At 37.2% G+C, this 72,089-nt stretch overlaps 2 protein-coding genes and 1 long non-coding RNA gene across 3 annotated transcripts; 2 read left to right on the forward strand and 1 right to left on the reverse strand.

Moving 5' to 3' along the window:
* Nucleotides 1–7,194: 7,194 nt before the first annotated feature.
* On the forward strand, nt 7,195–7,739 carry LOC121768924. The gene is made up of 2 exons (XR_006043444.1): nt 7,195–7,328; nt 7,421–7,739. It is a non-coding gene; the product is annotated as an uncharacterized LOC121768924 (long non-coding RNA).
* Nucleotides 7,740–10,748: 3,009 nt separating this feature from the next.
* On the reverse strand, nt 10,749–13,068 carry LOC121767015 (norbelladine synthase-like). The gene is made up of 2 exons (XM_042163232.1): nt 12,808–13,068; nt 10,749–10,928 (listed from the first exon to the last, which is right to left on the reverse strand). The coding sequence occupies exons 1-2, from the start codon at nt 13,066–13,068 to the stop codon at nt 10,749–10,751; spliced, it is 441 nt and encodes a 146-aa protein (XP_042019166.1).
* Nucleotides 13,069–33,184: 20,116 nt separating this feature from the next.
* LOC121767017 lies at nt 33,185–34,032 on the forward strand. The gene is made up of 2 exons (XM_042163233.1): nt 33,185–33,437; nt 33,482–34,032. Exons 1-2 carry the CDS (start codon nt 33,185–33,187, stop codon nt 34,030–34,032), a joined length of 804 nt encoding a protein of 267 aa, XP_042019167.1.
* Nucleotides 34,033–72,089: the final 38,057 nt, after the last annotated feature.

The raw sequence follows: 72,089 nt of genomic DNA on the forward strand, positions 1-72,089 counted from the left end.
ACCCTTGGATCATTAGATTGGATGATTGTGATTAGTTACATTATCATACTAAAAATCTACATTATTAGCCGAGGTACATTAGACTAGAAATTTACATTATTAGACTAAAACTGTACATTTTTAAACAAAATGCTACATTATTAGCCGAGGTACATTATTAGGCTAAAAATCTACGTTATTAGATGACACGTGGCATTAATCTAACCGTTAGATCACAAAACCAATGGATTGCATGTGTTTTGTGTTTCACTTATACTTAGCTTTTGGATATGAATACATCCCTATAATATATATATAAATAGGGTTTTGATCTATGCAAAACCATATTTAAATACAGAAACGCAGAATAATATCATGCGTAGGGCATTTTTAGGTCATACTAACCAAGTATGACCTAAAATGATCTTAACATGACATTAAACTCAAATCTTATAATATGACCTAAAAATGCTTAATTATGACCTTCCGTGTTTTTGGTTAATTATTGACCATTAGATCATCTAATCCTATGGCTAAGATTTGGGCTGCATTTCTGGATTTAAACACATACTTATTTTGATCATCTCCCTATATATATATATATGTGAATGTAAATACAAAATATGGGGTGTTACAACAATTGATCTATGTCAGTAGGTGAAATAATTCTGCGACACGTTCTACCATCACACTAATAAAAATGTGAAACATCTATGTCAATAATAATTTCGTTGGTGGATAACTTTGAGCTGAGCTCGATTAGGATGGTTCTGTCAGGGGCGGTGCTGCTTGGGAACGAGCAGGAAGTCGCAGACGGTTTTGGACAGGTGAAAAGTAAAAAATAACTTGTATTCCTTACTTCACTTTTCATGTCCTTTAAATGATCATTTAATACCGGAAACACTAAATTCAATTTAATTAGTCCCTATATTTGTGTAGAGATTATAAGAATTATACAACTAATTGATTAACTTTATTTTACTCTAAATTCAGTATTAGGAAAATTAGTTGGGTAGGTGGAGGAATGTGAAGTTAAGTCGGATTAACTTGTCATTACTCCCTATTGATGTATTGCATATATAACTAATCGATTGGAATCCTTATTATGGTACCACTTGCATCTAATACTTTGTCAATTTTGATTTATAATATAACTAAATGCACGGTTCCTAGAGAGAGATATTGCACCGAATTTTCAACAAATTCAACATTTATTTATTGAACAATAGAATGGCATACTTAATTTTATTTCATTTTATTTAACCCTTTTTTTATAGTGATGCTCCCGTCTTTGTCGGGTAATTTCAATAAATTGTTTAATTAATCATAGAATGACTGCCAATCTCTGCAGTTGCTACCACGTAACATGCATGTTAAAAATTTGTACACAAAGTTATGTACTTAGCCATGTATGATAATAATAATATTATCATAATTTATATCCTTTTTTATTCTAGGTGGGTTAGATAGACCACGAGGAATTCAAAGATATTAGACAAAAATAATAAATTCATGGGCCGACTAATAAACATAAACTTCCTAGCCCGTTTGTCCATTATTATAGGTGGGTTAGATAGACCACAGGGAATTCATGTTATTGGAAAAAAATAATAAATTCATGGGCTGAATAATAAAAATAAATTTCCTAGCCTGTTTGTCCATACTATATTTTTTCGTAAGTAATATTTAGTTATATTATAATCCAAAATTGTCAAAGTATTACATGCAAATGGTACCATGATAAAGATTCGAATCGATTAGATATATATGCATCACATCAATGAGGAGTAATGACAAATTAATTCGACCTAACTTCACATTCCTCCACCTACCCAACTAATTTTCCTAACACTGAATTTAGAGTAAAACAAAGTAAATCAATTAGTAGTATAATTCTTATAATCTCAACACAAATATAGGGAGTAATTAAATTGAATTTAGTGTTTCTGGTATTAAATGATCATTTGAAGGACATGAAAAATGAAGTTAGGTATATCAGTTATTTTTCACATTTCACCTGTCCAAAAACCGCATGCGACACGCGGCTGAGCAGAGCCGCTTCCAGCTCCTTCCCCAGTGGCGCCGCCCCTAGCATAACCATCCTGATCGACCTTAGGTCGAAGTTATCCACCAGCGGAATTATTAGTAACATAGATGTTTCATATTTTTATTAGTGTGATGGTTGAATTTGTCGCAGAATTATTTCACCTAGGAAACATAAATCAATTATGTCTTCAACTAGTCTTTTCAAGTGATGTTTCAAAACTAATAAAGATGATTTTTATATTTCTACGGCCGAGGGCTATATTTTGTTTATTTATGTGGCTAGCCAGGGCCATATGGGCTATATGTATATATATATATCTTTGGATTGGACCGGCCCGACCCGACCCAATATCTTGTTGGCCCATAATCTATATGGTCAGATCAGTTAATTATATGTAAAAGAAATTAATTAATTTTGTCACTTTATATATATACCTCTTTATGGCTTCATTCAGGTACGATTCTTCATTGTAGTTGAATGCATCATCAAACCCCAATATGTTCTTCAAAAGGTCAACCTTGAACAAAGTAATATATATAAATAAATTAACTCTAAAAAATATAAAGTAATTACTGCCCCAAAAAGAAAATTGTTGCTTCAGTATGAAGATAATTGCTGAGGTTGTTTTTATTAATATTTTTTATTAAAGATAATGCTTATTGAATATTTTAAACCTTGAATTAGAGTTGACTTTTGACTGTATGGTTATTTATGTTAATTATTACTATTATGTTCCATATTCATTTAATCACCAACAAATTATGCAAATTCAAATTGAAAAAAGAAGTTGGTGAATGGATTTTTATAAATTAATTTAAAAGAGTAATTAAAAGACATTATGTTGTGATCCTGCGCTTCCAACGACATAACACCTAAATAGCTTAGCAAATTGGCCAACAAGCTAACCTACAACTCCTGATGCAGCCGATATAAAGACGAGTTCACCCTTTTTTGGAGAGCAAATCTCGTAAAATTCAACATATGCAGTGATACCGGCCATACCTTCACAAAATGATCGTCAAAAATGCAGTGATAGACGCAGAAAATTTCATTTAAAGATTATTACTTAAGTCTAATACTTTTGTTAGCGATGTTTGTATGATGTGGTTATGTGTTATTATTGTTAACATTTTAAAACACGTATTTCACAATTTATTTATTCTGATTTTGCTTCCGATTAAGTTTAGAGTTTAAAATGGTTCAATATAATTCTATAACCATAATTCAACCAATGAATTATTTAACTATAAAATTTAACATTATTTTGGTTGATGTCACATTTAATAGTTAAAATGCAAAATCAAATCGAATCAGTAATTTGGTTGCAAAATCAGAACAAATTAATAGTTTGATCGTTTACATGTGAATTTAATAGTTTGGTTGCAAAATAGAACAAATTAATAGTTTGATAATTTACATATGAATTGTAAAGTCTGTATGCAAAAACTATATTTTGATGAAAATTTATAAATTTATAGGCAAATTATCCTACAATAATATGCACTGACACGATACATACGACGGCTAATTTGACAAACAAATTTACCAAGAATTCCAGTGTAATAGGAGAGAGGCACATCCATTGAAGGGATTTTTAATAAATGTTATGTATATTTAATTCAACCCTACTTATATTTTTCTTTTGTTTCTTGAACTTTGTTTATAGTTTGCCGTTTTTATATATTAAATTAAGTGAAAGATATGGATTAAAATCCCACTAGTCACGAATAAATATATTCTTTTCATACGGTTAATTTTTACCATGAATTATCCAAGTTTATACATTCAAAATATTATTCTCGATTCTCACATAAAATGTGATTTTCACATTAATCCACGAACACAGATAAAGTGATGTAATTATGTTATGACTATGAAAAAAAATACAGTAGAACGTTTAGTGTCTTAATACCTTCATAAATAACTTTATAGTGCCTAAATTAACACTTTATTAAGCCATAACGTGTAGTTTCTTCATAGCCTCCAATAAATATAGTATAAATTCTCAATTGATCCTTGATTAACACTCTCCTTTTCATTAGTCGTTGCATATCTGCTATTCTTTCTACAACGTTGAGTCGAAGACTTGAAGCACAACGACAGAAGCTTGATTCTGGCGGTATTCATGGGCCGGCGGTGGGGTCGGTCGGCCCCCCTCGACCCCAATCGCCGTTCATTCCTAGATCTGGTTATATGTCTTGGCCATATTAAAATAGTAATTTTGTTAATAATTAATGGTTAATTAATCTCATTTTGACTTTATGAATGAGTTAAATATGGATTGACTTGATTAACATGTTAAATATGAATTGAAACTATATAGGTTAGGACCAGAAGCGAGGACACTTAATTGATTATTATTGTATAGGACAAAATATGTTTTTTTAATATACGAGCCTAATTTTGGACTTTAAAATACAAGTACTCTACTAATTATTAATGTATAGGATAAAATATGTTTTTTAATATACGAGCCTAATTTTAGACTTTAAAATAAAAGTACTCTACCTAATTGACAAAATCTATTAATATATAGGACAAAATATGTTTTTTTAATATACGAGCCTAATTTTGGACTTTAAAATACAAGTACTCTACTAATTATTAATGTATAGGATAAAAATGTTTTTTTAATATAGGAGCCTAATTTTAGACTTTAAAATAAAAGTACTCTACCTAATTGACAAAATCTATTAATGTATAGGACAAAATATGTTTTTTTAATATACGAGCCTAATTTTGGACTTTAAAATACAAGTACTCTACTAATTATTAATGTATAGGATAAAAATGTTTTTTTAATATAGGAGCCTAATTTTAGACTTTAAAATAAAAGTACTCTACCTAATTGACAAAATCTATTAATGTATAGGACAAAATATGTTTTTTTAATATACGAGCCTAATTTTGGACTTTAAAATACAAGTACTCTACTAATTATTAATGTATAGGATAAAAATGTTTTTTTAATATTGGAGCCTAATTTTAGACTTTAAAATACAAGTACTCTATCTAATTGACAAAAGTTATTAATGCATTGGACAAAATATGTTTTTTTAATATACAAGCCTAATTTTAGACTTTAAAATACAAGTACTCTACCTAATTGACAAAATCTTTAAACAGTGGATCAAAATATCTTTTTAAATAAATATGCGAGACAAAATTCAAACTTTAGTTAAACTAAATAAATATGTCACGACCGCATTTTCTAAGGATAGAAAACATGGTTGATCGCGACTAGGGGGGATTAAAGAAGCGGGGAAGAAAGGGGAAAACACAAATCGATCATAGCTCGAAACAAATGAGAATAGCTCGAAATAAAATCAGAGTTTTGAACAAAATAGACTTTAGTCTTTTAAGATGCACAACGGAAGCATATGAACGCGGTTCCATGTATGAAGACATGAACCTCCGAGAGTCAAAATCTGACTGAATTAAATGTCTTGTCTCAATAGCACTTCCTCCACCACTTCGCTACTCAACCTGCACATTTAGAAGTATATGCAGGGCTGAGTACAAAAAGTACTCAGTGAACACATTGCCGAAAATTACACATATACATTTGAAATATTGTCAAGCCATCATCACAGTAACACTCGGGGTGTTGTTGAAAAGACCCGAGCTTACTAAAAATATTCACATTGGACTGCAGTCCCTTTTTCCTGTACTTAGCCATATCTGATCACATTGTGCCGTTGAGATGGTGTTCTCACACGGTCACCTTACATACATGTGCCGGGAAGGTGGCCACCTTCCTCGGTCACTTTCTCTGCCCAACGTGTCAGAGGTATCCTTCTGCCGGGAAGGTGGCCACCTTCCACGGTCACCTGCTCTGCCCAACATGACAGAGGTAGCTTGTGTACACTAGTCCGAGCGGGGACACCACCCTCACTGGGACCCGAATTCGACTTATATCATCATTCATAATTCACTTGGTCGTAGCCAACAGATAGGCATCATACACAAAATATTTGTGGCATGACAACATCACTTGAAACAGCAACGAACATAGGTTCGAGTTTTCATAACATATCACTTCAAAATAATTTGCATTTTTATCCACATTAGTATGTAGGATAAGAAAGTTCACCTTCATCGTTTAGTTTCTTAACTTGAATTTTCCTGACTCCGCCCTTAACTCACAGAGATAGCCTTTTGAAAACAAACAACGTACTAATAAGACTCGAGAAATTCCACATACTTATAGGAATGCATACCCCTACTTTATTTTCTTTTATCATTTGTTCACCGTTTAGAAAATTTTAGAAACTTGCATATTAATTAAATTGGAAAATTTAATTAATAGCACTTCTTTATTAAACTTAATTATTTCTGTGACTTGAGAACGTCGTTTCCTCTTTCTTTCCATTTCCTTAGCGGCCGCCCAGAGGCATCGATTGCGACGCCGGTCGGTCGCTTATGCCCAAATTTCTCCGTTGGCTCCTCGTATTTTCAACCACGATGTCGAATTAAAATCCCAAAATTATATAAGCGTTTAAACCGAATATCGCAAGTATTTCCCCTCGCAATTATATTTATTTTGAAACTTGGGGTAAATTATTCATACTTCAAAATTATTTCGGAATTTAATTAAATAATTTCGTCACGATTAATTATCAGCCCAAATATTTATTTAAAAAGCCCAAAACTTAATTATTTCCCTACCTTATATCCCCAATTTAATAAGAAGCCCACAACAAATAAAAAGAGCCCAAACAAAGCATTTAATTAATAAGGCCCAATTCTTTTAAAACAAAAGGCCCAAATTCTTTTTTAAAACAAATGGCCCAAATCTTTTTAAAACAAACAAATGGCCCCAAATTTCTTAAAATTGTAACAAGCCCCATTTTTAACTCCCACATCCCCCCCACGGTATCCACTCTTCATCTCTCTCTCAATCACTATTCATCTTCTGTCCCCCCCAAATTGCACAAAATAGAAAAAAAACCCCCTTCTCAAATTTAGAGTTTCAGCTCCCTCCCCCTCCATCATCTTCTCCTTTCCTCTCTCCCCCCCTTTCTCGGTTCTTCCTCTTCCTCTCCCGGAGCAGCCTCCCTCTCATTCCTCTCTCTCTCTCTCTATTCTCCGGCGAAGACGTTGCCACTTTGACGGAAATCTCGGAGTCCGCCGTCGTGCGGGCCCTCGCGCCGCTCCTCTACTTCACGGCCACGAGCAGCAGCTCCTACCGCCGTCGTCCCGCTGCGGATCCGCCCCAGCCGCCGTCGCGGGTCCGCCCCAGCCGCCATCGCCGAGGATCTCCCCCCCCTTCCAGCCGCCGACGCCGATTTCGACAAGCAAGGTAAGGGTACTTCATTCTATTTCCATTTTAATTATTTTCCTAAAGATCTGACCTTTGATCTAAAAGTTTGGTGTGTAATTTGCAATTTGTAGAGATTGTGAAATTATCCTCGGCAGTGAGTGGTGCGGGCTGCCGGAGCTGTTGACGGATCTCCGGCAGAAGTGTGCTCCCAAGATAAACTTCTCTAACCTTTTGATTATTATTGAATTTATTTTGGGTTTTCACGTTTTTGGATCTACTTTACGTTTTTGGATCTATTTTAGTATTTCTTGAAATTTGGAAGACTTGAAGGTGAAACATACTATTAGACTAGACTAGGTGTTGTAAATTCCAAATTTGGGCAGATTCTAACTTTGAAATTGTATATACATGCTTGTACATAGATGAAAGAAAAGAAAGGCTTGATGTTTACCTTTTGATGTGGAAACAAAAGTGTCATTGGATCCTGGACTTGATCCTACAATTATTAGCAACTCTTCATCCTCGTACTCCTCTATTCTATGTAGTATTTTTGGGATGTTTGATTATGATGGGTGGCTGTATTTGGAAACGTTGGGGGTGTATTATTTGTATACTTGTTGGATTCGGTCAACTTGCTATACAAGTGGGAGGACTCTTAAATGCTCAAATCTTTATCAATATTTAATTTTGATCTTCTAATCTCTCAATGCATATATTTGGGTGTTTCCTTGGGTTGATTCAATGGCCAAGAAGCCTCTTGCAATTTGATTGAGAATTTGAGGCCGTGATCTTCTATATTTTTACATTAAATGATATCCTCCCAAGATTATGATTGGATGGGAAGATAAATCTCCTCCGTCCAAATCCACTCAAATCTACTATTAGATTTCATTTGATTTCTTTTGCCATCCAATTAATGGAGCATTTAATGCTATGGGAAAAAAAATCCGATCCTCTGAATCTACCCTCTTTTTATTTATTTATTTTATTTATTTATTTTATTTATTTATTTAAGTAATTGTTTATTTATTTATTCACTTGTTTATTAAATTTTGGTGTATGTATAATCGTTTCAAGTTCGTGGCTTTGGTGTAGGAAAACAAATAACATCCATAGTATTCCCTGATGATGTACCGAACTTTCTTGGAGTGCGAGCACGACCGTTGAACGGGCTGCGTGAACTTTTATCTAATTGTAATAGATAAAGATTTGATAAATTTTTATAATAGTAATTTAGCGGACTTCGGAGATATGCCATACATTATAAGTATTTTTATTTGGTGTTACCCCCTTTTTTTTTTACTTGAAATATTCGTTCGAGAACGAAGCAACGATTATTTATAATTCCAAGATCAATTATTATTCATGAAAATGGCAGATTTTGAATACTACAACGATCACTTATTATTTATCTTTAGGATAATAATAATAATAAGGTACGAAAGTTCGGGTTGTTACATTCTACCCCCCTTAAAAGAAATTTCATCCCGAAATTTAGGAAGTATTTAGACAAAAAGCTCGGGATATTTCTCCTTCATTTTCTCTTCTAGCTCCCATGTTGCTTCTTCCTGTCCGTGGGTTTTTTTTTCTTTCCACAAAACCTTCATTGTAGTAATCGACTTGTTCCTAAGCTGTTGCACCCTTCGGTCTAGTATTTCTACCGGCTTTTCTTCGTAACTCGGGTTAGGCTCTAGAGCGATTCCTTCGTGGCGAATCATATGTTTTGGGTCGAACACGTATTTTCGAAGTTGGGAGACGTGGAATACGTTGTGTACGTTCCCAAAGTCGGGTGGTAATGCCAAGCGATATGCTACTGGGCCTACTTCTTCCAGAATTTCATATGGTCCAATAAATAGTGGTTTCAGCTTTCCCTTGAGTCCAAATCTGGTTATTCCTTTGTAAAAGGATACTTTCGAAAAGACCTTCTCTCCGATATTAAATTTCAATTCGATTCGACGCGGCGTAGGATTTTTTATTTATTTTATTTTATTTTTTTGCATTTTCTGCAGTGGTCAATGCCTTGCCTCCCATGAGGGTCTTACGCGAGGAAATATAGAGTTGATCTAACCGTTTTAGCTTTGATAGGAACTGAATTTGGGATTCCAAGAGAAATATTTGAATCGTTCTTGCTTTGTGTAGGCTCTAGGGTCATCATAGTAAAAGACTCTCATAAAATAGGCAACAATTAAATAAGTTTTCCACAAGGAAATTAAGCCAAAACGTGTGGGATGGAGACACAATAGAAGGAAAATATTCACATCCCCAATTAATTTGGCTTAGGTATTAATTTGATATTGAATAAAAGGAATTTCACAAAATAGGAAGCAAATATATTCTCCTCTTAATTAGCCACAAGGAAATAATTCAACTCTTAATTCAATTGGGGTGAGGGAATAAAATGTGGCAAGATTTAATTGGATTTAATTTGGATGAATATCCCAAAATAATTAATTAAATCCAAGAAAGAATAAAATTCCCAATAATTGGAGGGGCCGACAATTGCCACTTTTTTTTGGCTAGAACAAGATGCCTGATTTTATTTAAATTGATTCCCCACATTAAAATATAACTAGCACTTCATTTCAATTTCCCCGTGATGATTTATTCCACATAATCAAACTCAATCACGTAGCAACAAATTAAATTTCATAAATGACATTTCCAAACGACGAATATTAAATAAAGGTCACAAAAATTTGGGATGTTACACTCTCGTGCTATTTATAGGTGTACGGAATCCGGATTGAGGGCAATTCATTCCCAAGGAGGGAGCTCACTGGAGATGAGATTGAAGAGCACTCACGGGAAGAAACATCTAAGACAACTGCTCTTGAGCCAGACCCTTGAACTCGGAAGCCAACAGAGCACAACATTGCCACAAAACCAAACCAGAAGAGGTGGAGCTTCCGTCAAAGTTAAATGATTATGATATGCTTTCTGTTGGGGATTCTGGTTTTACAAGAGATAAACAATACCGGGCGTAATACAACCCAAAAGAAGGAAGAACTAAAAACTGGAATTACAATGAAATCGAAACTACAAAACTGGAAATAAAACGTAGCCGAGTCGAGGAAAGCCCTCTTTCTGCAAGACGAGATACGCCCCGGTAGTGCTCTCGGTTTGGCGTGTCGTCCCCAAAGATAAAATGGCTTGCGTCTCTGATGAAGCAGCACCGCAATCAACAGAGCTCCGGCGAACTGGATAGAGGCGAGGGCAGAGCTTCGAAAAGAAGACTATGCAGAGAGAATATGATGCTTATGTGTATGCTAATGATCGATCTCATTCAGTATGTTATGCGAAGAATGACTAGCCTATTTATAGGCCTAGTCCCAATGCGGGGGTCAACACAGTCTTGATGACTATCGTCATGGCTCATCATGGCGGGGCTGTAACCGCCGGCCGTTACTTATTTGAAAGCTGGAGGTCGACGTTGAATCTAGACGTTGTACACGCCCTTGTTCAACCGTCACAAGTGGACTGACTTGAAGCGAGTTGATCAAGTCTGCTGATCAAGCCATCGCTCAAGGCACAGCAGGCCAAGTTGATCATGCTGCTGCTCAAGGCGCAGTCAGGCTGTTGATCAAGCTGCTGCTCAAAACTGAATGGGTCCAAAACATAAGTCTGGATCCAGCGACCAGCCTGGACCAAGCCAAACACCAATTGCCAAGATCCAAGTCCAAGACCAAGACCATGGGCATAGGCGTGGGCGCGGGCTCGGGCTCGGGCACGGGACCGGCTCGGCTCGGCGCGGTGTGCGTGCGTGTCGGCTCTTTCACACATCTTAGCCCACAATAATTATAAGTGTAGTAAAGACACTTCATAAATACACACTTAAAGAAGTGTCTCATCTCCAATGTGGGATAATTACCTTAGTCATTACTCCCTACACTTTCAACTCATAGCTTATCAAAGCTACAATGTGACCAACTTTAATCCACTATTTCTCACTCACCGGGAATCGGATTTGAAGTGAATATACTACGGTCATCTACCGCGAACGTAGATCGTGTTGGGGTTTGGAGCCCCTTTCACAGCGGAAGACTTGTACAAAACAATAAATCAGACATAGGATCTATTTGACCGATTATGGGATTAATCAATTCACATGTTAACACAGAATTGCATGTTAGAACGCAAATAATTCATGCTCATAAAAATAAATCCTAAACATGAATTCTACGGTTTAGAGGTACCGATTTGATTCTCCAAAGAATCGTCGATTGCTCGCGCCTTCTCCACGATGATCTTCATAATAAACCCGGATCTTCTGACTGGTGTCCTGAACTGTATTCCAACATCAGGGTGGGCTGATCTTATCGAAACCTAGGACTCGAATAAAGAACACAGAACTTTCTGACAGAGTAGAGTTTCTAGAAAAAATCGTCCTCTTCATAAAAATGAGAGTGGACGAAATTTTCAAGACAATTAAATTGTGTTTTTCTGTCTCCTTTATTCCCCTATTTATAATAGTTCATATTGGCCCAGTCAGGGATCTATGGATAAGTTTTGGATATGGGCTCCCCCAATTAGCTTTTTACTAATTAAATTGAACCCACAATTTAATACAAGCTTATATGGGAATATTACGAGCAGCCACTACAGAAGTAATATTGAACTCCCCATCCAAATCCAAAATTACAAGTAATCCGGGTTTCCACTTTATATATTATTTATTTCCCGCGCTTAAGATAAAATGTCCATTAATAATAATTAATGTGTCTTGCTATGGACTTAATTAATAACACATCTTATTAATTCCTAGAGTGACTTAGCAAGAAACACTTAGTTTTATTCATAGAGTAATAAAACTCCAACTGGCCAGTTTCCGAATAATAAAACCTTGTTGCGCTCCTCTTGAGGACATTATCAAACGAGACTCACCTCGCGCACGATTCAACATAATAGCAATCCTAGCACCGCTAGATAATGATCACCACTACCCAATATACCTGGATCGTTGGGTAACGAAAAACCCGCACCTTTGGTAAGTCAAAGTAGTAGATACTCAATATCGTATACTCAATGCTAACGTATGTAGATTAAGAAATAGATATTCCAGACCTAGTCTCTCAGTAGATAGCATAAAGACACGTCTGCTGTTAGAGTCAGTTCATGGCTAACCCACCCACGTCATCTTAAAATATGGCTTGACATAACCTTTTCAACTTTGATTTTTTTTAACCATAACACATTTTTGAAATGTAAATTTTTCTGTCATCAAAATCCGAAACATACTTTCAAACTCAACAAAAGCTACACTTCATAAGCACTCGTAAAGCAACACCGAACCGACATATAATAACACCAAGCAAATAACACCTATCATAATACTTCACATTAAATAGCAAGAAAGAGAAATGCCGGATAACTGAAATACAGAGATATTAGTAGGAGGATAGAATCGAAATTTATTTGGCAAACATGAAAGAAAACAGCGAGTCCCAAGTTAATAGTTAGCTCACTGTCATTGTTGCGCATAGTTGATCAATTGTCATGTTGCGGAGCAAATACTTCGCACAGAGAAGCATAGGCCAATGTATGGTTTAATGGAAGCGATTGCACCATTAGCTGCGCTCTCTTCTGTGAGCGCGTACTCGATCGGAGATCGAGTTATACACGCTTCTCGTTTCCCTCCCACCTCATCAAATTGGAATCTCATACGATACAGCGTGAACCCTAGACCCATAAATCCACCTTCCACAACCTCTGCCTCCTTCACACACTTCTCGTTATCCACCACCACGAATTTCTCCTTGAACGACTTCATTCCCCCTCCCATCCTAGTTTTAGTTTTAGCTTAGTTTAGTTAACTTTCGTTCCAGTTCTTAGCTAGCTTAGTTTAGAATTTTAGTGAAGCGTAAGTGATTCAGTGCGACAGAGGCTCAGTTCTGTCCGGCGCTATTTCTAGTTTCCGACCGAGAATCGCTCGGCCTTTACTCGCTTTATGTTCTTTCAATTTCGTAGCTAGTTTTCGCTTTATATTTCACTTTGGACGAGATCTATTCTGGAATCAAAGTTCTTTTGTTTTCGGATCTTCAAGTTCACTGTCACAGTTTAATTTCTCGCCTTTAAATATTGTTCCAAGTGCCTAGTTATAATGAATGTTAAAATGATTTACTGTTTCGTGGTTTAATCAAGTAGTTAGTTTAAATTCTGCCTAGCATAAATCCAGTAGTTAAAACAAACTCCCAAGTTAAAGCGTGGCCGCAGCCAAACCCCTGTTCACTAAACACACACTCGCATCACATTTTTCTCTGTGGGATCGACCCCGATTCTTGCCGCTTTACTGTTAAAGTAGTGCGAGTCTTTGGGAGTTATAAATATTTTCTTTACGTGAGTCGGTTTGAGGATTGACTTGATCAAGTAGTAACGACAATTTGCTAACTGATCCACCGGGTTCGGTTATCTTCCATATAACCTTGATTAATCCTGATCCGTCGTTCCGAGCCTCACCAAAGAACAAAGTAATAGTTTGATCGTTTACATGTGAATTCAATAGTTTTGGTTGCAAAATAGAACAAATTAATAGTTTGATAATTTACATGTGAATTGTAAAGTCTGTATGCAAAAAACTATAATTTGATGAAAATTTATAAATATATAGGTAAATTATTCTATAATAATATGCACTGACACGAAAATTTATAGGCAAATTCTGATTTGGGGTGTTACAATTATGTCTTGAACTAGTCTTTTCAGCACAACTTTCTCGAAGCAGACCGCGGCTTGTTCAAATTATTCTATAATAATATGCCAGCTGACCGCTGGGCGGGTTGAATGCTCCAGATTTTCATCTTCGACTTTTAGCTATCTTTTTTGCTCAAATTTACGCATTTTTCACAAAACACGTCAAAATACCAAGAGGAGACTGCTGTAGAGCTTCCACGCTTTCGGTTGCCGGTACGTCAACCGTCATCTCAGCGAACATTGTTCCGTACATCTTGGATTTCTGATTGTGGCGGATGAGATGTCTATGCACTACAAAGATCAGTTGAGATTGAGAGGGTTATTATTTATAAAATAAGGGTGTGGTTGAATTGGTAAATAGGGGCATTCATAGTGCATTTACTGGCCCAATGTAGAATTTGATTTGTTGGTTAAATTTTCTCTGTGACTCGTTTAATGGGCAAGGGCCCGTTGAATTAAGGCTGGAAATGACTGTTTTATTATCATGAAAAATTCAGTGATATTAATATATGCAACACTATTTCAATCTTAAATTACATAGAATTTACTAATAGAGCCCACAACGGTAGAAATATAAAAATCATCTTTATTAGCTTTGAAACATCACTTGAAATGACTAGTTCAAGACAAAATTGATCTATGTCAGTAGGTGAAATAATTATGCGACAAATTCAACCATCACACTAATACAAATATGAAACATCTACGTCACTAATAATTCCATTGGTGGATAACTTCGACCTGAGCTCGATTAGGATGGTTATGCCAGGGGCGGCGCCGCTAGGAAGGAGCTGGAAGCGGCTCTGCTCAGCCGTGTGTCGCATGTGGTTTTTGGACAGGTGAAAAGTGAAAAATAACTAATATACTTAACTTCAATTTTCATGTCCTTCAAATGATTATTTAATACCAGAAACACTAAATTCAATTCAATTACTCCCTATATTTGTGTTGAGATTATAAGAATCATACTACTTATTGAAGTTAGGTCAGAATCTCTACACAAATATAGGGAGTAATTAAATTGAATTTAGTGTTTCTGGTATTAAATGATCATTTAAAGGACATGAAAAATGAAGTTAGTTATATAAGTTATTTTTCACTTTTCACCTGTCCAAAACCGTCTGCGACTATCCACCAGCGGAATTATTATTGACATAGATGTTTCATATTTTTATTAGTGTGATGTGATGGTAGAACGTGTCGCAGAATTATTTCACCTACGGACATAGATCAATTATTGTAACACCCCATATTTAGTATTTACATTCACATACACACACACCTATATATATATATATATATATACATATATATGTATATATATATATAGGGTAGTGTTAAACTCATTTTCTCCCCTTAGATTTAAGTTCCTTCTTAATCTGGACCGTTAGATCTCATTCATCAACGGTCCAGATGATCTGCATTATTACACTATAATGGTGCATTATTAGTCTGTGTGCATTATTCAACTGAAAATCTGTATTATTACATTATAACGGTGCATTATTAGTCGGTGTGCATTATTCAACTGAAAATCTGCATTATTAAATGACACGTGGCATCAATCTAACCGTCGAATGACAAAATCGTGGGGCTGAGATCAAGAAGGAAATAAGAGAAAATATGGAAAAAGGATTTGAATACAATCCTATATATATATATATATATATATATATAGAGTTGTGATCAATGTCAAACCAATTTTAAAGACCGAACTAGAGACCAAATTAGGGCCATTAGATCTAGTTCTTTGATGAGATGTACTGCTGTGTAAATTTTTTTCGGTCTTCATTACAAGCCCATTTTTTTCATTGTATTAGGTTTATTACTTCACTCAGTACATAATACCTTGAAACTACAACATGTTTTTACTTGCTTTCAGTAGGTTTTGAAATGATTCAACATATGCTTCATTTGAAGTCATTGACCTAGACTTTTACTTTATTCACTTTAAAAAATGAAATTTATTCAAGTGGGTTTATTACTTCATTTATAAACGTTATTACTTCATTGGATAAGTTTTTACTTCATTCCAGTAGGACTTCAAATGCTTCTACATATACTTCGTTCAAATAATTTATTACATCATTCCATGTGTTTATTACACCATATCAGCGCTGTTGCGGTGCTGATAGACATTGTGCAGAGAAAGAATGGTATGCGACGGCGAAACCGCATTTACGTACTGGAATGAAGTAATAATCCTATTGGAATGAAGTAAAAACATACTTGAATGAAGTAATATATTCTGGAATGAAGTTAAATCTTCCTAACATGTTAGTATGACTTATTTACCTTCGGATGAATTAAAATAGGCTCGTGATGAAGGCGAAAATAATTTATAAATTTGTGTATCTCCTTCATGAAACATTAGATCTTAAAACCCTAATTTAGTATGGTTCTGCGGTTCGGTCTTTAAGACTGGATTTGTGAATAATGGGACTCTATCCTTATATATATATATATATTGGGGAGCATTAGGGTCCTATTGCCCCCATAGTGTCTATTTCCTTCTTAATATCAACCATTAGATTAGTATGATGGACGGACTAGATGAAGCCTCACAAAATCATCCTGTGTTGCATTATTAGGTTCATTCTGTGCATTATATGGGTAAAATTGTAAAACAACCATGAATTAAAACGGAAGGAGCGAGATTTTCATAGACCTTCCATCTACTCACTCTCTCTCTCACTCCAACCGTCTCACTCCTTAAACCCACGATTCAACATCGTCTCCCCCAATTCCCACTCATTTCCAAACCCTAGCCGCCACTACCAGCCACCAAAATCAAACCCATAAGTTGATTTTCGTCGTTTTTTCAAGCCTCCGACGCCGTTTCACTGTCGAAAACGTACTCCCTTGGCGCGCGACTTCCGGTTCAAGTAGACATCAAGGTAGGGTTTTTATGCTTCAATTTGTTATTAATAGCCGATTATCACCGACGACACCACTGTTAAGCGGCGATTATCACCGACGACACACCACCTAATCGTAGATTCATTGTTTTCTACCAAATAGTTTCAAGTTTTTCGCACTTGTTTTGGTCAATTTTTTGTAAATCGTAAAATTGTGTTCATTTGTGCTAGGGTTCTGTTCATTATTGAAGTTTGTAGTTAATAACTGGTTTACAATTGTGTATTGGGCGATTTTAGAGAGAAGATTGAATCCCGATTTGATTTTTGGTTTGTGTCACAGATCCAGTATGACGAAACGAGGAAGGCCCTTCAGAAGCCAACCAACCCAGACTGCAGGTAATTTTTGGGTGATTTTGGACAGCCTGTAATTAAGTGTATCTTGTATTTATTCGTGCATTGTTTGATGCAATGTGTACATTATTGTATGAATTGTTGTGCATTATGTTTTTGTTTGAAACTATATAAATCAGTTTGATAAAAAGCCTGTAAATGAGTGAATGTTGTTATCATCTGTGCATTATTTGATCCTATTTGTTCAGTACTGTAGGGAGTTGTTAACAAAATTTGTTATTGGTTTAATATTCGTTTGTGCATTACTTGGTATACATTATGGATTTTGGTTTAGTGAATGTTATATTATGTCGTGCATTAGTTGTTGAAATGTATACATTATTGTATGTAGTTCTGTGCATTATTTTTTAGATTGAAGCTACGTCCATCTGATTAAGTCAGATGCTATATGTACATTATTATTTTCATTTGTGCATTATTTGTTGCTATATGTACATTATTGTAGGGACTGGTGTACATTATGATTTTAGTTTTAATTCAGGTGCATTATTTGATTATCTTTGTACATTATACAATTAGTGTTGTGCATTAATGCGATACATTAATGCACAAATGCGATACATTAATTCATTGGTGCATTATTTGATTACATTTGTACATTATACAGTTAGTGTTGTGCATTAATGCGATACATTACTGATTTTTGGACAGCAGCGAAGCAGCCAAGGTTGGATATTGACGAAGTAGTGGATGATGTTCTTCCACTTGCAATTGCCCAAAAGTTCAGGGAGAGATTGGCTGAACAGCAAGGGGCCTAGGCTAGTACGTCTCATGAAGACGCAGAGAAGAGGAAGTCGAGGGGAAAGAAAGTCGACCACCTCTACTGTCGACAGACCCCCACCGAGTTCATTACCTGTATAAAAAGCATAACTCCACGGAAGAAGGAAGCCGTGAATGAACTGGATTGATTATACGGATAATCATTGGAAACGCTATTTATATTACTTTTAACACTATGTTTTTTTTTGGATAACTCATTGTGGTTGAGAAAAAAACGACTTGTTGCCATGTCTGTTTTGATCCATACATAGTATGCGGAACTTCTTGCTAACAGAAGCATATTTTGGTACTAGTGTCTGAGGTCGTAAACACAACATATATAATGGATGTAATCAACCGAGTAATGGCAATGTACTGCTTAATAATGTAAAAAAGAGAGAATAACGTAAGAGAGAGAATAACGTAGAAGAGAGTCTTATCTACATTATTCTCTATCTTACTTTACCCTTTCTTCATTAATTATTTATTACTCCCTCCGACCGTGAAACGTTTTCCAGTTTTTCCATTTTGGTCCGTCCGTGAAATGTTGTCCACTTTGCTTTTATTTTACTTTTTTGGTAAATGGTTCTCATATTCCACTAACTCATTACACTCACATTCTTTTATAAATTCAATATATAAATATGGGACCTACATTCCACTAACTTCTTTCACTCACTTTTCTTTACATTTCTCAAAACACGTGCCGAGTCAAACATGGACAACATTTTGCGGACGGAGGAAGTATCAATTGTTCAAAACGAGTGCAGAAAATGAAATGTGACAAAATTTCAGGGACGGAGGGAGTAGTAAAAATATGTATAAAAAAATATGGGTATGTAATAAGTTTGTTAAAAATATGTACCCGGTATTGAGGGTATTTTCATCCAAAAAACTTGAAAATAGTAAAAAAATATTTCGATTGATATTAACTCATGGTTGACTGACTTCAAATGATATTTTAAAGTTCACGGATCTAAAATGATACATTAACAAAGTTCGTGGACTAAAAAAAATATTCCTTCTACTCTATAATAGGCGGGGGTATTTTCTTCAGCAACCATTTAATTAAAAAACAAATATTAACACCTAAAGCCCCTAACCAGCAGCAATTTTCCAACACTGAACACTTGAAAAAAGATCCAATTACGTGGGCTCACCAGGCCATATAAGGGAAACTGAACGAGTCTCAGTTTGTATTTTCTTTTATGACTTTAGGTTATGGCTGGCAAAATTTATTGTATTTATAGGTCATTAGGTATTAAGTTCACTACATTTGACTAATTCACTCACAACATTTGTAAAGTTGTTTTCAATACTTTCAATTTTTCGTAAAAATGCGACACAATATTAGACTTATTATTTATTTAGTTTGACTAAAGTTTAAATTTTGTCTCGCATATTTATTTAAAAAGATATTTTGATCCACTCTTTAAAGATTTTGTCCATTAGGTAGAGTACTTGTATTTTAAAGTCTAAAATTAGGCTTGTATATTAAAAAAACATATTTTGTCCTATACATTAATAAATTTTGTCAATTAGATAGAGTACTTGTATTTTAAAGTCTAAAATTAGGCTCCTATATTAAAAAAACATTTTTATCCTATACATTAATAATTAGTAGAGTACTTGTATTTTAAAGTCCAAAATTAGGCTCGTATATTAAAAAAACATATTTTGTCCTATACATTAATAGATTTTGTCAATTAGGTAGAGTACTTTTATTTTAAAGTCTAAAATTAGGCTCGTATATTAAAAAACATATTTGATCTTATACATTAATAATTAGTAGTGTACTTGTATTTTAAAGTCTAAAATTAGGCTCCTTTATTAAAAAAACAATTTTCATCCTATACATTAATAATTAGTAGAGTACTTGTATTTTAAAGTCCAAAATTAGGCTCATATATTAAAAAAACATATTTTGTCCTATACATTAATAGATTTTGTCAATTAGGTAGAGTACTTTTGTTTTAAAGTCTAAAATTAGGCTCGTATAATAAAAAACATATTTTATCCTATATATTAATAATTAGTAGTGTACTTGTATTTTAAAGTCCGAAATTAGGCTCGTATATTAAAAAAACATATATTGTCCTATAGAATAATAATCAATTAAGTGTCTTCGCTTCTGGTCCTAACCTATATATTTCAATTCATATTTAACATGTTAATCAAGTCAATCCATATTTAACTCATTCATCAAGTCAATCCGTATTTAACTCATCCATAATTAACCATTAGTTATTAACAAAATTAGTATTTTAATATGGCCAAGACATATAACCATATCTAGGAATGAACGGCGATTGGGGTCGAGGGGGGCCGACCGACCCCACCGCCGGCCCATGAATACCGCCAGAATCAAGCTTATGTCGTTGTGCTTCAAGTCTTCGACCCAATGATGTAGAAAGAATAACAGATATGCAACGGCTAATGAAAAGGAGAGTGTTAATCAAGGATCAATTGAGAATTTATACTATATTTATTGGAGGCTATGAAGAAACTACACGTTTTGGCTTAATAAAATGTTTATTTAGGCGCTATAAAGTTATTTATGAAGGTATTAAGACACTAAATGTTCTAGTGTATTTTTTTTTCATAGTCATAACATAATTACATCACTTTATTTGTGTTCATGGATTAATGTGAAAATCACATTTTATTTGAGAATCGAGAATAATATTTTGAATGTATAAACTTGGATAATTCACGGTAAAAATTAACTGCATGAAAATAATATATTTATTCGTGACTAGTGGGATTTTAAAGCACATCTTTCACTTAATTTAATATATAAAAACGCCAAACTATAAACAAAGTTCAAGAAACAAAAGAAAAATATAAGTAGGGTTGAATTTAATTTACATCACATTTATTATAAATCCTTTCTATGGATGTGCCTCTCTCCTATTACACTGGAATTCTTGGTAAATTTGTTTGTCAAATTAGCCGCCGTATGTACCGTGTCAGTGCATATTATTGTAGGATAATTTGCCTATAAATTTATAATATTTAATCAAAATATAGTTTTTGCATACAGACTTTACAATTCATATGTAAATTATCAAACTATTAATTTGTTCTATTTTGCAACCAAACTATTAAATTCACATGTAAACGATCAAACTATTAATTTGTTCTGATTTTGCAACCAAACTATTGATTCGATTTGATTTTGCATTTTAACTATTAAATGTGACATCAACCAAAATAATGTTAAATTTTATAGTTAAATAATTCATTGGTTGAATTATGGTTATAGAATTATATCAAACCATTTTAAACTCAAAATCTTAATCGGAAGCAAAATCAGAATAAATCAATTGTGAATTACGTGTTTTAAAATGTTAACAATAATAACACATAACCACATCATACACGCATCGCTAACAAAAGTATTAGACTTTAGTAATAATCTTTAAATGAAATTTTCTGCGTCTATCACTGCATATTTTGACGATCATTTTGTGAAGGTATGGCCGGTATCACTGCATATGTTGGATTTTACGAGATTTGCTCTCCAAAAAAGGTTGAACTCGTCTTTATATCGGCTGCATCAGGAGTTGTAGGTTAGCTTGTTGGCCAATTTGCTAAGCTATTTAGGTGTTATGTCGTTGGAAGCGCAGGATCACAACATAATGTCTTTTAATTATTCTTTTAAATTAATTTATAAAAATCCGTTCACCAACTTCTTTTTTCAATTTGAATTTGCATAATTTGTTGGTGATTAAATGAATATGGAATATAATAGTAATAATTAACATAAATAACCATACAGTCAAAAGTCAACTCTAATTCAAGGTTTAAAATATTCAATAAGCATTATCTTTAATAAAAAATATTAATAAAATAACCTCAGCAATTATCTTCATACTGAAGTAGCAATTTTCTTTTTGGGGCTGTAATTACTTTATATTTTTTAGAGTTAATTTATTTATATATATTACTTTGTTCAAGGTTGACATTTTGAAGAACATATTGGGGTTTGATGATGCATTCAACTACAATGAAGAATCGTACCTGAATGAAGCCATAAAGAGGTATATGTATCAAGTGACAAAATTAATTAATTTCTTTTGCATATATAATTAACTGATCTGACCATATAGATTATGGGCCAACAAGATATTGGGTCGGGTCGGGCCGGTCCAATCCAAAGATATATATATACATATAGCCCATATGGCCCTGGCTAGCCACATAAATAAACAAAAAACATATATTTATGATCAAAATTTCTCTTTCGGTCTAATGAGCACAACCCCGGCCCGTACTTTGTTATCTCTAATAAGTGTATGAAATTAATCACAACTATTTAGGTACTTCCCCGAATGGATCGACATATATTTCGAAACTATAGGAGGCAAAATGCTCGATGCGGTGCTACCGAACATTAGACCCCACGGTCGCATCACCGCCTGCGGGACGATTCGCAGTATGACGAGGAGGAGCCAGACGCGACACACAACTTGATGTATGTGATCGTAAAGAAAATCCGAATTTTGTGAATTAAAATAAATTGGAAACTTCAAATTCACTAAGAAAAACATTTAAAATAATTTGGATCAATTATTGTTTTATTTATTTTGTTGTGAAAATGATAATTAAAATAGTGGGAGCCCCTCTTAAGAAATAATTAAATTCTAAGTGTTTAATAAGAGCATCATGGCTCGTTTTATTAAACTAGGATGAATTTAACTCCAAGGCACTGTTTAAATTGTTTTAATAGTTTTAAAGAATATTCAGACTTGTATTTTTCTACTTTTAAAAGTGGGAGCTAAGTATTGTCTCATAGAATATTCATAAATGGAACTAAATGTAATGTTTGATAGAGTTAAAAAGGTCTCACACCCTAGAATGAAAGGAGTGATGAATTGCACAACTTTCGAAACTCTAATAACATTAAAAGGTATTTCCAAGTTAACTATTAAAATTAGAATTACTTTTGGAATATGTATAAGTGCACTTGAGAAAGGCACATAAAATTATTCCACTGGATCAAAGGGCCAAGATATATTTTGATCAAATAATCGTGCTCCTTAGCAAGAATTAAGGTTATAAATTGCAAGTATATTTTCGTTTTTATGTACTCTAGCAAACTATGTTGGTAGATTCTTTTACAAGAATTATAGTTTTGAGTACACAGTGGCCAAAGCCTGCTTTGAGTATAAGTGGAGAAAATGTGTGTGAATGTGTAGCACAAGGCCAATAAAGCGGTTGGTATACTCGAAAGCATTCTTTGAGGATAAGTGGGAGATTGTTGGGGTTTGTATACTAAAAGATGCTTCGAGCGTACATGCCTTTGTACAGTCAGCTTGTGCATGTATACGAGAAACGCCACGTCCACTTGTTTACCTATTTATGAGAATAAATAATATAATATAATGGTTTATTATTGAAATATGATAAACAAGTCTAAGGCTTTTTACTAAGAAGGTCAACTAGGGATATTCAATGAATCTCCTCATGAGTTTTCTAGTAGGGGACTTGGCCAGATCTAGTAAGAAGAAAAACGTATTCACAACCTAGATAGGCTTTGGCTACTTATTGGTATGGTTGCGGTGTTTGTGATAATTCTCTTTTACCTAAGACGAGATTAGTAACACCGGTGTGGTAAAGCACTGAAAGGATCTAATACGAATTGTATTCTTTATTGCTATCTACAGTAAGAATATATTTCAGAAAGTTTATTATTTTCTAGTCTATGGAATTAATATCAATATTGTTTATTCAGTCATACGCCACTTTGACTTATCAATATGTGAGAATTTGTACGTAATTTATTCAGTCATACGCCACTTTGACTTATCAATATGTGAGAATTTGTTCATGATATCTTGGGTGGTAGTAATTGAATAACATGAAGGTATTGGAATATTATTTCATAGAATTCGCGGGCCCAGTGTGGTATGATTAAATCCCCAAGAGGTGTTTGAAAAATGAATTTATTATTCAGAAATCTGCGTAGTTGGAATTTATTCCACGAATAATAAATAAAGTTTCAAACTAGAAAACTCTTTGGAGAATAAATTTAATTCAAGTCATATAGCAGACGAAAGAATTAAATTGATTGATTAAGATAATCTTAAACGCGGAAAATATTATAAAATAAAATGGACCTAAGTTATTTGTAATTTGGTGATTTAGATGGGAGTGCAATATTATTCTTTAGTGGAACAAAATAATATTCCATTGATAATATATTAAATCATGGGTCATTTAATTTAATTAGTTATTTATCTAATGGGTGAGCCCAACATATATTTCATTCCATGGACCACCATCCTAGCCCAATAAGTCTAAGTCTATAAATAGTGAAGAGATGGGGAAACCCTAGCAAACCATAGACCACAAGACAACACACTCCTCCTAAACCCTAGCCGCCAAGTCGGCGGTCTCTCTCTCCCCCTCTTGGTCTCGAATTTCGTGCCTAGCACGTGGGAGAATTAGAGTTTTGATCTTTGTTCTTGATCTATCCTAATTCCTAGGATTAGATCGAGGCAATCTCGTGTTTGTGATTGGTTTTCCCTAGATCTCATATCACTTTTATTTGGTTATTCAAAATCCACCCACATGGATGAGTAATCAAGGACAAGGGAATAGTATGGAAGATTCGTGGTCGTTAAACCAAAGATATCCGGGTGGTGAAGCGAACAACATCAATCCAATGATGGATCAAGAGGTAACATAATTATCTACACGTCAAATTGCATGATTATGTGTTTATTTGATGTGTAATCTATAGATCTATGTTTATTGCATGAAATTGGAATTGAATGCATAGTCACCTAAATAGATCCGTTTTGAGGACCCGTTTGGGTTCCATGTCTTCCGCTGCGGATGCGCCAACAATAAATTATGGTTTTCGTCTTTGTACTTGATCTATCCTAATTCATAGGATTAGATCGAGGCAATCTCGTGTTTAGTATTTGGTTTTCCTAGATCTCTTCAAAGCTATTTGTTGATTATCCAAGATCCGCCCACACGGACGGATGATCAAGGACAAGAGAATATGATAAGGCAAATTTCATGCATCGGTTATGGGGTTAAATTCAATAATTTTCGGGGCCTAACGCATTTTTTAAGCCAGGTATGTGGAAAAATCGCCAGATCTAGGAAGTGGAGGAGATAATTGCCTGGTGAAGGAATTCAGCAGAACAGTGAGCAGAAAAGGAATTAATTTCCAGACAGAGGAGATCACCAGACGGAGGGCAAAGTGGAGAATTCAAAAGGAGATTCTAGAAGATCGACTCCTCATCTATAAATAGAGAGCACGCGACACACATGGGAGGATCATCACTCACATCACATTTTCGCTCTTCGCTCACTTTCACACACAATTGGGGAATATGCGATTCATGGGGGTTCATCGGGGTTTTTAGTTGTTAGTTGTTGTGTACCACCGTCCTCGTGAAGGGGGAAGAAACAATTTACCGCTTTTTAGTTAATTTCTGTGTGGAATTCGTCCGAGACTTCGCTGTTCGAAGCTCGGCTCTCTTTTACTTTTGTGAAGCGTAATTCTCGTGGTTATGAAAGTTCTAATTTCTGTTATTGCTATGTTTGATTCTGAGGTTGATGTTGATTTCTGAGTTTGGAGTTGATTTACTTGTTGTTGATGCTTTTCGCACTTGTTATGATGGTTTGGAGTTGAATATTAGTTTAATTGTTGTTGATCGGAGTAGATTTGTAGAATCGGAGTTAATGGAGTTGGATTTGATCGTTGTTGGGTTCAGATTGCTTGGATCCGGAGTGGATTAAGCGTTCGACTTATGGATCTGGAGCAGAGTGGTTGGATTCTGCATGGTTTTTGATGTTTGGTTTATGTTCTTCTGTTTGCTTCGTCTAGTAGATGTAGATCTGTTCATTTTCCCGTTAATAGCTATTTCTGACGTTCGAATCATCATGCTCTGTTTTGATCTGGGTTTATGCTCTGTTTTCTCCATGTTTATGCTTGAATCGTTTGAAGGTATGAAGGCCGTTGTTGGTTAAATTCCAGAGTTAGTTATTTGCAGCTTTTCATTCATACCTTGCTGTTTTGGGAAAATGGTCCCCACTGCAGGTTTGATCTCTGTTTCGCCAGTTTAAGCAGTATGTTTGCAAGGTCGAGGAATTTTCGTACTGTTTTCATGAGTTGTTTGAGAAGCTATGGTCCTGATGCATGCGTGCATGATGTTTGCATTTCCTAGGTCTAGCTAGTAGATAAATTTCGTTTTCAGTCTAGTAGTTAAATTCTCAACCCAAAGTTGAGTGGCAGCAGCCAAAAACCTTTTCCAAAACTCTCTAAATGCATTCGAGCGCATCCGTCTTCGTGGGATCGATCCCTACTTCCTTGTACTAGCCAATAGTATAGCGGGTTGAGGGTTTTTAAACGGGAAATTATGTGTCCGACGACCTAGATTTGAAGGTTCCTTGAGTTCCTAGACCTAGTGATCTAGCGAATCCTCTGGACCCGATAAGCTTGATATAACACACTGAACACACTGCACTTCCATGTCTTTTCAAATGGCGCCGTTGCCGGGGATGGATGGCGAATCCTCTGGACCCGATAAGCTTGATATAAGCTTGATATAGTTTCATTTTGAATTGTTTGTTTTCTTTCCTTTTCAGTTTATGAGCAAGGGCTCAAGGTTCGGACACTGGAATTACGCACCTGGTTGGAGAAGCGCCCAGTCTAGTTGGCAGGTCAAGGAAACAACTTTCCCAGTTACCACCAGATCGGGGCTAACTATATGAGATCCGTAATCGTTGAGTTCAGATAGTGACGAGGATCACAAGTCGTCAGTCAAGGAGGAGTTTGAGTCATATTCAGATACAGAGGAAAGAGAGATCGGTGACATGGCACAAGTAGTCGATCCCGATCCTGAGATCGGTTCGCTCACTGCCCATCTAAATGGTGAGCCAGCCCAGGCTATTGTTACAAATCAGCGTCAGAGGTCCATCGATATCAAGACAAACGTGCTAAGCATTCTACCGACGTTCTCTGGGCGAAGGAACGAGTGTCCATATGAGTTCCTGAATGAGTTCAGCAAGCTGTGCAGCATTCAGAAAAGGCCCAACGATGTGACGGAGGAAGACTATCGCCTACGCGCAATTCCATTTGCCTGGAAGGGAGAGGCCAACACATGGTTGTTGAGACTACCTCATGATTCTATCCGTACCTGGAGAGATTTCAAATTGGAGTTCCTATACTACTTTTTCCCCTCAAACAAAACGAATGCCTTCTATAAGGAGACTGTGGAGTGTAAGCAGGAGTACGATGAATCTCTGAGTCAATATTGGTCGCGTTTCAAGGGGTTGTTAGATGCTTGCCCGAATCACAGAATGATAGAGGCTGAAACTTATTACCTGTTTTACGAGGGAGCAACCCCTGAGTCCAAGGATCTGATGAATTCCTCGAGTAGGGGGAAATTTTACCAAGAATAAAGCAAGTGAAGCAAGAGAAACCTTGGGAAGGTTGATTGATGCCAAGAAGACATACGACAACCCGCAGAGCATTATGAGGAAAGGTTCGACTAATGCAGTGATGGAGCAGGGGGAAGAAAGGGTAGAGGCAAGGATTGATAGGCTTGAGAAAGCGCTTTTGAGCGCAATCGAGAAGAGCAACCCTCCTGCCTCACAAGAGAAAGAGAAAACTTCAGGCCCAGGAGAAGCTCCACCCCAGCAATACTATGGCCCTCAAGAGGGAGACTACTAGGCCCAGGTGAATTCAATGGGAAGCTGGAATCCAGATGGGAGTTGGAATCAAGGGAAACAGAGGGAGACACCATGGAGAACCCACCCAAACTTTAAATGGTCCGACAATGATCCAACCCAGCCACCTCCACAGCAGAACACCAGAGATTATTCGCACCCACCAGAGAGACAGTTTAACTGGTCAGGGAGAAATCAGGAGAGGCAGAACAACTGGGGCAACCAGAATCAAGGGGACCAATCTAATCGGGGCAATAGGAACCAGAACAACCAAGGAAACTCCTGTGTACCACCACACCAGAGGAGTAACCAGGGGAATTATCAGAATTCCCAACCCAATTATCAGGGTAATCAGGGGCTAGGAAACCAGTACAACAATAACCCAGGAGGTCAAGGGAATTTCCGCCCGAACCAGGGGAGTGGATCTAATCACAGTCAAGGATCAGGAAATAGTCAACTGAATTCCAAGCCATAGAGAAGTATGGATGACATGGTGCACCTAGTCAGTAATCAACAACATATGCAAAACAACATGCATAAACTTCAGGACGCTCAGATGGAGCACAAGGCGGCAATGGACATGATGGTGAAACAGTTATCTCAGATAGCAACCTCCTTAAGTGAGATACGAGGGAACGAAGGGAAGATCCCTGCCATAGTCAAGCCGCCAGACAGGGCAAACATTAGTCAGATTACCCTAAGGTCTGGGCGCGAGTACAAAGGGCCGACAATGAAGATTGATGAAAGCATATCTCAAAGGACATTGGAGAAAGAGAGCCCAGTCCCCCACAGAGATGGCATGGAAACAGGGGATGACATCCAGACTGGTGATTTGGAACAACCACTACCTCAAATGACCGATCCATTCTTCCTAGACCCAGAACCTGAGGTAGAAGTCGAAGAAGTCAGGAAAGAGGTTGGGGAATCTTCTAAGAGAAACCAAGAAGAAGAAAGAGGACACAATAGACTTCATGGAAATCTTCGGGAAGCTGGTGATCAACCTGCCGTTCCTGCAGGCCCTGAAGCTGACTATCTTAAGCAAATTCATCAAGGAGTTTATCGCCGGGAAGACTAAGCCCAGTGGAAAAATTTTGATTGGAGATAACGTGTCAGCAGTGATACAGAAGAAGAGGTTGCCCTCAAAACGTTCTGACCCAGGTATGTTCACTCTACCTTATCTCTATTGGTGATATCATGATCGAGCATGCCATGTGTGACTTAGGGGCTTCAATTAATGTGTTACCTCTTCCCATTTATAGAAAGTTGGTAGGGGTTAGGATGGTTGACACAAAGGTGGTAATCCAATTAGCTGATAGGACATGCATATGCCCAGAAGGTGTCCTTGAGAACGTAATAGTTAAGGTGCATGAATTCATCTACCCGACTGATTTCCATGTTATAAAGATGAGTGAGAACGAATCTGCTGAGTCTAGCGGCGTACTCTTAGGTAGACAATTCCTACGTACCGCTAAGACGATTATTGATGTCTTTGATGGAACTATAAGCCTGGATTATCATGGGGAAAAGTACACGTTTAGCATTGATGAGGCTATGAAAAAACCTTTGGATGTTGAGAAATTGCATGCTGTCGATGTAATTAACCCCCTGGTCCAAGAATATCTTGAGACTGAATTAATGCAGGAGCAGATTGACAATTCAGAGTTGAGTCACAACATCGACAGAGAAGTTGCAGGATGGTGTGAAGCCATGAATAGTTTCGAGCTGACCGATGAGGAACTAGCCAAGGCAATTGTGAAATTTTGTAAGAATTCCGATTCTGCCAGGTCAAGGGAATCAGCTCAGGTTGCCAGCATGGAAAATGCTCTGGGGTCTGATGGCTTGGTGAAAGGAGCCGAAGAAAAGAATCCCCTGCCCCAGGAAACAAATACACCCAAGAAGGAATTGAAGACATTTCCACCCGGTCTCAAGTATGCGTATCTTGAGGAGAACGAGATGTTCCCAGTCATTGTGAACAGCAACTTGACCCAGGAGCAAGAGGGAAGGTTGTTGGAAGTAATCCGGATAAACAAGAAAGCTATTGGATGGACTCTCTCGGACCTAGTGGGAATAAGTCCTGATGTCTGCATGCATCACATCAGACTGGAGGAGGGTGCGAAAGCCCACAGGGATTCCCAGAGGAAGTTAAACCCGAATATGAGAGAAGAGGTCTTGAAAGAGGTGTTAAGATTACTGTCTTTGGGCATCATCTATTCTATTCCAGACTGTGAGTGGGTTAGTCCGGTCCACACTGTGCCGAAGAAGTCAGGGATCCAGGTGGTGAAGAATGATAAAAATGAACTTGTTCCCACGCGACTTGTCACGGGATAGAGAATGTGCATCGACTACAGGAAATTGAATGAGGCCACTCGAAAGGATCACTTTCCATTGCCTTTCATCGACCAAATGTTGGAAAGGTTGGCAGGCAAATAGTTTTTCTGCTTTCTGGATGGGTATAGTGGGTATTTTCAAATTTACGTAGACCCAGAAGATCAGGAGAAAACCACATTTACGTGCCCCTTCGGGACGTACGCCTATAGGAGGATGCCATTCGGCCTATGCAATGCCCCGGGTACTTTTCAGCGATGCATGATGAGCATCTTCTCGGACTTGCTGGAGGTATGTATTGAGATATTTATGGACGATTTTACCGTGTATGGAGACTCTTTCGATTCTTGCTTGGCCAGTCTGGACCTAGTGTTGAGAAGGTGCCAGGAGAAGAATCTGGTCCTTAATTTCGAGAAGTGCCACTTCATGGTACCAGAAGGGATTGTCCTTGGTCACGTAGTTTCAGAGAGAGGAATACAAGTGGATAAAGCGAAGGTGGACGTTATCTCGAAACTTCCTCACCCAACTAATCAAAAGGAAGTGAGAGGATTTCCTAGGTCATGCAGGGTTCTACATGCGATTCATCAAGGATTTCTCAAAAATTGCACATCCACTTACCCTCCTCCTGCAAAATGACGTTGAATTCGATTTCAACGAAGCCTGCCAAAAAAGCTTTTCAGCTCTTGAAAGATAAACTAGTATCTGCTCTTATCATCTGGGTACCCGACTGGAGTCAGCCGTTTGAAATAATGTGTGATGCAAGCGACTTTGCAGTGGGAGCAGTACTCAGTCAAATAATTGATGGGAAGAGATACGTGATCTTCTATGCATCGAAGACGCTCAACCAGGCCCAGAAGAACTACGACACCACGGAGAAGAAAATGTTAGCAGTCGTGTATTCATTCGAGAAATTTCAGCGGCACTTACTGGGTTCGAGAGTGATAGTTTTTACCGACCACGCGGTTATCAAGTACTTACTGGCAAAGAAGGAATCAAAGCCAAGGTTAATCCGGTGGGTGTTGCTTCTACAAGACTACAAGAGTTTGACTGGGAGGTGAGGGACAAGAAAGGGATAGAGAACAAGGTGGCTGACCATCTAAGTCGGATCTTTCAAGGAGAGACTGAGGAAGCTATACCAGATGCATTCCTAGAGGAACATCTGTACTACATAGGAGAATCTCCTAGACCCATCAGTTGGGAAGAAATAATGGCGATAACCAGTCCAGGAGATGCTGAAAAGGAGAAGTATCCGCTGAAAACAGAACCATGGTTCGCCGACCTAGCAAATTACTTGGTCACAGGAGAGGGTATAGTTCACAAGAAATTTCTCGGGCCCAGAAGATGAAGCTCAAAAGCGAGGCTAAGTATTATTTTTGGGACGATCCTTACTTGTGGAAGATGGGAGAGGATCAGGTAATCAGGAGATGTATCCCAGAATGGGAGCAGAGGGATATACTTAATCATTGTCATGCATTGGCATGTGGAGGTCATTTTGGACCAAGGAAGACCGCAAGGAAAGTCTTAGATAGTGGATTCTATTGGCCTACATTACATAAGGACTCCTTTGAATTCTGTCAAAATTGTGAACGATGCCAGCAAACGGGAGGAATTTCAAAGAGAGATGGGAATTTCAAAGAGAGATGAGATGCCACAGGTCCCAGTAATTGTCTGCGAAATCTTCGACGTCTGAGGGATGGACTTTATGGGTCCATTCCCAACTTCGTACGGAAATTCGTACTTCCTGGTGGCCGTAGATTATGTATCGAAGTGGATAGAAGCCAAGGCAACCACTTCTTGTGAATCAAAAGAGGTGGCGAAATTTCTTAGAGCTAACATTTTTAACAGGTACGGTGTGCCCCGAGCTATTATATATGACCAAGGAACGCACTTCCGTAACCGAACCATAGAAGCTCTGATGAAGAAATACGGAGTCCACCACAGGCTTTCAACTCCTTACCATCCCTAGTCTAATGGACAGGTAGAGATCTCGAACAGGGACATCAAGGTAATTTTGGAAAAAACTGTGAACCCTTCACAGATGGATTGGAGCAAGAGACTTGACGACGCATTATAGGCCTGCAGGGCTGCATTCAAAACACCTATTGGGACGCCTTACAGGCTAGTGTTCGGTAAAATGTGTCATCTTCCCGTAGGAGTGGAGCACAGAGCATATTGGGCGGTAAAGGAGATCAATATGAAGCCCCAGGCCTGTGAAGAAGAAAGGAAATTGCAACTCCAAGAGCTGGAGGAGTTAAGGCTTGAGTCATATGAGTCTGCGATGTGGTACAAGAAGAAGACAAAGTTGTGGCATGACAAGAACCTCCGGGTCAAGGAACTACAAGTGGGTCAGAAGGTGCTCCTTTTCTAGTCCAGGCTCAAGCTGATGCCTGGCAAGCTGAAGTCCAAATGGATCGGTCCATACACCATTGTCGATCTTCGAGCGAATGGAGCTGTGGAAATCTAGGGAACCACTTCTAACTCTATTCCTTTCCTTGTAAATGGTCATAGAGTAAAAATCTTTAGGGATAATTCAGAGTTGTGAGTAGTGGAGGAAGTGCCACTGCGCGCACTCTCTATTATTGCCTTAGTGACAAGTGATTTGAGTATTCTCGGTGAATTCTTGGGTCAAGAAAATGGGAATGCATTTTTAATCTATGCACTGGACCAGAGAATCTCAAGAATACTTAGATGTAGTTGTTAATAATGTAAATACATTTTCAAAATTAAAAAAGGAAAAAATCCAAACAAAGAAAAATTTAATCTTCCAAAAATATTTTTGAAACACCAAGATCCTCTGGGAAAATGTTGTCTTATCTATAACCCCCTGACCTGGGAACTTGGCGTTTTACCTTTGATAGTTTCCTAAGTGTGGTATTGTTAGAAGCCAAGTCGGCAGTTCTTCGCCGTCTTTTTAACGATGCGAGGGAAGAAGAAATCAGTCGAGGCCACATCCGCACCACCACCACAACAATCGGTTCCCGAAGATACAACAGCCCAAGTCCCGGTCCTACCCACCGAGGAGTCCCAGGTTTCAATTGAAGCATCTGCCTAAAATCAACCGCATGTAGAGGCAGTCCATAAAGCGAACGAGGAAGGACAAAATTCGGAGAAGGATGACGGAGGGGCGGTCGACGGTGGACTGGTGGAGGGATGGAGCGCATGATGGTGGACGAAAAGGAGGTTGAGGGGGAAACCCTTACTGCTGGTGATGATGGTGAGAAGAGGGACACCCCTATATCTGGTAATGAGGTCGAGGGGGAAACCCCTGTTGTCTCTGGAGTTGGTGAGGGGGAAACCCCAGTTGAATCTGATGAGGGGGAAACCCTTGTTCATGGTGGTCTGGAGGGGGAAACCCCGATTGTGTTTACTGAGGGGGAAACCCCTATTGTTAAAAATTATGAGGGGGAAACCCTGAGTGAAGTTGCTGAGGGGGAAACCCCTATGAATATTGAAGTACAGGAGCCAGACGGATGGCCAGGAGAAGCTTGGTGGATGAGGCGGACGAGCCTACCCACCCGAGAAGATTGGAGTTCCGTGCCCCAGGGGCAGGAGTCGAGATGGAGAATGAAACTCCAGGGTCTGGGAATGAGCTGAAGGACGCGGAGGAAAGACGCTTGGCCGCTGAGCGTAAGCGTAAGGGTAAGCATGCTGCTACCATCCCGCCTAAGAGGTCGAGGAAAGCTCCCTCTGTCGAGCGAGTTGAGGAACCACTTACCGCAGCCACTAAGGTCCCCTACGCTAAGGAGTTTAAAGGACCCAGCCCAGACAGTGAGCCAAAAGAAGAAGAAGATGAGGAGCAAGAAGAGGAGCTCAACTACGAGAGGGCCGAGGTTTGGATAACCAAGAAGCTGCTAAAGGAGATGGGCGAGTTTGACAACCCACGGAGGGCACAAACGTACAAGGAACGAAGCGCCCCTGGGAAGCTGGCCAAGTCTGGGAAACAATATGACCCAAAGGCGCTGAGGGAGTTGAGTCGGGCAAGGAATTCCTCAAGTACATCAGTGCTATAGGGTTCGAATGGCTAATGAACCATAGCACGGATGAGGTGCCCACAACTTTAGCCCGGGAGTTCTTTTCCACTTTCCGACTCAAGTCCACAACTGACTTAGACGCTGACTCCATCACGTTCCGGTTATTCAACAAGGAGTATGAGATGAGCATAAGATAGTGGTCCCTAATGATGGGTTTGTTCACCCACGCGGAAGATGAGGAAGGTATCTGGAACGAGCGCATGGTCGGAGCCCCAAAGTACACCCCTGGTTTCAAGCCGCAGTCAGCCTGGGAATTCATTACCCATAAGAGGGTGGGGACCTTTAAGACCAGCCAATCCAAGGGCTTCCACATCTCCGACCGCCTCCTCCGCTTCGCTCAAGCGTTTATCGAATATAATCTGATGGGAACAGCCAACTCTGCCCTCACCACTGCGGACCTCTACTTCACCTGGTGCATGGCAAAGGAGATTAAGGTTCACCTGGGCTATTGGATAGCTCAAGCGTGTCATCAGATGACTACCAACCCCTCCCGCCACATGTACACTTTCCATCTCCTCGGTGCTTACCTCCAGCGCAATATAATCATGAAGATAGCCAAATCTGCACCCGAGGTGATCATGTGTGAGCCTCCAGAGTCATTCAGCGTGGAGTACTTTTTCAATAAGGGGCTCCTCTACATGGATGGCAAGGATGTGTGCTTCTATGAAGTAGGGAAGGCGGAGCCTGTGGTGAAGCGAGAAGTGGATGGACTAGAGGCGGTGGCCAGTATGGACTATGAAGAGTTGAAGAAAGAGATGGGGGAGATTCGGAAGGAACTCGGTGGAGTCCGAGATGAGATGCAAGCCCTCAAAGGGAGCATCACTGACCTGGTGGGGAAATCGTCCGCGCAGAGTGATCGCATGGCGGACGCGGTAAAAATTATGATGAAAATGGCCGATTGGCTAGGCAAGAAATTTCCCCTGACCCAGCAAAGGCTGCCTCCTGGATCCAGCAGTGAGACCAGGCAGCCAGGTCAAGGAAGCTCATCTCTTCAGAGGCCCTATCCGTGTCTAAGCTGTGGCAACCCCATCCGTGTCCAAGCCCATAGCGCCCCTGTCATGAAGGAAACCCATGTCTAAGCAACCCGAGATCGAGGAAGAAGAGCCGGAGTCGCCGGCAAAGATGAAGGTGAAAGTGAACCTCCCCAAGGTACCACCCAGGTCTGGCTCCCGCGAGGGCCAATGACCAAGTAAATTTACATTTCAGTAATTTTCCTATTTTTATCTTTTCATCTTTTGTTTATTCTCTGCATGTTTGTTTCTGTGAATATGTGTTTTAGCATGTGTGTTATGTATATATGTGTTATCTCCCACTTAGCCCAATCTTTGGTCTAAGTGTGAGAAGTTTGTGTTTATAAAGCATGTTTTTTGTCTGTTTAGCAATAGTGTCTTCTCCCACTTAGCCCGGTGTCCGGTCTAAGTGTGAGAAGTCTGTTTTGTACATATACGTTTCGTGATGCTTGTTTTTTTTTTGTTTGTGTGCGCACAAACTGCCCTGTTCCCCCCTTCACTAGGATTTCTTGGAGACAAGTTTGAGTGAAGTGGGATGATGTGGATCCATGTGATTTAAGATCCATCTCCCAAGGAATTACCCATTTGTGATACTTGATCTAGATATTTTTGTGAGATTGATGTAAATCCCCAGTTATCTAGGCAAACGAAGGAATTGTTTGATGAAATTTTGCAGAATGCTAGGACACATAACATAGATCATACAAACCAAAAATTAGCTTAATCCAAGCACATTTGATCGATCCGATCATCCCAACAAAAACAGAGCAAAACAAGGAAAGAAAGAAAATACAAAGAAGCAATAGATCAAACACCTAGTGGGTACTAGGCTCTAGATACCAAATGATGTGGATCCATGTGATTTAAAGATCCATCTCCCAAGGAATTACCCATTTGTGATGCTTGATCTAGATATTTTTGTGAGATTGATTTTCAATTTGACAATAAACACCAAAGATAACAAAAGATCCAACCACAAAAATTGAATCAAACAAGAAAGGATGGTAGATTAGAGATGAAAAACGTGTGTATAATGATGAGATAAAAGAGCTACAACCATAGGACCTTAACCAAAGAAATGGAGACAACCCTAGACAACTTTCATTAGCTCTATCACCCCTTGGCTCCACTACTCAATGGATAAACTCCATTGATGCATACCTCTACTTGAATCAATCTATGAAATTGAAACAAGCAACCTTCAAGGAAGGAATTTGGATACAATCCTCAAAAAGGAAAAACTCACAAAGAAGCAATAGATCAAACACCTAGTGGGTACTAGGCTCTAGATACCAAATGATGTGGATCCATGTGATTTAAAGATCCATCCCCCAAGGAATTACCCATTTGTGATGTTTGATCTAGATATTTTTGTGAGATTGATTTTCAATTTGACAATAAACACCAAAGATAACAAAAGATCCAACCACAAAAATTGAATCAAACAAGAAAGGATGGTAGATTAGAGATGAAAAACGTGTGTATAATGATGAGATAAAAGAGCTACAACCATAGGACCTTAACCAAAGAAATGGAGACAACCCTAGACAACTTTCGTTAGCTCTATCACCCCTTGGCTCCACTACTCAATGGATAAACTCCATTGATGCATACCTCTACTTGAATCAATCTATGAAATTGAAACAAGCAACCTTCAAGGAAGGAATTTGGATACAATCCTCAAAAAGGAAAAACTCACAAAGGAGATATCTTAATTCATCAATCAACTCTACGAAGAATGAGCGCGGGGCTTTTCTTAAAATAATTCTCGGTCACTAAAACCTTTATCTTTTCTTAAGCTTGACTGCACAGTCACATAACATCTCATAACATACCATATCTGATCTTGTGTGAACCGGGATTGTGGCCAAATTCCACGACGGTCACTGGACCGGCCAACTCTAGCGCTAGCACACGGTCCCATATGTGTACACTAGTCTGAGTAGGGTTTACGGCCCTACTGGGACCCGAATTCGATTTAACTTGCTTGGCATAGCCAACAGATAGGTAATCATAAATAAAACATGGCATGACAACTCATTCAAAAATATTCACGTTTTCTCATAAAATCACATTTTGAAAGAAAAGCCCACCTCATTTGCTTAAACTCTCAAACGAGCGTTCCTTGATTTGATTTTACTTGTTGTGCGATAACGCCCCTTCATAAACAAATAATATACTTAATTTAGGCATAAGTTATTATTTATTTAGCGTGTATGCATTCCTAAGCGTGTGCTTATTTTTACTTCCTTATTTCTAAATTCATAAATCTTTAATCATTAATTAAACCATACGATTTAATTTATTCGGGATCTTGCCGAACTCTTCAAGTATAGTAAATTCCCATAATATTTTTCCTTAAGTACAACAAACTAAGTCGCGACTATCCCCCATTTAATTTAAATTCGTTAGGAGAGCCTATTAATTTGATGTTTCACTTCGCGATTCATGTTATGATTTAAATTATAAGAGGTTCATTTCCACATTTAAATCCTTTTGGATTTAAATATTTAATTACATTGGAATACTTACTTTGACTAATAAAAGTCCGATTTAATTATTTATTGGTCATTAGGTCAACACGACTAACATTTTCTTTTCTTTCGTGGTTTAAGGAATTAAAATTTTTCTTTTAAATCCTGAATTTATCTAGGATGGTGACCTAACCGAATTTAATTATATAATAGTGGCCCAAATTTAATTTTAATAGTGGTGACCCAAAGGGGTTTAGTTAAATGGTCCAAAATAATAGGCAATACCCAGAATTAGTATAGTGGCCCAAATTTCATATCTCCCCCCTTTTTTTGAAGAGGCCCAATTTCTAGATTTAATTGGGCATGGCCCAATTTCTAACCTCCATCACCGTCGGCTATCCCCCCCTTCAACCTCTTTCCCCAGATTGAGAGTACATGAGACGAAACAAAAGCTGATCAACCCCGCCACCGCTGTTCCCTTCTCGATCTCTCTCTGTTTCTTTCATCCTCTTCTCTTTCTTTCTTTCTTTCCAAAAATTGACGTGAATCTCAAATTGCAGAAGGTGAAACCTTAGCTTGGATAGAATTTGAACTTTCCCCCTCTCCGTTGCCCGTCGACCCTATTGCGGACAGTGCCGACGCTTTGGCGGAGTCCAATGCCCGTTGGTTGTCTCCCGCGGCGACGGGAACACCCCTGGGAAACAGCAGCGTCGTGCGCTCCTTCTCTCTGGTCTCTCTTTGAGACCTTTGCCGTCCAGTCCACCACCATGAGGTCCTCCGCCCCTTGGCGTCGTCGACTCTCAGCCGTGCGTCGTTGGCCGTCCCGTCAACAGGTATACCCCGTTCATCCCTTTCGTCTTTCCCTCTTTGATTTACTCGCAAGATTACATTTTGCTGATGAAGCTTTCTTAATCTTAATTCGAAAATTTCAGATTCGATAGGAAGAGAGAAGGCCGACGGATTTTCGAGGCGTGGCTGTTGTTAAATTCATAATTCTTGTCTCATATCGACTTGGTAACGATCCTAGTTCACCTATATAAGTGTGGATAACCCTTCCCCTTATAAGGCATTTTAAGGGGTGAGTGGCCCATTTCTAATATGGTATCAGAGCGGGCCCAGGTCGATGATGGATTATATCTCTTTATCTCTTCTCTTGCCTACCCACGTGATGGAAGTCCGATGTGTCATTCCGGCCCACACGTGAGGGGGAGTGTTAAAATTCGTAATTCTTGTCCCACATCGACCTGGTAACGATCCTAGCTCACCTATATAAGTGTGGATAACCCTTCCCCTTATAAGGCCTTTTAAGAGGTGAGTGGCCCATTTCTAATAGCTGTCATCGTCGGCGACGGAGTGCTGAGTCAGTCGACGGAAGTTCCTCCGGCCGATTCCTATGTTACCTCAAGCTAAGTCTCTTATCTCGGCCTATTTGGTTGACTCCTTTGGGGCAGAGTCTATTCTTGTTTCATAGTTTTAGAGTTTAGTAGGTTGTGGTTGTTCTTCAAATGAAACTGCAGTAGCTTGGCTAAAGCTTGTGAGCATGTATGGATTACTTTGATTTGGTGTTCATAAGTGCATATGATTAGGGAAACTTAGGTACTTAAGTTGATATGGCTACTGATGCCTATTTGTTTACTCAACAAGAGACCATTTCTAATAAGGTTCCAGTGGTTTCTATGCATACACTTTATGTTGTGATAACTCTATGACTATCATGCCGTGATTCTTAACATGATGATCTACCACATAATGGAATGACATTTTAATCGAGCTTGAAATAGAGTGGGGGTTACCTTCACTGCAAAATGTTTCGTTGAGCTCTACTTCTAGCCTTGATCTACCTCACTCTTCAAGTTGCTATTTAGTTGAGTGAATATGTTGTGTGATAGAGGATGGAACCGAGGCATGGAGTTTTATAGGGGGGGTTGTAACTGAAAGCTGCAAGGTGACTGTTTTGTTGAGCAGAAAAAGAGAGTCCTTGGCCTGGGTTGTGTGGCAGTCCCCTGCTGTAGTGCAGGGATGTACTCGTGCATTAATTGGAATTGTAACCTCTTTTGTTGTCATACTGCAGGGTATCTCAGCCCCCTATCTCTCGCTCCAAGTCACTGTATTTTGTGTAGTACAATCGTGAATGGAGGCCGTTGAACTGAAGTGAAAGGCCTCTGCAGCTGCTGGGGGTAAAGAGGCCGGGTGGACTGCTTCACAGCAGGCTTCGGTACCGGCTGAGAGGGCAGGTCGCTGCAGGCTGTTGCAGGTCCTTGCTGCCTTCATTCCTACTCATTTAGGTGAGGTTTTGGTCTCCACTAAGTAAAGAAATGCTGCCCCTTTCCTTGTTCATTTCGCTGGCCAAAGACCTGAGTGTCTCAATAGTTTTTCTCATGTTGGTTTCGTTGGTGTTTGGAGGGTAATAGGGATGGCTACATATGGTCATCACATTAATGTCCTAGCCCATCGCGCCGTCTGATGTTGGGCCGAAATGGCCAGAGGATAATCGCCGATGAAATTTCTAGAGATCTTGGATTGAATAGAGTAGTTCGACTTGAAATCTTCCCTTTTCTATTCAACATGTATGCAAATATCTGTAATAGTTAGTGTGTATTTCGTTTCCTTCATTTTCATCGTCGAGTATTTGTAATCTAAGACTTAGCTTGAAATTTCTACATTGCGTTTCGTTTACTTAAGAAATAAACGAATACACTTTCGCTTCATTCAATCCTTATCTTCTTTCTTTAAATTTTTAGATTTGTACCCCATATAAGTTGCGTTTCCCAAAAACGGGTTTGAGAATCGTATGCTCATCATACATTAATTAATTGAAAAGATGTAATTGTTCCACGTTTCCAACTTTATTTCTTAAGTCTCGGAAATTTGGTTCGTGGCCATTACACATGAATTGTGATTTTGACATTGAAAATGGACAAAATAATGGCCTTAAAACCGTACAAAATCCGAGCGTATCAATTGGAAATGTAAATGGATAAGATTCTCATCACTGAAAACTTAGAGTTTAAACTCATCGATTCATATCCTCAATATCCTCGACATAATTCCATGAAGAATGTTCGAGAATGCATTATGCATATACTTGACAAGCTCTTTGAGGAATAAGGTCAAGCTATTTATCTTTAAGTAGCTTGACAAGTCTTGGTTAATGACAATGAAAGATGGATATCTGTAGAATTTGTCAAGATGATTCGATTGGAATATCCTGTCAAGATGATTCGATTGGAATATCCCAGAGTGACAGAATGTTTTGAGGATCTTTTTGATCACTCAAATTATTTCTGACACAAGTCATCGCCTAAAGTAATAAGAAATGACCAAAAGAAGGATTAACTGAAAAGTAAAAAATCTTCAGAATAATAGTCGTTATATTACTGCTAGAGGAAAGTAACATGACTGATGACGAATTCATAAAGGCTGCCTTTTTCCTAAATGCCTAGTTCATTTGAACAAAAGACTAGATATGGAAATGGGGGAGCCTGAATTGTCATCATTGTTTGTTTAAAAGCGATGTGAAGATGCTTTGTAAGCTAGATTGACATCTTTTAAAAGAAGGACAATGACTTACGTGACAATGCAACTTCTAAGTGAGAAATCTTGATCCAGTTAGGCTTTTGTTGCAGTGGGAGCTATTAATGCTCAACTATTGTTTTATGGTTGATGTTTAAGGCATCATAGTATTAAAACAATATAAGTGCAACAAGATTGAGTATTAAAACAACACATCAACTTCTTAAACAATGAATGATAAAGTATTTATGGCTCTTAGTTTTAAGGCCAAGAAAATACTTAGCAATTGTTCGAACTGATCTAGATTATCAAAATTTTAACAATTTGTTTGTTAAATAGCTTGAAAGTTAAGAATGACTGTTTGATGCACTATAAGTTAGAATAATTTGATTATTCAAGAGATTCAGAATACTTGTAGAAGTGCGACACAGAAAGACTAGCAAGTCACAATGGTTTACACCATATAGAGACGAGCAAAGGGTTATGATCAGTAATGGGAGTCTAATCTCCATTGACGAATCCAAGCATTCTTCTTAAGAATGGGATAGTTATGTAAAAAGGAATCGAAGTCTTTCTAAGACAAGTTTGATTAAGTGATGAGTTGTACTCATTAAAATCTTATCATTCCTGAGAAAATCGTTAAATACAACGAGTTACACCTTACAGAAACTAGCAACATCAGTACCTTCTACAAAACACGAGTTGTGGACTAGAGCGACTCTATTCTTGCACATCTCAAGGTGTAATGTTGTTCCAACACGTGTTGGAAAGGTGTCCAAGAAATTGGAGTTGAGTACTGAGGCATATTTTAAGGTTGTCCCAAATGATGTAAGGTTATAAGTTCTATAATCTTCAAAGATAGAATTCTTGTATGAAGATCAAGAGAGGAAGTACAAGCCTAACAGCGTGATAACTCTCAAGATAAAGAGAGATTTTCCACATTACCAAGAAGTCATACCATTAGAAATTTTTGCACTAATAAAATCAACTTTAGTACCTAAGATTGTAAGAACCATATCGTAGTGGGAGTGTACAGAGGAACACAACAACTTCATGGGTCTAAGAGTGTCGTAAGACTCAGTATTTGATTAACTTGAACATAATCCATTTAACTACAATGTAGCATTGGTTAATTTGGATAATCATCTTTGAAAAGGTGATACAATCTAAGATAGACAACATATATTTCAAGACTTGCAATATTACCTACAGGCTGTGTCAGTTAGTGGGAGCAAGTATCTTTGCAAGTGTAAATGTGGATCTCAAATGGCTAGACAATGACAATGAGTTATGCCCAAAGAGAATTATCTTCTAGCTATCGTTGTTTCAGGATTTATTTGATCCTATTGTCTATTAGAACTTACATAAATTATATTTTATATATTATGATTGTCAAGATAGCCTTCTATAAATAGACGTCTTGAGGAAATCATCTACTAGAACATCCTAATGGGTATGTAATTAAGGGCAAGAAACGCAAGATTGGAAGCTTATAAAAACCTTCGTGGTCTTTGACAAACATCTAAATCAGAGTATATGTGTTTTATCAAAATTGTCAAATATTGAGAATTTGACTTGTGCCCTTAACCTTGCTGTAAGCACAAGGAAGTTGAAAGTGCATTAAATATGGTAGTATTGGTATTCTACGATGATGAAATCTACAAACGTTACAAACAACTGAGATTGGCATCTGGTGTAGGAAACTGGTTGTCTACCCAGTTTTAAGATAAAAGATTTAAGAGAAACTAATTACATTCTGAGCATCTAAGTCTTTAAGATTGCTAGAAAGAATGTTGAGATTCTCTTAGGGATCCTATATCCATACATTGCTTGGAACATTTTAGCATAAGAAATTCCATGAAAAAGGTTTTCACCTTTCAAGATGGAATTGTCTTGTCTCTAGTCAAGTGTCTATTGACGCTTAGTGAGATCAAGTGTCTTGTCTCTAGTCAAGTGTCTAAGCAATCACGTAGAGAGATGAAATTAATTACAAATCAGGTATGCAGCAAGACATTATGGTGGAAAAGATGTAAGGTTATAGGTTGAGTGTTGAGGTATGTTTTAAGGTTGTCCCAGATGATGTAAGGTTATAAGTTCTGTAATCTTCAAAGATAGAATTCTTGTATGAAGAACAAAACAGGAACTACAAGCCTAACAGCGTGATAACTCTCAAGATAAAGAGAGATATCAGATTTTCCACATTACCAAGAAATCATACCATTAGAAACTTTTGCACTAATAAAATTAACTTCAGTACCTACGATTGTAAAAACCATATCGTAGTGGGAGCGTTCTAGAGGAACACAACAAGTTCATGGCTCTAAGAGTGTCGTAAGACTCGGTCTTAGATTAACAGAACATAATCCCTTTAACTACAATTAAGCATTGGTTAATTTGGATAATCATCTTTGAAAGGGTGATAGATTCCGTATTACAATCTACGATAGACAACATGTTTTACTCCCTCCGTCCCGTGTTAGTCGCACGTTTACTTTTTGGCACGAAGATTAAGGAATGAGTAATTAGTGTTTTAAGTAGAATGAGTAACAAAGTAGGTAAAGTGATTGGGGTGTTTTAGTTATATTATTAATTTAATTTTTTATCCAATTATTTGTATTTGTAATTTTTTTAAATTGTTAATAAAGTTTGAATAGAAATAAACAAATTTCTGTGTATATACATTGAATAGTAAACAACAAAATGTGACACACTTTGAATAGTAAAAGTACTCCCTGTAAATTCAAATTTAAATCAAAATTTTCCCCCAAATCTAAATGGCGGCAGATGAAAAAGTTTGAATGGCGAGCCGGAGCGACGTGGATTAACCCAACCACTATTTTGCACGTAATCTCCGGCGGGAAAAGAGGTTGGGGTTTGAGAGCTCCGTGGATTAATCCACCCTCCATCTAGATTCTCTTTGTTGGCCATGGTAGATCTGCAAGAAGATAGTTGATGGAGAAATCGGAGGAGGAATAAAGGTTTTCAGAGAGAGAGGCTGAAGAGTTTAGTGAGGTTGGAGGCGGAGGAGTTTAGGTTAGAGAGAGAATGAGTTTGTAGAGAGAGGGGCGTTTTTTCAAATGAGTGGTGTAGGGTTGGTGGGTGATTAATTAATGTCCATTATTTAACATTTTAAGTGTAATAAGGGTATGTTTAATTAACACTAATTTATACTCAAAATAGAAAGAGGGCAAGTATCTTGGGACGCCCAAAAAGGAATATAGTGCATGTAATGCGGGACGGATGGAGTATAAGATTTGCAATACTACCTTGATACGCTCGGATTTTATACTATTTTAATGCCTTTATTGAAGGGGTTGGCAGCGGAAACATGCAAATAACCGATCACATAATAATTCTGATCTATTTAGCAAATTATTTTGACTAATTCTATTCATGTAATTCTTATTTGTATCATGCTCATAACATGAATTAAATCATGCTTTAGCGTAATTGAAACCTAAAACATGCTTACTGCGGAGTTAGTCAATTTACCTCATTGATTCTCCAAAGAATCGAAGATGACTAGCTCATTCTCCACGTGAAGATCTTGAGTACTAAACCACAGATCTTCTGACTGGTTCCCAGACTGTAAACTGATATCAGTGTGGGTTGATCTCACCAGAATACTAGGACTCAAATAAATAAGACGGAAACTACTCAGGGATGGAGCTGAAAATTGTCCTTCTTGAAAGAGAGCGGGACGAAATATATTATGAAAATAATGTGTATTTTGTGTCTCATTTATTTTCATATTTATATTAAGTCACATATTGGGCCCAGTCAGGGATCTATGAAAGAATTTGGATATGACCTCTCCCAATTAGCTTCTTACTAATTAAATTAATCCCACAATTTAATATAAGCTTAAATTGGAATATTACGAGCATCCACTACAAATGTAATATTGCACTGCCCTTCCAAATCTGAAATTACAAGTATTCCGGGTATCCATTTGTCTGTCGTTCATTTCCCGTGCTTAAGATAGAAACGTCCAGTAATTAATTAATGTCTGCTATGAAATTAATTAATTAACATATTATTAACTCCCAGAGTGGACTTAGCAAGAAACACTTATTTATTATTCATAGAGTAATCAAACTCCAACTAGCTAGCTTCCGAATAATAAAACCTTGTTTCGAGCTCTTCTTGTGAATGTTATCAAACGAGACTCACCTCGTGCACGATTCAATATAATAGCAATCCTAGCACCACTAGATATTAATCACCACTACCCAATATACCAGGATTCTTGGGTTACGAAAAACCCGCACCATTTTCTACGTCAAAGTAGTGCATAATCAATACCGTATGCTCAATGCTAACGTACATCGATTAAGAAATTAATTATCAAGACCTCGTCTTTCAGTAGATAGCATAAAGACTCGTCTTGCTGTTAGATCCAATTAAGTGCTATACCACACCAATGTCATCTTATTCAGTAAGGCTTAGAAATATGCGGACTGACATTGCAACCATTCACGATAGGTAGTCTAGGTCTATCTAAGTTGTGAAATTCTTATTTTTTTTGTTCAGGACTGACCCTGTTACCTTAAAGTGGACGACGCCCACAACCGGTCCACTAAAACAAAGACTTAGACTTTGTTACGTTGCTCATGCATTTAAATATGCAATAAACATTCATTAAATGTAAAACAATACAACATTATGACAAAAATAATCTGTTGCATCCATTGGAAAATAAAATATAGAGTTTTACAGTATTAAATCACTCGAAAGGTGATTTCTAGTATACAAACTCTAACATTTATTTGGTCCGTTTTTAATGTCAAAATCACAATTTGTGTCCATATTTTGTATATTTTATCTATTGTGGTATTTTGACGTGTTTTGTGAGAAATGTGCATATTTGAGCTCAAAAAAATAGCTAGAAAACGAAGTTGGAAATCTGAAGATTCTAGGAACGTCCAGGGACAGCTGCAACACTGGCAACCACTGGCTCCCAACGACCGCTAAGTCAGTAGCGGCCCGCTCCGGGAAAGTTGTGCATGAAGAACTAGAGACGCCCAGCGACTGCTACAAAGAGTCCAGAGAGTTACGGGGATGAAAGCCAGCGACCGCTGAAACAAGTACAGCGACCACTGACTAAGAGTAAGAAGCCTCGGACTAACCGACAGTGACCACTGGCCAAGGTGCAGTGGCCCGCTGGGAAAAAGCGGCGAGCAGTTTTTTCCCTACTTTATCTCCAAGATTTACCATATTTTGCAACCTTTTTCCTAATTTGAGGAGGACAAATTTTCTTCTATAAATACCCCCTCAAGCTTCGTCATTAGGATCCTTTTTTTGCAACATATTTTCCAGAGATTAAAAGTTAGAGTACTTCATTGTGCAAGGAGTTGAAGAAGGATTTAAGATCATCAAAACTACAATGATTTAACCTTTGGGTTTTATTTGCTTTAGTTTTATGTTTTCATTGTCTTCCCTTCAATCTATGTTTTCATTGTTTCTTCCTTAAGTTGTTGGATAATGCTTCACGTTTGAGTGACACATTCTGTGATGATTTAATATAACTTGCTACATAATCGTGAGAGGAGGTTGGCGAGTTAGGTCCTCTTAATAGACACTACAATTAGCTTCCTTTAAAATGACACTGTTAATTGAGAGTGAGGACTTTTCAAGGTTCTTAAGAGATTTTAGGAGTTACGTATTTAGGATTGAAAACCCTAATGTTTGTAACCAACGTTTGCATCGCATGAACATAAACTAGGTGACGCGTTCTATCAAAGTAAGAACTATGCTAGGGTATTGTAGTTGGAATTTGTATAACCATAACTGTGAGCGCACATCCCTGAAATTCCCTTATCTCTATACTTTTATCTCCGTGATTTATTTACAATTAGTTATTTATTTCTTTTAAACTTTTCTTTATTTTCAAAAATTCCCAAATCTTTCGGCTTTCCAAATAGTAATTGAGTTTTAGTAGAGGATAGACAGTCTGTGTCTGTTTTCCCCGTGATCGATATCCAGTACTAACCTTTAGCTATACTATTCCTACTCTGTATACTTGTAGGTATTTATAGTGCTAATAAAAAGTGTATCAAGTTTTTGGCGCCGTTGCCGGGGAATACATTCACTTTGTGATTGATATCTTCAAATGGATAATTTTACTACTTTGGTTTGTAATTGCTTTCTGTTTTTAATTTTAGTTTAATTTGTTTTTGTTTTGTTTCTTCAGGTTGTGTATGCGAATGCATTCTGGGAAGAACACCTTAGAGATGCTCGATCCCGAACTGGAAAGGGCCCGAAGGAAAATAAGAAGTGAGCAAGGATCAATGGCAGACAGAACAGAGCTAGAGAGAATTCAAGCCATGGTCAAGTTGCTGATGGATGAGAGAGAAGCAGAAAAGGCTCCCCGCGAGGCGCAGGAAAAGAAGGATAAGAAGATAGTGCCCGTGATGCAAATGTTCTTTTCCCGAAGGCCCTCACATTGATGCTAACAATTTTGAGCTATGAATGCCCCTTATACAAAGGGTAGAGTAGTTTTCTTTTGCAGGTAGGGCCACAAAAGATGCCAACCGCCACCTCTTGAAGTATGTGGAAATTGCCAACACTCTGAAATTAAATGGTGTCGAAGATGATGCCATAAGGGTAAGACTCTTCCCCTTTTCTTTGATTGATTCTGCTAAAGAGTGGTTTGAGTGTGTTCCCATAGAACAAGTCTCCACATGGAAAGATATAGTGGCTGCCTTCCTCGACCAGTACTACCCGCCAGGCACAATCTTAAAGCTCAAGAGTGAGATCTTCCTGTTCATGCAAGGCCCCGACGAGCCCCTCTACGAGGTGTTTGCTCGTTTCAAAGGCCTCCTTCGCAAGTGCCCCAAACTCGGTTTCACCATGGATCATCAGGTAGGAATCCTTTATAATGGATTTAATGAAAAATTTGCACTATGCTGGATTCAGGGGCAAATGGGGGATTCTTGCGGAAGAGTGGACCGGATGCCATGGCAGTGATTGAGGAGTTCTCCACCAACCGTATGGGGGTGGTCGAAAGAAAGGCACAACTCAAGAAGAGTGGCAGCCATAGAGGAGGCTGAAGAGAGTTCTTTCGCTAAGGAATTGGCCGAGCTTAGAGTTCGGGGTTGACCAAATGGACACATCTAGAAGAGAGGATCCGGCTCCACCGTTCTCCGTTATTGCGGTCACCAAACCCGACGCTCCTCCCGCTCTTGTGGAAGATGTAAACTACGTGCAACAAGGAGGCAGTCCCAATAGGGGTTACAACAACAATTATTGCCCTAACCAGGGGGTGGTAATTTCAATAATTATAATGGGAACCGTCCTCATCCTAACCTTTCGTACTCTAATAATAATTCCTTGCAACCCCACACAGGATTTAATGTGAGCAAAGGTGGAGTAGTTGAGCCTATCAAGAAGGATGAGAAGTATGACCAAAGAATTATGAAGATTTTTGGAAGTGCTAGTACAAGATAGGAAAGCCAACGATACCAAGATTGGAGTCGCTGAAGCAAGGTTGAACAACCTCGAGGCCGGAATAACCACAATTGACACTGCCATTTCGAACATAAAGAAACAAATGGACCAAGTCCAACAAAAAATTTAGGAAGACAAGGCAAAGGCAGCAGCATGAGTGGCAGACATAAACAAAAAGTGAGTCGCCAAGCAGAAGAAGGACGTAGGCAGCACCTCCGGAAAGAAAACTAGGGACTGCGCGACATACAGCGGACTGCCGCACACTGAGCAGCGGGCCGCCACTGGGGCACAGTTCGGATTCTGCCCGACACCTAGCGGACAGCCGCACACCACGCAGTGGCCTGCCACTAAAGAGGTAGAGGCGCCCGCCAAGAAAGACCTCGTGCAACACAACGGGATTATACTCCCCTTCCAGACGAAGAAGAAGTTCTAGCTTGAAGAGTAATTCAAGCATTTTGTAAAGATGTTTTGTAAGGTCCATACTAATATTCTTCTCGTTGAATCGTTGCAGGAAATACCTAGGTACGTGAAGCTACTAAGGGAGGCTGTGATGAGAAAGAAAAAGCCTACAAAAGCCGACCTTATGTTGTCTCGCCATTGCAGTGAGATCATCCAAAGGGAGATGGCAGTGAAGCAAAGAGATCCCAGCCAGTTCATTACTAGGTGCTTAATTGAAGAATGGAGGATTCTATAAACCCTTCTATCTTTATTGTCCATACTCTTCCTCAAGTTCCTAAAAAGGACAAGCCTAATCATGCTCAACCCCCCTTGCAGGAAAAGTCTAAGAGGAAGAAGAAAGACAAGAAAATGTCCCAAACTCTAGCCGATCCCGAAGTCTATGTGCTCAAGAACTCGAACGGAAAATACAAATGGTGGAGAAACATTTGGAACAAAATGGTCCCTTCGTGGTTTTCAGCACTAGAGCCGTTCATCCGTCCACTTAGTTAGGCCACTTCAAGTCGAACCAACGACCTTAAAACAAATGCGCTTGTTGGGAGGCAACCCAATTTGTTTTTATTTCCTTCGGTTTTGTTTTTCTGTTTTTCTTGTTAATTTTCGTGCATTTTCTGTGCACACATAAAAAAAATTAACTCGTAGCGGCCGCTGCACAATTGCACACATGTGCAGGAGCAGGTCGGGCCTTAGGGCGGACTGAGTGGTCACTGTGCGGGCCGCAGCGGTCCGATGGAGATGCGCCACTTTCGTAACACGTGCAGTGGTCGTTGCACGTCGCGCAGCGGTCGCCACGCAAAGGTCAGAATCGCGAATTCACATATAAAACATCTTCTTCTTTCCACCATCTTCTCCATTTCTCCCTTGCATACGACCCCAACTATAAAACATCACAAAATTCACACACCCACACTCTCATTCTCTCATTCCATTCGAAATATCAAGCTTTCTTCGTCCAAATTCTCTCCAACTCAAGGTATGAATTTTTAATGAATTTTTGAAGTTGACTGCGCAGTTCTGCCAGAATTTGTATTCTCGTCTAGTAAGTTTCGTTTTTTATTTGACCGAGCTAAAGATGTGAGTTTGATGTGAAATTTTAACTGTATGATATTTGATGTGTTTACTTTATTTTGGTAAAATTTCAGCCCCAACGGAGGTCGGATTAATTTTTAATAATTTTTACAAAATAATTGCGTTGTTCAGCCAGATTTCTATCTTACAAAAATAATCTTTGTTGTTAAGTCTTGAAGGATATACATGATGCATATTTGTTAAGGAACTCATTCTATGATGAAGTGATGTGTTGTTTGTTGATGTATGCTATGGTGTGTTTCCTTGTATTGATAAACGTTTGGGATGGGTAAAAATTAAAGAGACGATGAAAGGAACGTTAGCGCATGCATGATAATAGTTGTGATGAAGGGCTGATTTTATTGTGTTGTTGATAAGGGTTGTCGTGCGTACGTGAGCACAAGGAGCGAGAGTTACATTGAATTGTGTTTTGTGATATCTAAGCAAGCGAGGTGGGCTATCTTTAACTGAAAACTCTTTTATTTTTCTAAAGTATGATTGTGGAGCTATAAGGGTGGTTTAAAGTGTTATGTCATGCCATGGACAGTTTTGATGTTGAGATTGTGTGCCTGATGCCTAGTTCGTCTGAGTTTACTCCGTTAGGCTATATGGCTTTGTGTGAAACGAATTCGGGTCTGAGTAGGGCTGCAAACCCTATCAGGCTGTGTACACTGGTGGGATCGGGAGCCGTCTTAGCTAGTCGGCCGGTGTCGTGGGCGAATAGTGTGGCCACACTTTCGTCGCACTGTGGATGATGATGTGATTGTTGGTTTGTGATGAGAAAGTGGGGAGATTGTTTGACTGGCCAGTCTATGAAATTGTTTTGGTGATACTCGTGATATTTTCTTTTAAATAAACGTAAAACTCGAGTTCACTATGGTATGGATGACATAACTTATATAAAATACTTTGGCACGTGTTCACTGAGTATATCAAATACTCAGCCCTGCATATGTTTTCCTTATGTGCAGGTTGAACGGGATGTGGCAATGGATGTTGAGTCGGCATAGGAAAATTGGATGCGTTGTGTCTTCATACATAGGCGTCATCCTATGACTCTCTTTTGATAACTCTTTTCCGCTGCTATTTATTGAAACTGATGTCATAAGAATTTACTTTACGTCGTATGTTTTTGCCTGTGTAAAACACTTAGATATTTTGAATTCCGCTGCTTACTTTAAAAACTAAAACGTTTTGTGGTCTAAACATTTATTGAAATTACCCGACAAAGACGGGAGCATCACTATAAAAAAAGGTTAAATAAAATGAAATCAAATTAAGTATGCCATTCTATTGTTCAATAAATAAATGTTGAATTTGTTGAAAATTCGGTGCAATATCTCTCTCTAAGAACCGTGCATTTAGTTATATTATAAATCAAAATTGACAAAGTATTAGATGCAAGTGGTACCATAATAAGGATTCAAATCGATTAGTTATATATGCAATACATCAATAGGGAGTAATGACAAGTTAATCCGACTTAACTTCACATTCCTCCACCTACCCAACCAATTTTCCTAACACTGAATTTAGAGTAAAATAAAGTTAATCAATTAGTAGTATAATTCTTATAATCTCTACACAAATATAGGGACTAATTAAATTGAATTTAGTGTTTCCGGTATTAAATGATCATTTAAAGGACATGAAAAATGAAGTAAGGAATATAAGTTATTTTTCACTTTTCACCTGTCCAAAACCGTCTGCGACTTCCAGCTCGTTCCCCAGCAGCACCGCCCCTGACAGAACCATCCTAATCGAGTTTACGTCGAAGTTATCCACCAACGGAATTATTATTGACATAGATGTTTCACATTTTTAATAGTGTGATGGTAGAACGTGTCGCAGAATTATTTCACCTACTGACATAGATCAATTGTTGTAACACCCCATATTTTGTATTTACATTCACACACATATATATATATATAGAGAGAGATGATCAAAATAAGTATGTGTTTAAATCCAGAAATGCAGCCCAAATCTTAGCCCTAGGATTAGATGATCTAATGGTTAATAATTAACCAAAAACACGAAAGGTCATAATTAAGCATTTTTAGGTCATATTATAAGATTTGAGTTTAATGTCATTTTAAGATCATTTTAGGTCATACTTGGTTAGTATGACCTAAAAATACACTTACCATGACCTAAAAATGCCCTACGCATGATATCATTCTGCGTTTCTGTATTTAAATATGGTTTTGCATAGATCAAAACCCTAGATATATATATATATATATATATAGGGAGATGATCAAAATAAGTATGTGTTTAAATCCAGAAATGCAGACCAAATCTTGGCCTTAGGATTAGATGATCTAATGGTCAATAATTAACCAAAAACACGGAAGGTCATAATTAAGCATTTTTAGGTCATATTATAAGATTTGAGTTTAATGTCATGTTAAGATCATTTTAGGTCATACTTGGTTAGTATGACCTAAAAATTACCTAATTATGACCTAAAAGTGACCTAATTATGATATTGTTCTGCGTTTCTGTATTTAAATCTAGTTTTGCATAGATCAAAACCCTATATATATATATATATATATATATATATATATATATATATATATATATATATATATATATATATATTATGGATGTATTCATATCCAAATGCTAAGTATAAGTGAAACACAAAACACATGCAATCCATTGGTTTTGTGATCTAACGGTTAGATTAATGCCACGTGTCATCTAATAATGTAGATTTTTAGCCTAATAATGTACCTCGGCTAATAATGTAGCATTTTGTTTAAAAATGTACAGTTTTAGTCTAATAATGTAAATTTCTAGTCTAACGTACCTCGGCTAATAATGTAGATTTTTAGTATGATAATGTAACTAATCACAATCATCCAATCTAATGATCCAAGGGTTGTGATTTGTGTTGTGTTTTACACTAAGTTGCTGTAAGGACCCTAGCACACCCCATTATATATAGGTATATATATATATATATATAGATTGCAGTAATTACTCCTATTTAAATCCTCCAATAAAAAAAATCACCAAATATTCTATTACTATTCACAGTTTTATGTTCGTCAACTTAATACTAATTTAAAAATATTAATAATCACAGATAAATTTCAAGATCAATTAAATGCATTCCATATACTACTCATTTTATCTATCCATTCCATGTGTGATTCATGTCTTTTATTCCCTTAATCAAATTCTAAGTTACTATTTCCGCTAGTTACTTTATACTCCGTAATTACTAATCTTACTTAGTAAATCCTCAAATTTAGTTTAACATCCATAGTCATTCTAAATCATGTTTCTTTTACCAAATCTTATAAATAAAACTCATTAACCTTATCAACTAAATTTCTTTAATCTCAATTATTTGCAATCGTTAGAATATGCTTCAATCATCAATTCTAGTCTCATTTCTATGGTTAATCCACTCACATAATCACACTTGGTTATTAGTCATTACCATATTCAATTCCTTACTCAAAAAAACATCTTTCACTTCAATATTCCAATCAATTTTCCAAAATATATCAAATGACCATTATAAATTCTAATAAATTTATTTTAGTCACTAAATAAGATATATTATTCATTTTCAACAACAATTTGACCAATTAAGATCCATGGATTAATGCACTGAGATAGTCAGTTCATACCCAAAATCATACATAGGTTCAACTCAATTTAGTTCAATGGAAAAACTTATGTTTCCGACATCTACGGACAAGGATTGATAGATTAACTCAAAACGTAACACACACCTTATTTGACAACCAACGAGGTCAGAAAATTTTTACCTCATAACCTATCATAAGTTTCAAATAAAAGAAAAATAGGATAAAAGAGAGCCCTACCTTGATAACCGTACGTTGGTTCGACTGGTTCAAAGCGTCAACACAAATTAAGTGAAACTTTCATAGATTGCAACTTCTTCTTCCTCCTTTGATTACTAATCGGTTGATTCCCCAAAGTGGGGTGAATAGTAGGCTAGTAGCTATATTTGATTTTATAGCATGAGCCACATTATTTAATTAATTATGAATAGTAAATGACAAATGACAATATTTTGATCATTCATATTCTTTCTAGATGATTCCATGTATAATTGTCTTGATTGTAGAAAAAAAAAATTACAAACCTAAAACAATCGTGCCTCTCGAAGAGTTTTGGAGATAAAAATATACATAGCATCTTTTATGCAAAATGACCATTTCTCCCTTTTATTGTATAAGCTATATAATTTCCGATTTAATTATATTTTCTTGCTCAATCTTACTGACGTGATACTTGTGTAACCCCAATTCTATATAAAATAACATTCAGTGTTGTGCACAAATTATAAAAATTTCAGCCTAAATTGACAAATTTGTGTAGAAAGGAATTTTCCAACTAAACCCTGATTTGGGGTGTTACAATTATGTCTTGAACTAGTCATTTCAGCACAACTTTTTCGAAGCGGACTGCTATTTGTTCAACAATCGTTGGCCGCCAGCGGTCTGCTAGGCGGGTCGAATGCTCCAGATTTTCATCTTCGAGTTTTAGCTATCTTTTTAGGCTCAAATTTGCACATTTCTCACAAAACACGTCAAAATACCAAAATAGATAAAATATGTAATTATTGGACATGTAATGCAACATTGATACTCAAAATGGACCAAATAAAGGCCCTAAAATAGTGCAAAAACCGAGCATATCAAAGAGTATGACTCCCATTTCGTTAATATTTTCAATTCACTTTCTATTAACATTTTTAAAAATTCGTGGTGGATAAAGTGTGACTTTTAATAGCTAACGTAGGGATTAGGATTTTCTTGTGGCAGCTTTTTCAAGATTTCATAGTTATGAGTTGATAAAATATGTAGATTCATATTGATTGTTGTTATTGAAAGCATGGAAAAAGAGAAAATGAAATACAGAGATATATAGTAGGAGGATAGAAATTTATTTTAGCAAACATGAAAGTAAAACACGCAGTCCCAAGTTAATAGTAGATCAATTGTCATTGTTGCGGCTATAGTTGATCAATTGTCATTGTTGCGGAGCAAATACTTAGCACAGAGCAGCATGAGGCCATTGTATGGTTTAATGGAAGCGATTTCAACATTAGCTGCAGCTTCTTCTTTGAGCTCGTACTCGATCGTAGATCGAGTTATACACTGCTTCTCGTTTCCCTCCACCTCTATCACATTGAATCTCATATGATACAGCGTGAACCCTAGATCTAGAAATCCACCTTCCACAACCTCTGCCTCCTTCACACGCTTCTCGTTATCCACCACCACGAATTTCTCCTTGAACGACTTCATTCCCCCTCCCATCCTAGTTTTTAGTTTTAGCTTAGTTTAGTTAACTTTCGTTCCAGTTCTTAGCTAGCTTAGTTTAGAATTTTAGTGAAGCGTAAGTGATTCAGTGCGACAGAGGCTTTACTCGCTTTATGTTCTTTCAATTTCGTAGCTAGTTTTTGCTTTATATTTCGCTTTGGACGAGATCTATTCTGGAATCAAAGTTCTTTTGTTTTCGGATCTTCAAATTCACTGTCACAGTTTAATTTCTCGCCTTTAAATATTGTTCCAAGTGCCTAGTTATAATGAATGTTAAAATGATTTACTGTTCTGTGGTTTAATCAAGTAGTTAGTTTAAATTCTGCCTAGCATAAATCCAGTAGTTAAAACAAACTCCCAAGTTAAAGCGTGGCCGCAGCCAAACCCCTGTTCACTAAACACACACTCGCATCACATTTTTCTCTGTGGGATCGACCCCGATTCTTGCCGCTTTACTGTTAAAGTAGTGCGAGTCTTTGGGAGTTATAAATATTTTCTTTGCGTGAGTCGGTTTGAGGATTGACTTGATCAAGTAGTAACGACAATTTGCTAACTGATCCACCTGGTTCGGTTATCTTCCATATAACCTTAATTAATCTGATCCGTCGTTCCGAGCCTCACCAGAGAACAAAGTAATAGTTTGATCGTTTACATGTGAATTTAATAGTTTGGTTGCAAAATAGAACAAATTAATAGTTTGATAATATACATGTGAATTGTAAAGTCGGTACGCAAAAACTATAATTTGATGAAAATTTATAAATATATAGGCAAATTATTCTATAATAATATGCACTGACACGAAAATTTATAGGCAAATTCTGATTTGGGGTGTTATAATTATGTCTTGAACTAGTCTTTTCAGCACAACTTTCTTGAAGCAGACCGCGGCTTGTTCAGCGGTCGTTGGCCGCCAGCGGTCCGCTGGGCGGGTTGAATGCTCCAGATTTTCATCTTCGACTTTTAATTATCTTTTTAGGCTCAAATTTACGCATTTCTCACAAAACACGTCAAAATACCAAGAGGAGACTCCTGTAGAGCTTCCACGCTTCGGTTGCCGGTACGTCAACCGTCATCTCAGTGAACATTGTTCCGTACATCTTGGATTTCTGATTATGGCGGATGAGATGTCTATGCACTACAAAGATGAGTTGATAGTGAGAGGGTTATTATTTATAAAATAAGGGTGTGGTTGAATTGGTAAATAGGGGCATTCATAGTGCATTTAATGGCCCAATGTAGAATTTGATTTGTTGGTTAAATTTTCTCTGTGACTCGTTTAATGGGCAAGGGCTCGTTGAATTAAGGCTGGAAATGACTGTTTTATTATCATGAAAAATTCAGTGATATTAATATATGCAACACTATTTCAATCTTAAATTACATAGAATTTACTAATAGAGCCCACAGCGGTAGAAATATAAAAATCATATTTATTAGCTTTGAAACATCATTTGAAATGACTAGTTCAAGACAAAATTGATCTATGTCAGTAGGTGAAATAATTATGCGACAAATTCAACCATCACACTAATAAAAATATGAAACATCTACGTCACTAATAATTCCACTGGTGGATAACTTCGACCTGAGCTCGATTAGGATGGTTATGCCAGGGGCGGCGCCACTAGGAAGGAGCTGGAAGCGGCTCTGCTCAGCCGTGTGTCGCATGTGGTTTTTGGACAGGTGAAAAGTGAAAAATAACTAATATACTTAACTTCAATTTTCATGTCCTTCAAATGATTATTTAATACCAGAAACACTAAATTCAATTCAATTACTCTCTATATTTGTGTTGAGATTATAAGAATCATACTACTTATTGAAGTTATGTCAGAATCTCTACACAAATATAGGGAGTAATTAAATTGAATTTAGTGTTTCCGGTATTAAATGATCATTTAAAGGATATGAAAAATGAAGTTAGGTATATAAGTTATTTTTCACTTTTCACGTGTCCAAAACCGTCTGCGACTATCCACCAGCGGAATTATTATTGACATAGATGTTTCATATTTTTATTAGTGTGATGTGATGGTAGAACGTGTCGCAGAATTATTTCACCTACGGACATAGATCAATTGTTGTAACACCCCATATTTAGTATTTACATTCACTTACACACACACACCTATATATATATATATATATATATATATATATATATAGAGTTGTGATCAATGTCAAACCAATTTTAAAGACCGAACTAGAGACCAAATTAGGACTAGAGACCAAATTAGGGCCATTAGATCTAGTTCTTTGATGGGATGTACTGCTGTGTAAATTTTTTTCGGTCTTCATTACAAGCCCATTTTTTTCATTGTATTAGGTTTATTACTTCACTCCGTACATAATACCTTGAAACTACAACATGTTTTTACTTGCTTTCAGTAGGTTTTGAAATGATTCAACATATGCTTCATTTGAAGTCATTGACCTAGACTTTTACTTTATTCACTTTAAAAAATGCAATTTATTCAAGTGGGTTTATTACTTCATTTATAAACGTTATTACTTCATTGGATAAGGTTTTTACTTCATTCCAATAGGACTTCAAATGCTTCTACATATACTTCGTTCAAATAATTTATTACATCATTCCATGTGTTTATTACACCATATCAGCGCTGTGGCGGTGCTGATAGACATTGTGAAGAGAAAGAATGGTATGCGACGGCGAAACCACATTTACGTACTGGAATGAAGTAATAATCCTATTGGAATGAAGTAAAAACATACTGGAATGAAGTAATATATTCTAGAATGAAGTTAAATCTCCGTAACATGTTAGTATGACTTATTTGCCTTCGGATGAATTAAAATAGGCTCGTGATGAAGGCGAAAATAATTTATAAATTTGTGTATCTCCTTCATGAAACACTAGATCTTAAAACCCTAATTTAGTATGGTTCTGCGGTTCGGTCTTTAAGACTGGATTTGTGAATAATGGGACTCTATCCTTATATATATATATATATATATTGGGGAGCATTAGGGTCCTATTGCCCCCTTAGTGTCTATTTCCTTCTTAATATCAACCATTAGATTAGTATGATGGACGGACTAGATGAAGCCTCACAAAATCATCCCGTGTTGCATTATTAGGTTCATTCTGTGCATTATATGGGTAAAATTGTAAAACAACCATGAATTAAAACGGAAGGAGCGAGATTTTCATAGACCTTCCATCTACTCATTCTCTCTCTCACTCCAACCGTCTCACTCCTCAAACCCACGATTCAACATCGTCTCCCCCGATTCCCACTCATTTCCAAACCCTAGCCGCCACTACCAGCCACCAAAATCAAACCCATAAGTTGATTTTCATCATTTTTTCAAGCCTCTGACGCCGTTTCACTGTCGAAAACGTACTCCCTTGGCGCGCGACTTCCGGTTCAAGTAGACATCAAGGTAGGGTTTTTATGCTTCAATTTGTTATTAATAGCCGATTATCACCGACGACACCACTGTTAAGCGGCGATTATCACCGACGACACACCACCTAATCGTAGATTCATTGTTTTCTACCAAATAGTTTCAAGTTTTTCGCACTTGTTTTGGTCAATTTTTCGTAAATCGTAAAATTGTGTTCATTTGTGCTAGGGTTCTGTTCATTATTGAAGTTTGTAGTTAATAACTGGTTTACAATTTTGTATTGGGCGATTTTAGAGAGAAGATTGTATCCCGATTTGATTTTTGGTTTGTGTCACAGATCCAGTATGACGAAACGAGGAAGGCCCTTCAGAAGCCAACCAACCCAGACTGCAGGTAATTTTTGGGCGATTTTGGACAGCCTATAATTAAGTGTATCTTGTATTTATTCGTGCATTGTTTGATGCAATGTGTACATTATTGTATGAATTGTTGTGCATTATGTTTTTGTTTGAAACTATATAAATCAGTTTGATAAAAAGCCTGTAAATGAGTGAATGTTGTTATCATCTGTGCATTATTTGATCCTATTTGTTCTGTAGGGAGTTGTTAACAAAATTTGTTATTGGTTTAATATTCGTTTGTGCATTACTTGGTATACATTATGGATTTTGGTTTAGTGAATGTTATATTATGTCGTGCATTAGTTGCTGAAATGTATACATTATTATATGTAGTTCTGTGCATTATTTTTTAGATTGAAGCTACATCCATCTGATTAAGTCAGATGCTATATGTACATTATTATTTTCATTTGTGCATTATTTGTTGCTATATGTACATTATTGTAGGGACTGGTGTACATTATGATTTTAGTTTTAATTCAGGTGCATTATTTGATTATCTTTGTACATTATACAATTAGTGTTGTGCATTAATGCGATACATTAATGCACAAATGCGATACATTAATTCATTGGTGCATTATTTGATTACATTTGTACATTATACAGTTAGTGTTGTGCATTAATGCGATACATTACTGATTTTTGGACAGCAGCGAAGCAGCCAAGGTTGGATATTGACGAAGTAGTGGATGATGTTCTTCCACTTGCAATTGCCCAAAAGTTCAGGGAGAGATTGGCTGAACAGCAAGGGGCCTAGGCTAGTACGTCTCATGAAGACGCAGAGAAGAGGAAGTCGAGGAGAAAGAAAGTCGACCACCTCTACTGTCGACAGACCCCCACCGAGTTCATTACCTGTATAAAAAGCATAACTCCACGGCAGAAGGAAGCCGTGAATGAACTGGATTGATCATACGGATAATCATTGGAAACGCTATTTATATTACTTTTAACACTATGTTTTTTTTTGGATAACTCATTGTGGTTGAGAAAAAAACGACTTGTTGCCATGTCTGTTTTGATCCATACATAGTATGCGGAACTTCTTGCTAACAGAAACATATTTTGGTACTAGTGTCTGATGTCGTAAACACAACATATATAATGGATGTAATCAACCGAGTAATGGCAATGTACTGCTTAATAATGTAAAAAAGAGAGAATAACGTAAGAGATAGAATAACGTAGAAGAGAGTCTTATCTACATTATTCTCTATCTTACTTTACCCTTTCTTCATTAATTATTTATTACTCCCTCCGTCCGTGAAACGTTTTCCAGTTTTTCCATTTTGGTCCGTCCGTGAAATGTTGTCCACTCTGCTATTATTTTACTTTTTTGGTAAATGGTTCTCATATTCCACTAACTCATTACACTCACATTCTTTTATAAATTCAATATATAAATATGGGACCTACATTCCACTAACTTCTTTCACTCACTTTTCTTTACATTTCTCAAAACACGTGCCGAGTCAAACATGGACAACATTTTGCGGACGGAGGAAGTATCATTTGTTCAAAACGAGTGCAGAAAATGAAATGTGACAAAATTTCAGGGACGGAGGGAGTAGTAAAAATATGTATAAAAAAATATGGGTATGTGATAAGTTTATTAAAAATATGTACCCGGTATTGAGGGTATTTTCATCCAAAAAACTTGAAAATGGTAAAAAAATATTTCGATAGATATTAACTCATGGTTGACTGACTTCAAATGATATTTTTAAAGTTCACGGATCTAAAATGATACATTGACAAAGTTCGTGGACTAAAAACAATATTCCTTCTACTCTATAATAGGCGGGGGTATTTTCTTCAGCAACCATTTAATTAAAAAACAAATATTAACACCCAAAGCCCCTAACCAGCCGCAATTCTCCAACACTGAACACTTGAAAAAAGATCCAATTACGTGGGCCCACCAGGCCTTATAAGGGAAACTGAACGAGTCTTAGTTTGTATTTTCTTTTATGACTTTAGGTTATGGCTGGCAAAATTTATTGTATTTATAGGTCATTAGGTATTAAGTTCACTACATTTGACTAATTCACTCACAACATTTGTAAAGTTGTTTTCAATACTTTCAATTTTTCGTAAAAATGCGACAAAATATTAGACTTATTATTTATTTAGTTTGACTAAAGTTTAAATTTTGTCTCGCATATTTATTTAAAAAGATATTTTGATCCACTGTTTAAAGATTTTGTCCATTAGGTAGAGTACTTGTAGTTTAAAGTCTAAAATTAGGCTTGTATATTAAAAAAACATATTTTGTCCTATACATTAATAAATTTTGTCAATTAGATAGAGTACTTGTATTTTAAAGTCTAAAATTAGGCTCCTTTATTAAAAAAACAATTTTTATCCTATACATTAATAATTAGTAGAGTACTTGTATTTTAAAGTCCAAAATTAGGCTCATATATTAAAAAAACATATTTTGTCCTATACATTAATAGATTTTGTCAATTAGGTAGAGTACTTTTGTTTTAAAGTCTAAAATTAGGCTCGTATAATAAAAAACATATTTTATCCTATATATTAATAATTAGTAGTGTACTTGTATTTTAAAGTCCGAAATTAGGCTCGTATATTAAAAAAACATATATTGTCCTATAGAATAATAATCAATTAAGTGTCTTCGCTTCTGGTCCTAACCTATATATTTCAATTCATATTTAACATGTTAATCAAGTCAATCCATATTTAACTCATTCATCAAGTCAAAAAGAGATTAATTAACCATTAGTTATTAACAAAATTAGTATTTTAATATGGCCAAGACATATAACCATATCTAGGAATGAACGGCGATTGGGGTCGAGGGGGGCTGACCGACCCCACCGCCGGCCCATGAATACCGCCAGAATCAAGCTTATGTCGTTGTGCTTCAAGTCTTCGACCCAACGATGTAGAAAGAATAACAGATATGCAACGGCTAATGAAAAGGAGAGTGTTAATCAAGGATCAATTGAGAATTTATACTATATTTATTGGAGGCTATGAAGAAACTACACGTTTTGGCTTAATAAAGTGTTTATTTAGGCGCTATAAAGTTATTTATGAAGGTATTAAGACACTAAATGTTCTAGTGTATTTTTTTTCATAGTCATAACATAATTACATCACTTTATCTGTGTTCATGGATTAATGTGAAAATCACATTTTATGTGAGAATCGAGAATAATATTTTGAATGTATAAACTTGGATAATTCACGGTAAAAATTAACCGTATGAAAATAATATATTTATTCGTGACTAGTGGGATTTTAATGCATATCTTTCACTTAATTTAATATATAAAAACGCCAAACTATAAACAAAGTTCAAGAAACAAAAGAAAAATATAAGTAGGCCGGGTTGAATTTAATATACATCACATTTATTATAAATCCCTTCTATGGATGTAACACCCACTTTTTTTTTCTAACTTGTGGAAAATTAACTCTTTAGTGTTGTTATTCGTATCTAATCTCTTTTACCTCGCGTTGTGATCGAGTGATATGTTTAAAGTAAGTATCATGTCGTCAGCTGAATGAAGTTCTTTTAGCATTGAAGAACTAATAGCTAGTTGAGAGGTTCTTTCTACAAATAAAAGTCCAAAAGCGTTTTTACAACGAGTTCGATGCTAGAATAAAATAAGAACACGATTTCGGACATCACAAGAGTCGTGCCGGGACGGACTCGCGCCGGGCAGCCGTGCCGAGTGCCGGGCAGCCCCGGGACAGCCGTCTTCCGTCCTCCGGGTCTTGCTCGATCACCACATTTTTTTTACTCCCGATACCTACACGAAAGGATAGACCACGTGTCAAATCCACTTTCGTCATCAAATTAAGACGAAAAGTTTGACAAGAACCGCATCACATCAAGCACGTTTTCCAAACGACGGTTCGTGCTCTACGAACGACGGTTCTACTCCAAACGAAATTTCACGTTTTCCAAACGACGGTTCGCGTTCTACGAACCACGGTTCAACTCCAAACGAAATTTCACGTTTTCCAAATGACGGTTCGCGTTCTACGAACCACGGTTCAACTCCAAACGAAATTTCACGTTTTCCAAACGACGGCCGCATTTATTAGTCGTCGTTTCGAAATGACAAGATGGGAGTTTTTGTCTTTTGTGAAAAATGTAATTTTCATTCCATGCTTTTGTTTCTCTTTTGTCTCTATATATATAACTTCCATCCACTCCAAATTCTTTTACTTCACCAACAAAGAGCTACCATCAAGATTTTCGCCCCCTCTTCATCCTCTCCAAAATTTCTTCCAATCCTTGTTCTTGCATCCATTGGAGTTTGATTTTCAAGAGTTCCCGACGAATCGCATCAATCTTTGCTTCCACCGCTTGGTTTTCGATTCAAGAAGGTATAATTGAATCTTTTCCTCATCTTCTCCATTGAAACCTTGTTCTTGATTCCTTCATGCATATAGTGAGTGTAGGAATCTTAGATCGCATAATTAATCGGTGGAAATTTGTGTTTGTATGAGAACAATTGTGAATATGCGATTTTAAATGAATATGTGTGAAGTTTGAATGAATCATTGGTGAATGATGTGTGAATATATGAGAACATGATTGTGAGAACCTTTTGAAGCATGATTGTGTGTTGGAAGCATGAAACATTGTGTTTGGATGAATGAGGAAGAAACCCTGATCTCGAAATTTTGAAGCCTGAAAACTGTGGTGTTCGGACAGTGGATTCCGACGTGTGTTTGACCAATCAAATGATTGAATTTTGACACGAAATTTTTACTGAGTAAACTTCAAGGTATTATCTGTGTTTTGTGTGAATTTCAGACCTTTTTGACGAGAGATAAATCTTTAATAAGTTTTTGAAGTTGACTGCGCAATTCTGCCAGAAACTTGTATTCTCGTCCAGAAAGTTTCTTTTTCTATTTGACCGACCAAATGGCCTTATCTTGATGTGAATTTTTGACTGTATGTAATTTGAAGTGTCTTCTATGTTTTGTGAAAATTTCAGCCTCGTTGAACATCGGATGAAGTTTTGGTAAATTTTTCAATCGAACCGCGCAGTACTGCCAGAATTTTTATGTTCCGACCAGACCAAATGATATGATTTCGGTGTGAAATTTTAACTGGATGAACTTGAATGTGTCTACTGTGTTGTGACCAATTTTAGCTTCATATGAGGTCGGATGGATTTTTGGTGATTTTACAAACTAACTGCGCAGTTCTGCCAGATTCGTGGTTATGTGGAAATATCACTTGTTGCCAAGTTGAGTGAATTATATGATGCATGTATTTTTTAGGAATGTATCCTATGACGTGATTATGTGTGGCACGTTGTGAAATATTATGGCATGTTTTCCTTATGTTGATGAATGTTGGGATGGGTAATTTAAGAGAATGGTAAAAGGAACGATAGGACATGCATGATAATGTGAATTGATGGAAGGCTGATTTGTATTGTGGTTTGGCAAGGGTTATTGTGTGTACGTGAGCACAAGGAACGAGGGTTTGCCTTAAGTGGATATTGAATTGTTTAAGCAAACGAGGTTGGCTTTCGAATTGAAACCTTGTTCTGCCAGATTCGTGGTTATGTGGAAATATCACTTGTTGCCAAGTTGAGTGAATTATATGATGCATGTATTTTTTAGGAATGTATCCTATGACGTGATTATGTGTGGCACGTTGTGAAATATTATGGCATGTTTTCCTTATGTTGATGAATGTTGGGATGGGTAATTTAAGAGAATGATAAAAGGAACGATAGGACATGCATGATAATGTGAATTGATGGAAGGCTGATTTGTATTGTGGTTTGGCAAGGGTTATTGTGTGTACGTGAGCACAAGGAACGAGGGTTTGCCTTAAGTGGATATTGAATTGTTTAAGCAAACGAGGTTGGCTTTCGAACTGAGTATTTTAAAGACTTTCTCTTTAAAGTATGTTTACAGTTTTTATGAAAAGTATTTATATGTGCTTTCTAATTAAGATATGATGTTAAGTTCGAGCTTGCTATTTAATGTGAAGTATTATGATAAGTGTTATTTGCTTGGTGTTATTATATGTCGTTAGGTGTTGGTTTATGAGTGCTTATGAAGTGTAGCTTTTGTTGAGTTTGAAAGTTATGTGTACGGCTTTTGATGACAGAAAAATGATTTACATTTCAAAAATGTGTTATGAAAAAAAAATAAAGTTGAAAAGGTCATGTCAAGCCATATTTTGTTTTGGAACTATGCCTATCTGACTGCAACAATGAATGGAATGGATTGATGGGTGACCGTGGGAGGTAACCACTTCCCCGGCACTTGAATGGATTGGATTGATGGGTGACCATGGGAGGTAACCACTTCCCCGGCACTTGAATGGAATAGATTGATGGGTGACCGTGGGAGGTAACCACTTCCCCGGCACTTGAATGTTAAGATATGATGAATGATGAAAGGAACGATGAATGATGAATGGATTGATGAATGAACAAGAGATAGTGAAATCGGGTTTGTCAGATACGGCATATGTTCCAGGAAAATAGATCGAAAGATCCCTTTTGAAAAAGGAAAAGAAAAATGTTTAGTGTTCTCGGACTTTTCCTAAAACCCCGAGTTCACTCAAAGAGTGGCTTGACAAAATCAGTTGTTATGAAAATATATTTCGGCACGTGTCCACTGAGTAAACCAAGTACTCAGCACTGCATATGTTTTAAAAATGTGCAGGTTGAGCAGTGATGACGGCGGGCGATGTTGAGCATAGACGATGAAGATCCTTCGATAGAATAGTACTCGGATGTGACGTGTCTCCATACACGACGTTATCTGCTCTTGACTCTTCCACTGCAGTGCAAAAGTCGAGTTTGCACTCTTTGTATCGTGCACTCTGATATATACTATGTGAGTTATTTCAGTTCAAGCTTCAGTTGTGCCATAGTTTCCCCTTTCTTCCCCGCTTCTTTCATCCTCCCCTAGTCGCGATAAACCGTATTTTCTATCCTTAGAAAATGCGGTCGTGACAGAGTGGTATCAGAGCAATTTTTCTTTCCGCTCTAGACCCGAGAGTCTTTTTCATTCTTAGTCTAGATTCGATTCGCTAGACTAAAATAAGATAAAATTTGGAAGGCTCAACATCCCGCTTCGCCACGCTCAACCAAGAAAGAGGTAATATTTTTTTTTATGTGAAAATTTTTATGAGAAAGTTTCGGAGAAAGGACGATGAGAAAATTTTTGAGAAAGAAAGAGGCGAAAATTTTTGAGAAAGAAAGAGGAAGTAGAATCTTTCTGTGAGGGATTGATTTCGAGTTGAGAAGAGTATTTGCTAATGTTTGAGAAAAGAACGAGTTTTGATGAGGGGCGATGGATTGTTTGTTTTTACATGAAAGATGAAAGTTGATATTCTAAGTATGAATGACTTTAAATGTGATATTTGTTGATCTATGAGGTGGTGAAATGTGTTGTGAACTTAGAGTGCCTAAGACTAAGCTAGATGGAATGTGCGCGAACCATAGTTGTAAGTTGACAATTTATCTATCGCTTTCCCGAGCGATGAAAACGAACGAGAAAGGGAAGAGGGGCGAAATTCCTAGATTACCGAGATACGAGACAAGGAGATCGAGAGTGCGAATGGAGGCCGGTGAACCATGAAACTTTTTCTATTCTTTGGAATGGCGCGAAATGTTGAAGCAAGCTTAGTGTGGAACCATTTTACTATTTTCTATCGTTTTTCGTGAATGATAAGGACAAAAGAAATACGGGGAAGATTTCAAGAAGATGATGATAGAGAAGACGAAATGAAGCTTCAAAAAAAAAAAAACAGGAGCGAAACAAGAAGAGCTGATGCTAAGTGATGTAGCTATGCAATGACAAGAGATCATACTCGCGATGCAAATCAATATAGCATTATCTCGCGTAATTTCATTAAAAGTGGCGACACGATGGAGATGACCTTTATTGGAGGCAGAGAAGCACACGGATGATTAAAATGGTTTAAGAGAATGATTGTTATAATATGCAAGAATATTATGAAGATATGGCTTTTGACTGACTACAATTACTTTGTTGTAATGACGTGATGAATGTCAACTTGGAATCCACGGTTTCTTAGAACGATGTTACCATGTTCAGCCTCAGAAGAATGAACGAGAGAGTGTGACCTTCGTAGCTAGAATGAATGATTTTAATCAACAGTACTTACTTGGATTATAAGAATTTTTTTTTTGGAACCTTTCAATTAATGGTGAGCCCTTGTCTATTTAAGACCTTGTTCGACTCACAATTCGCAAGTAATGCCCATTATTTCTTTTCCTATATCGAGTCATGACTCACTTTCAGTTCTTGAACGTTGGAGCTTGCCTTCGTAACTTTGGATATCTTGATTAGTAGTCTTCTTTGATCCATCTTTCGTAAGGACAAATTTTGACCTTATGAGTTTTCGTCATCGAACTTCATTCCTAAAGTTGTTTGCAGTTATGACCTTCAGTATGATCACATCTCTCATGCATGTTTCTTCAAAGGATGGAATATTCTTCTTGGAACTTTTGTCCACCTTTTATTCCGTAACTCTGTCTGTGGCAAGTTCTTTCTTGTTGAGGTGAAATTATTTTTAGCTCAGTTTCACAACGTATATTGTTTCATGCTCAGTCATTTTCTTTATGCAACACCAAATTAAGGCTATCATGTTCTCTTCTTCTGTAGCGGGTTTGATCTAGTTGCTTTTCTGAAAAGTTTCATTCACTTTGAGTTGTCTTTAACAAACTCGTGAATCCATTGAGGTGAATTCATTATTCTATATGGTGATATTGTTGAACCATGATCCATGTTGCTTAATGGAAATTGCCTATGTTTCTAAATCCTCCTACAACTTATCATTTCAGGCTTTGACATTTTGAATGATAAATTATTGGCATTTGGATCTTTCAAATTTGATCAGACAATTGAACAAATTTTTTTTGGCAGCCTACAATGGAAATTGAGATATAATTAAGTGTCATCCTATTACATGTTCTTTCAAGCTCTTACAAGAAGTGATTCTCAAGCTCTATGAGTTTACCTAAAACCTTTTAAACCACGTAATTCTCAATGGAGATGTTGAGTCTAATGGAACTTAGCTCTTGCTTCGTTTTCAAACCAATTTTCTCAAGTTGGGGATGAGATTAAGAAGAGTCGAGCTAGAAATGTTGTTCTTGTTTTCTTGATTAATTTTGCAGCCTTTTTGATTAAGACACTTTCAGCAGTGTTGCTACAATTTTGAAATCAGTTCATATCCAAGTAAGACTGCTTGATTAATTTTTGAGTTCTCGATACTAGACTTGGAGGAAAGGGTGAGGTTGAGCTTTTCGAATACACACGGGGGAATAAGTTTCTATAATCAGACATGCGTAAAAGTGATACACCCACTAGAGGCATCGATATAACCAAGAACACGAGGTGTTAAAATTTCAGCCATAGTTATTAATTATTAAGCGATACGAGGAAGTTGCTTGGAAATTGGATTACAAGTTCATGGAGAAATATTTTTATTCGAAGGATGTAAGCAAATTTCGGGACGAATTTTTTTCAAGGGGGAAAGAATGTAACACCCACTTTTTTTTTCTAACTTGTGGAAAATCAACTCTTTAGTGTTGTTATTCGTATCTAATCTCTTTTACCTCGCGTTGTGATCGAGTGATATGTTTAAAGTAAGTATCATGTCGTCAGCTGAATGAAGTTCTTTTAGCATTGAAGAACTAATAGCTAGTTGAGAGGTTCTTTCTACAAATAAAAGTCCAAAAGTGTTTTTACAACGAGTTCGATGCTAGAATAAAATAAGAACACGATTTCGGACATCACAAGAGTCGTGCCGGGACGGACTCGCGCCGGGCAGCCGTGCCGAGTGCCGGACAGCCCCGGGACAACCGTCTTCCGTCCTCCGGGTCTTGCTCGATCACCACATTTTTTTTACTCCCGATACCTACACGAAAGGATAGACCACGTGTCAAATCCACTTTCGACATCAAATCAAGACGAAAAGTTTGACAAGAACCGCATCACATCAAGCACGTTTTCCAAACGACGGTTCAACTCCAAACGAAATTTCACGTTTTCCAAACGACGGCCGCATTTATTAGTCGTCATTTCGAAATGACAAGATGGGAGTTTTTGTCTTTTGTGAAAAATGTAATTTTCATTCCATGCTTTTGTTTCTCTTTTGTCACTCTATATATAACTTCCATCCACTCCAAATTCTTTTACTTCACCAACAAAGAGCTGCCATCAAGATTTTCGCCCCCTCTTCATCCTCTCCAAAATTTCTTCCAATCCTTGTTCTTGCATCCATTGGAGTTTGATTTTCAAGAGTTCCCGACGAATCGCATCAATCTTTGCTTCTACCGCCTGGTTTTCGATTCAAGAAGGTATAATTGAATCTTTTCCTCATCTTCTCTATTGAAACCTTGTTCTTGATTCCTTCATGCATATAGTAAGTGTAGGAATCTTAGATCGCATAATTAATCGGTTGAAATTTGTGTTTGTATGAGAACAATTGTGAATATGCGATTTCGAATGAATATGTGTGAAGTTTGAATGAATCATTGGTGAATGATGTGTGAATATATGAGAACATGATTGTGAGAACCTTTTGAAGCATGATTGTGTGTTGGAAGCATGAAAATTTGTGTTTGGATGAATGAGGAAGAAACCCTGATCTCGAAATTTTGAAGCCTGAAAACTGTGGTGTTCGGACAGTGGATTCCGACGTGTGTTTGACCAATCAAAAGATCTAATTTTAACACTAAATATTAACTGAGTAAACTTCAAGGTGTTATCTGTGTTTTGTGTGAATTTCAGACCTTTTTGACAAAAGATGAATTTTTAACAAATTGTTGAAGTTGACTGCGCAATTCTGGCAGAAACTTGTATTCTCGCCCAGAAAGTTTCGTTTTCTATTTGACCGACCAAATGGCCTTATCTTGACGTGAATTTTTGACTGTATGTAATTTGAAGTGTCTTATATGTTTTGTGAAAATTTAAGCCTCATTGAACATCGGATGAAGTTTTGGTAAATTTTTCAATCGAACCGCGCAGTACTGCCAGAATTTTTATGTTCCGACCAGAGGGTTGCATTGTTGTTTTGACTGACCAAATGATATGATTTCGGTGTGAAATTTTAACTGGATGAACTTGAATGTGTCTACTGTGTTGTGACCAAATTTTAGCTTCATATGAGGTCGGATGGATTTTTTGTGATTTTACAAACCAACTGCGCAGTTCTGCCAGATTCGTGGTTATGTGGAAATATCACTTGTTGCCAAGTTGAGTGAATTATATGATGCATGTATTTTTTAGGAATGTATCCTATGACGTGATTATGTGTGGCACGTTGAGAAATATTATGGCATGTTTTCCTTATGTTGATGAATGTTGGGATGGGTAATTTAAGAGAATGATAAAAGGAACGATAGGACATGCATGATAATGTGAATTGATGGAAGGATGATTTGTATTGTGGTTTGGCAAGGGTTATTGTGTGTATGTGAGCACAAGGAACGAGGGTTTGCCTTAAGTGGATATTGAATTGTTTAAGCAACCGAGGTGGGCTTTCGAATTGAGTATTTTTAAGACTTTCTCTTTAAAGTATGTTTACAGTTTTTATGAAAAGTATTTATATGTGCTTTCTAATTAAGATATGATGTTAAGTGTGAGCTTGCTATTTAATGTGAAGTATTATGATAGGTGTTATTTGCTTGGTGTTATTATATGTCGTTAGGTGTTGCTTTACGAGTGCTTATGAAGTGTAGCTTTTGTTGAGTTTGAAAGTTATGTGTTCGGATTTTGATGACAGAAAAATGATTTACATTTCAAAAATGTGTTATGTAAAAAAAATAAAGTTGAAAAGGTTATGTCAAGCCATATTTTGTAAGATGACGTTGGTGTGGTATAGCACTGAATGGATCTAACAGCAAGACGTGTCTTTATGCTATCTACTGAGAGACTAGGTCTTGATAAATATCTATTTCTTAATCTACATACGTTAGCATTGAGCATACGACATTGAGTATCTACTACTTTGACTTACCAAAGGTGCGGGTTTTTCGTCACCCAACGATCCAGGTATATTGGGTAGTGGTGATCATTATCTAGCGGTGCTAGGATTGCTATTATGTTGAATCGTGCGCGAGGTGAGTCTCGTTTGATAATGTCCTCAAGAGGAGCTCGAACAAGGTTTTATTATTCGGAAACTGGCCAGTTGGAGTTTTATTACTCTATGAATAATAAATAAGTGTTTCTTGCTAAGTCCACTCTAGGAATTAATAAGATGTTAATTAATTAAGTCCATAGCAGACATTAATTAATTAATGGACATTTATATCTTAAGCGCGGGAAATAAATAATAAATAAAGTGGAAACCCGGATTACTTGTAATTTTGGATTTGGATGGGGAGTTCAATATTACTTCTGTAGTGGCTGCTCGTAATATTCCAATATAAGCTTGTATTAAATTGTGGGTTCAATTTAATTAGTAAAAAGCTAATTGGGGGAGCCCATATCCAAAACCTTCCATAGATCCCTGACTGGGCCCAATATGAACTATTATAAATAGGGGAATAAAGGAGACAGAAAAAACACAATTTAATTGTCTTGAAAATTTCGTCCACTCTCATTTTTATGAAGAGGACGATTTTTTTCTAGAAACTCTACTCTGTCAGAAAGTTCTGTGTTCTTTATTCGAGTCCTAGTGTTTCGATAAGATCAGCCCACCCTGATGTTGGAATACAGTTCAGGACACCAGTCAGAAGATCCGTGGTTTATTATTGAAGATCATCGTGGAGAAGGCGCGAGCAATCGACGATTCTTTGGAGAATCAAATCGGTACCTCTAAACCGTAGAATTCATGTTTAGGATTTATATTTTATGAGCATGAATTATTTGCGTTCTAACATGCAATTCTGTGTTAACATGTGAATTGATTAATCCCATAATCGGTCAAATAGATCCTATGTCTGATTTATTTGTTTGTACAAGTCTTCCGCTGTGAAAGGG

Source organism: Salvia splendens, chromosome 15, assembly GCF_004379255.2.
Source record: "Salvia splendens isolate huo1 chromosome 15, SspV2, whole genome shotgun sequence".
NCBI lineage: Eukaryota > Viridiplantae > Streptophyta > Magnoliopsida > Lamiales > Lamiaceae > Salvia > Salvia splendens.

Excerpts from the sequence above, each read along its gene's own strand:
- LOC121767015 (XM_042163232.1), bottom strand. The coding sequence starts at position 13,068 with ATGGGAGGGGGAATGAAGTCGTTCAAGGAGAAATTCGTGGTGGTGGAT. Across the intron at positions 10,929-12,807 it reads ACATTGGCCTATGCTTCTCT|GCTGGTCGCTGGATCCAGAC; the intron begins GTGCGAAGTATT and ends GGCTTGGTCCAG.
- LOC121767017 (XM_042163233.1), top strand. The coding sequence starts at position 33,185 with ATGGTGGACGAAAAGGAGGTTGAGGGGGAAACCCTTACTGCTGGTGAT. Across the intron at positions 33,438-33,481 it reads TTATGAGGGGGAAACCCTGA|GAGCCAGACGGATGGCCAGG; the intron begins GTGAAGTTGCTG and ends ATTGAAGTACAG.